General features: G+C 46.4%; 2 protein-coding genes across 2 annotated transcripts; both read left to right on the forward strand.

Annotated features, from left to right (window-relative positions):
• The first annotated feature begins 19068 nt into the window (after nucleotides 1–19068).
• LOC142583324 (antimicrobial peptide microplusin-like) lies at nucleotides 19069–33802 on the forward strand. Its single transcript, XM_075693748.1, has 5 exons — nucleotides 19069–19222; nucleotides 20261–20322; nucleotides 22477–22566; nucleotides 31231–31257; nucleotides 33564–33802. Exons 1-5 carry the CDS (start codon nucleotides 19144–19146, stop codon nucleotides 33705–33707), a joined length of 402 nt encoding a protein of 133 aa, XP_075549863.1. The 5' UTR covers nucleotides 19069–19143; the 3' UTR covers nucleotides 33708–33802.
• An 18735-nt stretch (nucleotides 33803–52537) lies between these two features.
• LOC142583706 (uncharacterized) lies at nucleotides 52538–53347 on the forward strand. The gene has a single exon (XM_075694192.1). The coding sequence runs from the start codon at nucleotides 52538–52540 to the stop codon at nucleotides 53345–53347; it is 810 nt and encodes a 269-aa protein (XP_075550307.1).
• The last annotated feature ends 18742 nt before the right edge of the window (nucleotides 53348–72089 follow it).

Raw genomic sequence — 72089 nt, forward strand, 5'->3', positions numbered from 1 at the left:
CTTTCGTTCGTGTTGAGGCACGGTTTCCTAAATATCAAGGACCTGGAAAGCTTCTTCCGCCCATCCACGCTTCGGAAAAGAAGCTCAGCAGGACGAAGTACATGTACAATATAAAATAAAGTCTCAAGTGTTATTTCGGCGTGCTGCAAGTCGCAAGCACAGAGAGCATCACGTTTGTCTATAGGCATATCAGCATAAAAATCTGGGCATTTCAAAATGGTTCATATTGAATATGTCCTGAGCACAAGACTTAAGTATCTCCTATATTTTTATGTATTTTATCGTAATGTTTTATCTCACAATTATTTACAGAGAGTAAATCCTTTCATAGCCTTTTCGAGGGCAGCAAACAGAAAACGTTTTCCAAGGCAGCAAACAGCATGCGATCATAACGAATCTAAGAGAGAGAGAGAGAGAGGAAAGGGGAAAGGCAGGGAGGTTAACCAGAGAAAAAGATCAGGTTGGCTACCCTACACTGGGGAGAGAGGGGAGGGGGAGGTAAAGTGGTAACAAAGTAGAGATAAGGAAAGGACGGAGCCTAGACACACAGTCACCATCGGTCACTGGCACCGAATACTGTCATCGCACAGCACAGTGACACTTGCCACACTATCAACATTTGTTCAGGCTACAGCCGCCTGTCCAATCCTGTCGCCCTCAAAAACCGCAACAGTGCCCTCGTCGCCCTCTGCTGAGATGGCTTGTGATGGCGGTATTGTAAAATAAGTTCCTCTGTGAGAGGTCTTTGGTCAAAGCGCGCTATCGTGGTTGCGAGTGATTGTCTCTGTAAATTATATCGAGGACAGTCACAAAGAAGGTGTTGAAAAGTCTCCTCGTTACCACAGTCCTCACACGTGGCGTCGTCGGCCCATCCAATTCGGTAAGCGAAAGACTTGGTGGAAGCCACCCCTAGCCATAGTCGACAAAGCAGGGTAGCTTCGCGACGGCAGAGTCCAGCTGGAATACAAAGGCGTAGAGAGTAGTCAAGATTGTGGAGTCGGTAATCGTGAAAACTTCCAGCGTTCCACAAGGAGAACGTGATGTCACGGCTGATCATTCGAAGTTTTCGAGCGGCATCTGTCCTTGATAACGGTATCGGCTCCTCTTCGTCCCCTTGAAGAGCCGACCGAGCAGCGTTGTCAGCGTGTTCATTCCCTATGACTCCGCAGTGACTTGGAAGCCACTGAAATGTCACGTGGTGTCCTTTCTCAGTTAAGGTATGAATTAGTTCTCTAATCTCAAATACCAGTTGTTCGTGTGGTCCGCGCCGCAGGGCCGATAGCAAAGATTGCAGTGCAGCCTTCGAGTCACTGAATATTGACCACCTTCGAGGTTGCTCTTGGCTGACGAGACGAAGTGCAGCGCGAAGGGCTGCAAGTTCCGCGGCCATCGGTGTCGTTGGGTGACATGTCTTGAAACTGATGGTGGTGGCTTTCGCTGGGAAGACCACGGCTCCAGAGGAACACTGGAGAGTTGTCGATCCATCAGTATAAATATGTACGTGTTCTGCGTACTTCTCGTGCAAAAGGAGCAGAGTTAGTTGTTTAAGAGCAGGTGATGACAGCTCAGATTTTTTCCTGATTCCTGGTACGGTGAGGTGCACTGCGGGTCGAGCCAAACACCATGCAGGAATCGATGGCTTAGTTGCGGGGGTGAAGCCTGACGGGAGGCAGGTGGAATACTCCGAAATCGTAGTACAAAATGCTGCCTGCGGCCTTTCTGACGGTAGTGTTGCCAGGTGGTGGGAACAGGCACGGGCAACGTGCCTAATGTGCACTCTCAACACTTCTACCGCAATGTGTGTTTGTATAGGTTGGTCCCGAGCAATCGCAATAGTCGCTGCTGTCGAGCAATGCAATAGTCGCTGCTACCAAGACAAACCCTGAGAGCCCGAGCTTGAATAGCCTGTAGAGCACGGAGATTTGTCTGGCAGGTGTTGGTCAGTACGGGCAAACTGTATCTCAAGAAGCCCAGAAAAAGAGCCCTGTACAATTCCAACATTGCATGCACTGACATTCCCAAAGTCTTTCCTCCCAGAAACTTGAAAAGTTGGGAGATTGCTGTCAGACGCTTCTTCAAGTAGGTCACGTGGGGGCTCCATGAGAGATCTCTATCAATGATTATGCCAAGAAATTTGTGAGTCTTCTCATAAGAAATTAACTGGCTATTTATTGATATGGCGTAGGGTGTCATTGGTTTGCGAGTGAACGCCATCAGCGCACATTTGTCTGACGAGATTTCAAGACCTTGGTTGCGGAGGTATATAGCTATTAGAGTAGCAGCTTTTTGAAGTCTTGCACGTATCTGAGGACGTGTCACACCTGAGGTCCATATACATATGTCGTCGGCGTACATTGATATCTTGATCGCTGCTGGCAGATGATCAACGAGACCAATGAGTGTGAGGTTGAATAGGGTAGGGCTTAGTACACCGCCTTGAGGAACACCTCGGTACGTGTAGTGTAGTGCGGTTTTACCATCACCGGTACAGACAAAGAAAGATCTCATAAAAAGGTAATGAGAGATCCATTGGAAAACTCGACCACCTAGACCAACCATCTCAAGAGCATCGAGGATAACCTCGTGAGATACGTTATCATATGCCCCCTTGACATCCAAGAACAAAGCTGCACATAATCTTTTGCATAACGAATGTAAGCTTCCTACAGTGCCTACGCGCTGCATCTTTATTTCTCGCAGGAGCTACAGCATCGCTCAGTACCTTCATTTGAACTTTTCGCAGATGCTTCGAACAACAAGCGCGCACAAATAAATGTAAATAAGCGCGACATTTTTTTTTCCTTTTCACACGTGCGTTACTTCGCAATTACTCATCCAGTGCTCCTACAGCAACTTTATTGCTCACATTTGAAAAACGCAGTCGAGCAGGCTCAGCACATCGTGAAGCGTGCTTGTTGTATCGGCGCAGGACATACAATATACCTACCTAATGTAGAAATGAGCTGGCGATACAACGATGCTCTAGAACAGGATTTTGAATTCATAAGCGAACCAAATAGTTTGGTTAAGCTGACCTGCCAAATCTCTCCGTTTCACTTGTTGAGTCGAGTGGATGTGGACGTCTGTAAAAAGGTGGAGATATAGATGAAACATAAGCAGGATGGTTCACAACGTTGTTTTTTCTGTTACCAATGAATTGGCGGCTGCAGATTCTTGAGTTTTCGCTTGGTTAACATGGTCCTCCGTCAGGGCTACTCAACACAATTACAGCAGAACAAAATTGTCGCACTTTCTCATATGAGCCGCTGTGTTGTGGGGAATACAAGTAATCCGATTACCCAACAGGTTGAACAGCCCGCATCCAGCGCTCTCTCCTTTCCGCTTCATACGATCGCGATGGAAATCGGTAAAACTGAACGTTGTAATTCCGTCCTTCACGTTCATGGCAATTTACAACACAACAGTAGCGTCGATTGCGGCGTTTCTTCGTAGCGCGACGAGCGCTCTGTCTGGGTGTTAAATGCGCAAAACACTCGCAATATGTATCAAAATCTAGTTAAATCGTTGTTTCGCAGTCGCTAGCTGCATAGGCAACTTAGCAAGGGAGTCGGGCTTCGCAGTACTGAGTTACTGCCTCTTCATACCGGCAGTTGGCGCTACGCGTCTTGCAAAACTACAGAGTCTGACGTCCACTGACGTTTTTGAGCGCCTACTTCAACAAAAAAAAAACGCTGCGCTCCTCGATTCGTAGCGCCATCTGGGTGATTGTGTACAAAGTAGAGTTTCTTTTCTGCGCAGTTCACATTTTAACCACGTGGCGGGGATTGTTAAAGGGCGCTCGAGCTCGAAGGTCGAGGTTGGTCGAGGTGCACTTGATCGGCGTGAAGGCGTCGACAGCCGGAACCACGCGCGCTCGAAAGAAGCAGTTTCGCATGATCCCGACGATCTTAGAAGTGATCTTTTTGACTTTTTGACTTTTGGCGATCGATGTCCCGTCGTCGGAGTTTAGTTCGGCATATCAGCCGGGAACATCAGCAGTTACCCGCCGCCAAGTTTCGTTTTCACCTCCCGTTTTGTTTACTGATATCTTCAGCCGGTTCAGTTGCCCTTTTGGCGTCCAAACTGTTATTTTCTTTGTTTACGGTGCGTCCGCTTCATATGGACAAGACGTGCTACCACCAGGCTTCGACCCCAGAGAGATCCGGGCATTGACCACGCGACGACGCTCCGTAGAGGTCCGAAGCGGCTGGCGAGAGCTCTCGATTTTTTTAGACTGTCCTGTAGGGCGGAAGTCGTTCATGCCATATGTATAAACACCAACAAATATGCACGGACGCATATCCTTGACAAACCATCGTAGATCATTTTTTCCCTGAACATATAAGTCAATCATTAGAAAAGTTTGGCATGAATTTCATTAATTGTTTCAGTTTTGTCATTTTGTTACGTATTTTGTAACAACTGCTTATTTTCCTAAACCCGCCTAATAATTCATTTTATTCTTTTATTGTTGCAGAGACATAAACAAAAAGAAAGGACTGGGCAAGGACGTATCCCTTGGCCCTATTACTGGGACATCCACAAATTCCTCAATGCCCTGCCAATGAATGACCAGCGAGAAATGCTGGAAAGCCATTGCAACACTGTGAAGGAGGTAAGATGTGCACATCTTGGGTGCATATTGCCGCCGATATTTCGTGCTTCTGAACTGCCTGACGAACTTTGCTGGTCACTGACCATGGTCAAAAAGAAGTCACGTCTCGGCAGCGCTATGACTCCCTTGTCCAGAAATCTGCCTGTTGTGTAGTTATATGTGTTAACAGCGGCAATTTAACATGTACGGTGCTGCAAAATTTGCTTACGATGCTCGGAAAACGATAGTCAGACTTCACGGAATAAGCGATACCGAATATTGTCACTAACAAACGTACCACTTAGCACGGTTGAGCCTTTACTCAGACAAGACTTGTATAACATCAGCGCACAGCAGAGAGAAAGACTACGTGAGGCGATGAGCCAAGTCGTACAACTCGGCCACATGGTGACTCTGGCAGAATTATGTTGCATGCACCACCGCACACGTAAGACTAACGCTCGAGCGCCTACCTTCCACCAACATTATTGCCGCTGAGTCCGAGATCATATTAGGGTGGCAGCAAGGCACCCGCTTTCGCCAGCCTTCGCAAGTGCACCGTATAGCGTGGCCTTGGGCCCAGCAGTCAGCACTCAGCGGCTCTAATGTCAGTGCAAGCCACGTGCTCGAGCGTTTGTGTTAAGTATGCGGCTGGCTGTGCATGCAATAGCCATTTCTTAGTGTGGTAATTTGGCTTTGTGATAACCCGTGCATTCAGATCGAGTTTGTTTGCGCTGAGAGTACTTCAAAATGGTTTTGACATTATTAATTGCTCGTCAATTTTCATTTCAGATCATCCCCCAAATGGAGAAGGACCACAACAGCCAAGACGACGGCGACGTGCCCGCCAACATGGATGAGGATATGGCATATCCTACGCAGGATGACGCATATGAAACATCATCATAAACTTCGTCTCGTGCACTTTCATCTCCTGTACCTTCATCTCCTGTCGAAGAAGCTGGGCCTGTTTCACAAACTGGGACTCCTCAGCAAAATGCTTGACGCCAGAGCTTACAGGAGCCCCGTGAAAGGAGAATGAGGCAGCCATCAAATTCAAATCTGCTTGCGCAGCTCGTTGAGGAGCAGCGGCAGTTGCGTCTATGTCTAGAAAAAGGCATGGAGAAAGAAGAAAAATTCCTAGAGAAGCATATTCAGCTGCAGGAAGAAAGTGCCCAGCGTGACAATGTATTTTTGTCGAGTTTGCGGGATTTAGGCAGAAAGTAAATGTTCAATGCTTGCAAGTCTGTGAAGGAGCATGATTGTTTTCATATTCACACACCTTCGAAGTACACACACAGACACACACACACACTGCTTCTCTGCTATGGTGCAATGCTGCTGGTCATGTAGCCTGTTGAGCACGTCTCCAGAAGTATTGCGCAAGTGCAGCTCGAACATTGTGTCCTGTTCCACTTGACTGAGTCGTGGAGCGCGTTGACTGGAAACAGTGCATCAAACGCAGGCATATCTTGCTCCCACTGAGGATCCACAGGGTCTCTGAATGTCTCACAGATATTGTGAAGAACACATGAGGCCCTGATGGCTTGTTTAGCATTGGGCAACTTGCATTCTAGCCTCTTCATCACAAAACCAAAATGAGCTTTCAGGCGTCCAAATGCGTTTTCAACTATGCGTCTTGTTTTGGAAAGGTTATAATTGTAAGCAGCTTCGGGGGTGCCATGTGATGCACTGGGGAAGGGCTTAAGCAGTGTTGCTGTCAGCGGAAATGCCTGGTCACACAGAATGACCGGTGTTATAGCAGCACCTTCGATCATAACCACAGGCGATTCGAGGTGTCCACTTTCAATAAGTGTGCGCAGCTTCGATCTCCCGTACACGTGGGCATCATGGCATCGGCTGGGAGCTCCAAACATTGAAATACCGGAACCGGCACTGATGATAAACCATGACCAGCAGTATTAAACTGTACCTGTACAAAAGAAACAAGCGCCAAATGTTGTATTGCTCATGCGTAACAGTGGGCAGTCCTCTTTGCAGTATTTTAATCTGTCATAAACAGCCATGTTGAGAAAACCACTTCTCAATCAACTGTACGAGTTACGTAACAGGCGCAGGCCACACCATGACAGCTGCGGCGTGCAGGCTTGCCTATAATTTTTTTATTGCCAAGAAGGAGAACTTCGTGCACACAGAAAATTTCTAGCCATGGCTCTTGCCCGACAAATATTGATGCATTTACATTATTTGTACAGTAAAGGCATCTTACGCAAAATTAGCACATACATGCAGCACGTTTTAGCAAATGGCTGGAAGTTGTTTATAAGGAATGCACTCATTTAGCGAAATATTGCGACTCATTTCGCCTATGTATACATTTTTATGCATAGACAACGCACAAACAGTTGACAGTAGCAGTTATGAAATTCTAGTACTGAATATTGCATAAATGCACCATGCTGCACACACCGCAGGAAGAAAAAAGGAAATAAAGGCAACCTGAACTTTGGTGATGTTTATTTGCAGAAACTTCTGTATTTGACAGCTATTACCGCTAAAGCTTATTCAGTAACGATCGAAAGCGATCGATTATATTTCACACTATATCACGCAATGAAAAGTGAATTCATTTTTTTAACTTTCGGGGCAGCGTAGAGAAGTCTCGAAGGTACCTGCCAGCCTTTGTAGTTATGGTAATCAATTGCGTTGTCCTTCGGCGGGGATATCGGAAAGTGACAACAATCGAGAGCGCCGTTTCCTTGCGGGTAGCCAGTGAAGTAAAATAACACGCCCTCACTAAAATTAGCAAATTTATGCGCTGCATAATGTAGTAACATTAGGAGGCAACCAAGTTACAGTAACACCGCACCGCACCATGAACACCATCCACAGGGTCATCCCATACGATGAGTTGATGGAACTAACCCAAGAGGAGCTTTTGAAAGGCTGGAAAGAACAAAACGTAATTGGTGTACTACATATCAAGATGATGCGCGATGGGAAAAAGAGGCAGACAAAACACGAAATTCATACTTTCGGCTCAATAGTGCTTCCCGAGACCATTCAGTTGCATTAATATCTCAGATAGGCCATGTGTGCCAAACTTTCTCGACTGTTTCAAGTCCCTAATATTGAGGCACATTTCGCAGAACTAGCCAGGTCAGTTTACTTGCGCTAAGTGTAATGCACACGAATCGTCCAAATGTAGAATACTGAAACTTCTCATGTGGGCATTTTACCTACGGGCTCCGCGCAGGGCACCTCAAGCTAACGGCACCCACTGAGGCAGGTTATATTTGCACGCCGTGCTATTTTTGTGACTGTTCGTGTTTCTCCCCAGTGACCTTCATAGTATACGAAGACAACTGACTGGTGTACTACATATCAAGATGATGCGCGATGGGAAAAAGAGGCAGACAAAACACGAAATTCATACTTTCGGCTCAAGTGACGCGTGGAAAACACGTGTCCCTCACGTGTTTTTCCAGTTCGTGACACCGGACCATTCTAAGCCACTCTGCTTCCAGTTGTTCGTGACAACCTGATAAAACTCCCGGAATACGACGTTCACCGTTGACCGGTCGATGCCGAACAGATGGGCGATCGTTCGGTCTTCAGCGCTTGAGCACAGTCGCTACATCCCGACGGCCACTCTTTTTTCCACGGACAACGGCTTTCTCGTGTTTGTCGTTTGGCGCTCCAAGGCGATCCTGCTCGACTGCACAAGGCACCGGAATGTCGTCGGCGAGACACGGAAATCTTGTGTGAATTGATTCTCCCCGAGATGTGGAAGCGTCTCTTCGAACCAACGTTCGTTTCGTTCGAATGTCCACCGCTCACGGTGAACTGTGGCGTCGGTAGCCATCACAGCAGCAATAGCGAATGAATTGGCTACTAATCTCACTTTCAGGCTTGCGTTGATCTTTGATTGCGCTTCTTTTGCCAGTTCCCGTGCCCTCTCCTTGTTTCTTCGTTGCGCTCGGTAACAAATGCAAGAGGCAAGTAGGGCTTTCACTTTTTCAATATCAGCTGCGCTAGCTGCGCTTCCTCTGCGGAGCGCCATGTCGGCCAGATTGCTTGTTTACACTTACCGGATTTGGGCTTGGCTTTAGTTGCCGCTTGGCTTGTGATGATCGAAGTGCTTTTAGTTGTGAATAATTGGCGTCAAAATGTTTTCGTCCGTTTTAAAAGTACTCTCAAAGGTTTTTAAACGCGTTTAATAGGCACAAAATTTCTTTGACTTTCACAATATTTCTTCCAGAGCGTCAGTGCTATCATTTGCGAGTGCCATGTTATTTTACTGTGTAGCACCGCAAGAGACCGAATGGCATTCGATGCATCGAATGCCATTCGATTCGAATGACATTAAATCTTCCCGTGTGACAGGGGTATAACTTTCTGCGGTAAGTGATCAACAGACATGGCTAGGCAGAGCGAAGATATTTTAGTTTCTTGTATTGAAACACCTTCATTAGTCAAAGGAGCGCAGTTCACTCGATCCTAACCGTAATGTGGCTGTTGATGTTCACATGTAGAAACACGTACTCAGGGTTCCTTAGCACAGGGGCCACTTTTTCAACCAAGAGAGATTCCATTCATTTATTCTTCATTCTGGGCCAAACTCGCAGGATCGCAGTAGCTCCAAAACGAAACATATACATGAACACCATTGCAGTAAGCAAAACATGACCAGAAACTTAGCATGATGCTATATGTATCAAATATACGAATACTCTACAAGCATAGATAACCGTGCAAGTAATGAGCAAGTAAAATTTAGAACAAAATCTTTAACAGGATGTCTCACCGCTGCATACTTGACACCATATAATTTCTAGTCAGGTAAGTAAACAACTAACATTAAATTGGTTTCTACTCTGTAGCGTACACAATGTATCTCTCTGTCTGTTATTGTGGCAACCTCCAGAATAAGACGTGGTTTTTTCTATTAAAGACCAGCAGGTCGGCCCATATGGGTGGTTTCGACCAACCGCTTTTGTTTGAAACAATGGGTGATGTATATGTATAAGACAGTCAGTTGTCTTCGTATACCATGAAGGTCACTTGGGAGAAACACGAACAGTCACAAAAATAGCACGGTGTGCAAATATAACCTGCCTCAGTGGGTGCCGTTAGCTTGAGGTGCCCTGCGCGGAGCCCGTAGGTAAAATGCCCACATGAGAAGTTTCAGTATTCTACATTTGGACGATTTTTTTAATGGAATGAAGTACCATAACGACAATAGGGTGTTTATAAAATACGCACAAACTTTTCATTGTCGCCGCAAGCATAGCTAAGAATCCTGTATTGCGATGACGAATTCTCACGGTGCCCGTAATTCTTTCTTGTGCGTCTTCATGCGCTGACATGATGAAAGGTAGTGAAAAAAAAGATAAACAAAAGGAAGCAACGTCGCAGATATATTCACTTTGAACTAATATTTTCATTGGGCAGTCGACTTTGAATAATCCATTTGAAACGGTAACGTGGTGTCATATCGCTTTAAGATACGTTCTTGCACTGCGCTAAATGGTTTTAACGCGTCACGCATAGTATGAGTATCAGCATGTACAAGCACAATCAGCAACTGTGTAAATGCTTACAGAGGCAACTCTTAGCGCTATTGGGTGGCACTTTGTTACTAAGGGACTTTACCCTGCTTTAGAATTGGAACAGGAGCTTCTCTTCATGTAGCTGGAATGTATCCGGCAGGCGAAATTTTAACAAATATTGATACCAGTGTGCTTCGTGTGTCCATGTAGAGGTTTTTGATCATGTCATACATCATTTTGTCGCCTCTGGGTGAACAGCTCTTGCATCTTTTCAAAGAAGCTCGTAGCTCGGTTACACTGAAAGGAAGGTTGTAAGGATCATTCTGTTTGCATTTTCTGTCGAGTGCCTTGAGTTCGGCAATTTGTGTTCAAGAAATCATTCAGTGTACTCAAACGAAAGAAACATACCGTAGAAGTGTTCACAAATAACGCTAGCGTGTCTTCGAAGCTGTTTCCTTGTTCATTTACAGGGGAAACGGGTGGATTTCCTATCTGCTAAGCCGTGTAGGTCAATCCGTAATTTGGCCTCAATTGCGTAAGATATAACGCTAGAAAGAAAGCCTTCCCAGGTTGCCGTCCCCTGCCGTCTCACCCACCTTTCCTTTGATTAGACAAGTTTAGGTTCACCAGGATTTTCTGCAGTCGGGGAGAAACGCAGTGTGTCCCCGCTTTGTTGTCTTTCTTTCGCGCCAGTCTACGGTCATCATTGGATCTGGAGACCTACAACTTACATGAAAGACCATTTCTTCTTGGAATAACTCGTATGATGGTGTCATAAATAGAAGCAGTAACATATGCTACTGTTTCATTGTTACTAAAATTGACGATAAATATTTTGGGTTCAGTAGTTTCAGTGAATCCAGTCAGTCGATGGTATTCTCCATCCGGTGCTCGTTTGGTGAACTCTTCATGTTGGGGTACAGGTTTCAACGTTACAGCTAAGCAGTTACACCTAAACGGTTGCTATGTAAATAGGAGGGCCGCAATGCCTATCAATAAATCGATGGAAAAATACGAATAGTGTTTGATAGTATAATATGTGGCCTCTTTTACTGTTAAAGACGTACGCACCAGAGGTTACTAAAAGATCTCTATAAGTAACCTCGTTGCGGGCATAGGGAACCTCCCAACAAGTGGCTGTAAGCGTTAAAATCACCGCCGATAATGTATGCTTTCGGGAGTTCATCAATGAGAGTGTGGAATTATGTTTTATTTAGTTGATATTTAGGCGATATGTAAATGCCACCGGCAGTTTACAACTTCTTGGGGAGAATCGCTCCCTGACATCGCCTCAAGCGACGCCTGCAGTGCAAAATCATGGCAAGTAACCGAATTTACACTTGACGGTCTTATCATGTCATGGTCTTTTCCGAAGATGGTGTACTGCGGGAGTAAATTTCCTTAGGTTTGACATTTGTTTACTGAGCACACAGCAACATTAGAATAAATTTATATACTCTGATATAGTCGAGGTTGCGGTGACATCCTTTGACTTTCTAATGTGAAATTTACGTCTCTATGTTATTTAATGGCGGTTGTTCTGCATTTCTAAAAGCAGAGATTAGTTCACGGAGGCCTTTCCGGCTTCCATGATTCGAGGTATTTCTTTTTACGAGCGTTCGAAGGAACGGTGCCATTCCTTGTGCTTTGGACGAGTGATCCTGCGAGTGGTCTGTTTATCACGATGGCCTTACCTCGAAAGATGACTCTTGAGGCCACCAGCCCACATGTGGCTGGACCCTTGTTGAATGGCAGAGAAGCGCTGGCTGCAGCCGCCGAGGGAGCACACGGTGTTACAGCCGGCTCACTGCGTGTGGGAAAGGCAGCCGCCGGAAGCCGTTGTGGCGCTTCCCTACGACACTTTACTTCGGCAAAGCTTTACAGTGGCGGGGATCATACCCGTCTTCGTACGTCCATAAACAATACAATATATTTGCCTTCAAGGGCCACGATTTCTTTTCTCCTTCGATGATGGGCAAGACAGCGAGTATGCGCCATGCTTCCCACCACAGCTCACACAGTGTGGAGTGTTCTCGTACTTCTCACAGGGATATTCGTGTGTATTACAGTTAGCGCAAGTAAACTGACCTGGCTAGTTCTGCGAAATCTGGCTCAATATTAGGGACTTGAAACAGTCGAGAAAGTTTAGCACACATGGCCTATCTGAGATATTAATGCAACTGAATGGTCTCAGGAACCACTATTGAGCCGAAAGTATGGATTTCGTGTTTTGTCTGCCTCTCTTTCCCATCGCGCATCATCTTGACATGTAGTACACCAATTACGTTTTGTTCTTTCCATCCTTTCAAAAGCTCATCTTGGGTTAGTTCCACCAATTCGTCGTATGGGATGACCCTGGGGATGGTGTTCGCGGTGCGGTGCGGTGTTACTGTAACTGGGTTGCCTCCGAATGTTACTACATCATGCAGCGCACAAATTTGCTAATTTTGTGAATTTCCAAGAACGAGGGACTATAGCTTCTGTCAAACATTTCGCAACGAGAAATGATGAGATGACTCTCACTGTGTTTTCTGGTTATTTACTGTGGATTACATGATACCTCGGAAAATTCTATCTCGGCTGACCGAAAACTTTGAGCATTTTATTGACACTCCCCCTTTTTCTGGGGCCAATAAGGAAGCACGGGGAAAGAAATAGCCATGGTTATGCACTATAATTCGCCGCAGCACCCGCCACCCACCATGGAGGCCTACGAGGGAACGCTGCAGCCCTTGTAAAGTGCAGGTTCTGCTAACGGTAACTGTTCCTCAATACTATCACTAAGTATGAACAACTAGGATGGCAATTCCACACAAGGTTCAACTTTGATGTCTGGGAAATTGGAAGTAAAAAGAGAAGGGCGGTTATATTGACAAGGAGACAGAAAGATGAATATTCAAGAGGAGGGTAGGAAACGACAGATTTCCCCCGGGCGGGTCAGACCAGGGATGTCGTGTACGTAGAAAGAAGGTAAAGGGGTGTGTTGCCTTGACAGGAAGGGCCTTAAAGTGTCAGATACTGAGCATCGGCTCCACCGCTTGGATCGCACTTTCCTGGACTGGGCTAAGCAACAGACAGCTAAGTTCCGGAGGATCCAGCACGCATGGCATCATGTCCGTGGTGTTGGATCACACCCAGCGGCTGCTAACGCAAACACCTCGGCAGGTAATGACGACATGAAGATTAATGTGCGTGAAAGTTTATTAATACGCCTTTATATATGTATTGAATACTCCAGGCAGTGACTGCCCAAGAGGGAGAGCCATGAAACATGGAACGTCACAAATTGGACAGTGTGAATTAACGGTTCAACACTTTAACAATAATATCACAGTTGAAAAACAGTTCTGTAATGAAGATGATGCTTGTTGCGTGGTTTAAAATAATTTTTGCCATATCATTTTATTGCTGGAGCAGAAAAAATCCAAACAACGCTGTATAACGATTCTAATGTATTTAGATAGTGATAACTACCATTCGGATGCTTGTTCCACTCAAACATTCTTCAGAAAAGGAAGGAAAACTTAATTAGTGTGCTTTGTTTGTACTGTTTAGTTAATGACAAGCGCTGAGTATGACGGCTTTATTACGTTGACAATAAGGTTATAAAGGAGGCAGTTTCCAGGAGGAGTTTGCCGAATTAGCACTAAAAATAAAAGGTTCAGTCGTAAAGATTTCCTTCTGTACAGTATGGTATGGGTACCGTTACGTTTGAATAATTCTGAGGCAGCATCATCATGACAATCATAGAAAAAAACGACACGAACAAAAAAGTTCTCTGGACTATTTCTAAAGTATCGATCTTAGTTTAATGTGCGGGTCTCATACGACACTTCCATACTCCATTTCTGGTCTTAGCAATTTCTGGAAGTTTTTCTTGAATAAACGAGATACATACTGTACGTAGAAAAGCAGAAGCAGTCTGCACGTTTTACCTGGCCCCTAATTGAAAAAGTGTCATGCAAAACAAAAAAAAACATTTTAATTTTATTCACGGTACTAAGGAATGCAACCATATGCTAGCACTGTTACCGCTTCAGTTCTTGCTGTTCTCAAACCCTAAAGCCTCTTTTCCAGCATTACATAGTGGGCGTACATTAAAGGAAGAAATATGCTGAAGTTGCTACCAGCAACAGTAATAATGAAAACACGTGGTTGTTTGAGAAGGGGAATGAGACTCTATTACTGTTTCTAGTGCAAGTACAAAGAAAGACATGAGAACTCTAGCCCATGCAAAGTAGGCACTTATGAAATGCAATGAAGGTTTGAAAATGATTGTGAATTTATTGTAAAAGGGCTGTGCAACTTTTGAACAATTCTGCCGTGGTTTATGTGGAGGTGGCTTGACTGTACCAGATGATTCTAATGATGAACAAAAAGAAATAGGGGTGAGGTGTTTCAGACGGTAGTGCGCGTGAACTGAGCTTGAACTTCAACGGGTTATTGGTGATCTCGCCGCGGAAAAAAACACGCTGTGCGGGTTTTACACAAGACGTGAATGAGAGTGACTGCGATAAAGCTTGTGAAATTGCGACGACAGTGCTTACAGATATAGTGATCCAGGCACACATCTAGCTAAAACCGAATAGCTAGAAAGATGAAGAGAAGTTAATCGATTATCTATAAGAGAGGACGACGAGAAAATGAATGAGAACTGGTGACTGTGTAGCTCTAATAAAGTATCGAAGTCGCAGTGCATCGTAAATATATAAAGCAATTTTCGTTTATGAAGGGGCAGAAATCTAAGAGATACTTTGCAATCAGCGAAGCTGGAATGTTGCGAGTGACAGATTATACTGACACGTGTACTTATTTATTGTTTTCTCGGGGACTGCATTTCACCAACTAACAACTTATTTATCACTCAGCGCAAGACACGCCTGCATGATTCGAACTTATTGGAATATTATTGATGGTTCTAGGCGTTGTCTGCTGCCAACGAAACTTGCGCAGTCTAATTATACGCGCGACGCGAATTGTGTAATACTTTCTTGAAGACACGCAAGCACGAAGCGACTACTCTGGAGTCTTCAATGACTCATTTATAAAAGCCGATGCGCTTGACCGGCAGATCAGATTTTTTACGATTGCTGACTGTGTTCGCCGCTATTGTTGTGCCTTGAGTGCAACTTTCTTTTGTGGGCACAGGTTCACGCAATAAAAAGTTGGCCTAGCTATTGACAGTTTTGCTGGTGTGTTTCTTGACCTTCACTATAGCGTGACAATATCTCTAAGTTACATCTAAGCTTTACCGGTTACTGTGCCTATAGCCTGATAACCCACGAGATCTGTCGTCCGTATATGAGTACGACAAAATATCCCCAACGAAAGAAACATCATTCTCCCTGCGACCGATATTTACATGCCAATAAGTTCAGCCAAGATATTCACTGCCACGTGACAGCGGAATTACGTATAGCTTCCCCCTCTTCCTCTTACCCCACCTCTCATCGCTACCACTTACACAAGTGACCAACTTAAGCACGTATATGAGGGAGCATTTTCCATTGTTTTACGAGCGTCCGTCTTCCAACCTTCCGTAACTTTGCGTGAAAAAAAAGGTATATATATATTTCAAGTGGTGCATTTCTTAGTAATCGCAGTTCTTTTGAGCTGTCCTTTTTCTATCCGCTAGTCACGTGGGTCCGCGTGCCTCAATGACGGATTTACCAATGTGCTCGACACGAAGCTCTTCTTGACTCTACCGAGCAGAGTGCAGTGCCACCCCCTAGACTGAAGAAAATCTTTGTCGTCATGCATACCAAGCGCTGAAGCTTTCTATAGTTTACAGATCGCCAGAACATACAGAATAGACAGCGGAGCGAGAAAGAAAATTGGAAAGAACTCCTGCACAATCACTGTGACGCCTCCGATTGCTTATCACGAGCCAAGAGTGTTCGAAACATGAAAATTTGTCTAGACTTCGTCCTTCTTGCAGCAAGTGGCTGTAACTTTGGGAACCAATCATTAAAAAAGATATTCTTCGGTAAAATCAAATATTCGCAGTTATTTTTACCTCGGTGTAAGTCTAGAAATGTAGGATTTCCTGAAAGTTCGGACTACTATAGGCAAATACGGCGTAGTAAATAAGGTCGCAAAAACATCTGGTGCACACGTACCGAAATAAGACGACTCCATGTGCTGCCCATCATGTTCATCCTTGTACCTACAGGTTCGCAGTGCTATAATTAGCTATGTAACTTTAGTAAACTCTATCTCTGTAGGACTTCGCTGAGTAGCACACCTGAACTTTAGCTCCTTTGGTTAGATGACTAGAAGAGCCATGGAATCATCCCGTGCTGTCACTCAAATGCGCTGGCCACTTTAGTCGATGTACTATGCTGTCAGGAACATTCACATTTTGGGCAAGCCAACAAGGAGATGAGCAAGAGATGTTTAGAGTACTGGCTGGAAAAAAGACACGGAAGAAATGGCTCTGGAGGCCGAGAGAAAGAGAGATGAAGGGGAAAGGCAAGGGGGTTAACCAGATGTTAGTCTCCGGTTGGCTACGCTACACTGGGGTTGTGAGAAAGGGGTTAGAAATAGGAAAGAGATACAGCGAATATTTAATGCGCCAAACTAGAGAAACACAGAATGCTATACCACAATAGATGCAAAATGTTCATGGCACACGCATATTTCGCATTTTTTCGTTTCTGCTCCTATAGGTACATTGCAGCCTATTGCCCTAAAAAATGAAAAAATAAACCAACTGCAACTTTGGACTTTTTGATTTTCTTAGGTCAAACATTCTAACTGTTGGGCTGTTTCTGCTTTAGAAACGTTGGCTCAAGCGTCATCCCTCTTTCAACCGCGGTTCAAATCTTTATTTCTTCGAATTGCTGTGAGTGTACTATGGGGACGTATTCTCGGATGATCGCTTTCGGTGATATCACTTTCAGTGCTCGTTTGTCGGCTGGTTGAGTACGACGTCAGGCGAAGGCGATAGTATCACCGGAAGTGATCGTCCGAGAATACGTCCCACAGTTACCGAAAGGCACTTGTGCTGCATGATCATTCTGCATGGCCTGGTCAAACAATATATATATATATATATATATATATATATATATATATATATATATATATATATATATATATATATATATATATATATATATGGCAAACAAGACATGCGTAACGTGCCTACACATCTTCCCACCGATGACGCTTCTTAAGGAGTCGCTACGCGCATTAGCGGTGTGGTTTTTCTTTGCTTTATGTCTAAAGTTATATTTTATTTTCATTGATAGAAGTGTTACTACGCGCGACGACAGGTAATCCGGATGTACTCATGGCTTTCGCAGGTAAGGAACAGCTGCCTCTGCAAATAAAAAAAAATTCAAGCGAGTGATTTTGTGTTCGCACAACACTTCTTTGAAATACATCGGTTTCATGCAGGCATATTATTATTTTTTGAGTTACACATTCTTCCCACACCGGATCGCAGCAGCGCAAAAAAGTCCACTTGACATTTTCATAGCGTGGCGTGTGTTCTCTAGCAGCATAAGCAGACCCCTATCAGGTCTTGAGGACAGTAGTACTTCGTGAAATGTTTGAATAAAAGTACTACTTGACAATGTTTGCCTCCTTGGCCTAATAACGAATGCATTCTTATGGGGGCCACAAAAAGCATATGCCGACCAAGGAGTAAGATACCTTAACACCTTTGAGGTACGGCTTCCAGAAGGCAGCCTTGTGAACTAGGCTGCCCGATGGGGGACGAAAATTGAAGTTGTGTCCTTTTTTTATTCGGTTCCACCCTGGCGAGAGTTTTCTTTTTTCATGATCCTTCACGAGCAGGCGAGATTTTGTCAGACTCTTTATTTTGTTTTCAAATGGTCAACAAGTAGTCGGAATAATTATTGCAACCGCTACTGTCTATTAAAGCCGGTTGGACTTTGTTGCTGAGCACAGCGCCAAGTCATGTCCGCTGTTGTTGCATTCAGATATGGAAGAAATGTGAAAGCTGCGGTCTCTTACACTCGCTTTAGCATGAAAAGGGAACTACAAAGGGATGTTGCACTGGGTTGATTATTTGCCGTTGCAGCATACCACGAACATGTGTATAACTGTGAGAATTGTTTTGGTAAGCAATAAAAGGCGCAATAAAATAAACAATAAAGGCCTAGGAGATTCCGTCGTAAATTCTCCGAACATCATAAACTTTGGAAAGCGTCTGTTGCTTACTATTCATTATTTGAGTGATGAATAGGGTTTATATCGAGTTTATATGAACGATAGAAATACATTCACTCAGTTTTGAGAGCTACCGTAAGGAAGGAAGGAAGGAAAAAGTGGAGAAAGAAGGCAGGGAGGTTAACCAGTTTAGCTTAACCGGTTTGCTACCCTACACATGGGAGCGGGATGGGGAGGGGATGAAAGATGGGGAGAAGAGATGGAGAGCACATAACACGGCACACACATCGTTGGTTAGAGTCTGTCACTCTTGCGCGGCACGTGACATCATTGTCACAGCCGCTTGTCCAAGCCCGTCTCCGCCACCGTAAGCATGGTAACAAAGCAAATATACGTTGTGCTCCGTGACCTATACCACCACTGTTCGTGTACCTGGCAGGAACTTCACAAGGAACAACGCTCCTTCCTGTGCCGCCTTATAACGAGAGCTATAACGGCCATCTTGTTTGAAAAGCATACTTCACCAGACTAAACTATATTGGTATTGTTTGCCTTTCGGCAACCTCTAAAATTAATCGGTAGACCGACACTGTTTGGGGAGTGAAGTTCTGCATTCTATGGGCGGAAATCAAGAACAATTAAGTGATTTGCAGCACTTTACCCAGGTAGACTGATTCGCGGTCCGGTACAGCGAAGTCTTCTTCCTATGCAAGCTGTGTTTTAGTCACCGCAGCATCGCTGTCTTTTGTTATTCCTCCACTTTCCATGTATTTTTCTTGTCGTGGTGACAGCATCGTGGGCAATGGGTATATAAGACATTGGCGAGCCGTGCCTCGTCAGTGTCTCCGCTATCCGTCTTGCACGAGCTGTAAGAGTTCTCTCGGGTGATCACTCAACATGAAGGCTGTATTCACCATCTCCTTGTTGCTGGTCACCTTCGTGGCTGCAGCTTCGGCCCATCACATGGAGCTCTGTGGTATGTTTTTCAGCGAGGCGTATCATTTGCGCAGCTGTTCAGAAAGCTCTTGTCTCTAATCGACCCTGTGCTATTGAGCTATTCAAAAATTACTGCCATCCTTATCGCTTCTGCGAGCTACGGGACGTCATTTAAACAGTTACCTACATCAGTCTGGACACAAAACTACAGGGCAACTGCGGAACACTAACAGAGCACAACAGATGAAAACTTCATTCTGTGCCTTTGTTTTGTTACAGATAAGTGGCTCGCATTGAATTAAATACAAGTGGCTCGCATTGGAAACCGTGTGCCAGTAAACGTCTTCGGATTGCGATGCACTCTGATAGGGGCTGCATCATAACCAGATAGGTGCCGAAAACGAAAGTTGCACAAGTTTATTGGTAGCGACTATTCAGCACTACTTAGCAACCAAGAGTCTTCGGTGTTTGAAATTAGTGAACGATTAAATAAATAAATTATTAGTAACACATGATTTTTTGTCGCAGTCAGCCGGGGAACGGTACTTCTTAGGGACGTCTGAAATGTTTAAAGAAGAATAAGAGCAGCTCTATCGCCTTCAGTACTTTGCCAGACAAGCTTCAGCTTTTCAGAGACCCTGTTTGTTTTTTATTTGATTCTACATCAGGATAGTATTACTAGTGGTAGAACTACAGACGTATTTCTTAGTTAATTGAGGGCAATCATCAGAGACGATATTCTTTTTTAGGCTAGTTCATGCAGAACACAGATTATTGTTCCCAAAACTCAGTACCTTTACGCACTGCTGTGGCAATTTAGGAAAGACTGCCTCGCATGCTCTCACCATTCACTCAGTTATGGTCGACGCATGTCGCAAATATTGCTTTACCGTTTGCGCGAAAATGGAGCATAATGCTTACAGCTCATATACCGGCACCTAAATACAAATAGCTTTTAAGTACAAAGTGGGATTTACATTAGGCAAGCTGAGGAACATAGCGCTCTCTATTGGGCGTGATGTCAACAATTTCAGTCATTTGATTTGTAATTCATTACCTTTGTTCCTGTGTGTTCCAGGTAAGAGCTATCCCGAGCTGGCCATCGAGCTGGAATGTATTACACGACGCATATCTAGACGAGTGAGTGCCCCTTTGTGAACTAGCTTGGCGGCTCCCAGGGATGAAAAAGTCATGTCTTTTAAAATCTATATCCCCTTGCACTCAGACATTCATCCTCTCAGCGTCCCACCTCGTCTGAAGAAAGTACATGGCAGGGTCACGACCCCATTGTAGTGGTCACTCTGTTTCAGTGACGATCCACGGCAATTTCTGAGCGAGAATTAGAATACACGTAAACAGCTATTCTCGGTATGCGCATGAATGCACTGGAGCGAAGGTGTACTTCTCAAGCATTGCCTTGCAATGGGAATCAGAGAGCACCATTCTAGCCAAGCAACACCTTTTTAACTTGACAAAGAGCTGTGCTACAGAGGGCGAACTGGATGAAGAGCTTGCGTTTAAAATCCCGTAAATAAAATTTGTATAACATCAACGAATGTAATGTGCGCAAGGCAGTTTTGTAGTGATAGCTCAACGCGAATTTTAAGAAAAGAAATAAAGAACCACGACAGTCATACGTACCTCCCATGTAAGCGAAAGCATATTCTGCTCCCTCATGAAAAAATCGGCGATATGAGCCAAATATTACGAGCAATTTCAGAATAGACACCAACTGTGGATCTGATAATTACTTATAACATCAGTCGAGCTACCCTTGCAGTTCCCAACTGAGTTGAACTTCTTAATATACTATTCTAGGGTGTCAAATATTTGTTTCTTGTCGCTTACTATACCAAATACCATCAGCCATAGCAATCTACAAGGCCAAAGATTAATGCTTCTGGAGACTCTTCTAAATTATTCTCCAGAGGGAAGCCGCATTTTGGCGCAGACGTACCAATCTATGAGCAAACGCATTTTGATCTTTCCTAAACAATGGTTTCTGCTCAATTAGTAAGTATGGCTTGTATGAGATAGCTTATGAAATAATTTTTTGTCTCAACTTGCGTAAAGCAGTTTATTATTTCGCTGAACTTAAACGTTCTTTCATGGCTTTAGGATGACGTAAAGGTATTATAGTATTACATTTAGCAGCCTCTTAGCTTATTCGAATTTTGACAGAAACGAAAGCTGCTGAAACTTACGAGTTCGCTACCACGGCATGTTTATTTTAGTCACTGATCACTAGGCGCTGGCGTTCTTAAATTGGATCAGTTTGTCACGAGCGAATATATATCATAATTAGACTTAAATGTTAGTTTGAAGATTTACATTTACAGAAACCTAAACATGCAATCAAGTGATTGGCAAGGAAACAAATTCTTAAATGGCAGATATAGGTTCATTATAGAGATAATATGTACTTTCACCGAAAGCAACTATTTAGAAGGTACGGTATGCTCATTGGAGTATGTCCACGTCAGCAATGATTGCTTGAAGGTCATATGGCCGGCATTACTAAAATTTACAGAAGCTTATGGGTGTCTTCGCAAAGAACAGTTGGCATTGGGGTATTCCCCAGTGCAAACTTAGCTAGCCAAACTTTCAGCAACAAAACTGATGTGTGCTCACGAAGGGGTGAACAAAATTATAGGTGTGACTTTACGACGTAGCTACAAAGTCAGTGTGGATTACAAATAAAGTGTGAGTATATGACGTTAACTTTAAAGGTGTCATTAGAAGGCAAAATTGTAGCTGTGCAGGTGGCTGAATGTACAGCGCCGATAATCGGTTGTTTGTAGGAATAATAATATGAATGTCAAAAGAATGAACCCTGCACTTTTTGACGGCAGAAAATTAGGTGAAAAAAAGAGATATAGAATGAAAATTGATGGCAAACGCTCGGTGTATTTCAAGCAGAGAGTCTGACTTCGAGACGCACTTATAGTGCACTAGTGCACTGCATGAGAATAGCATGTAGTAAAGAATCAGGGAAAAAAACCTATATACACTACGGGTTAAACCTGTGATTCTTTCTTGCGTGTGACCCTCAGTAAGAGCCGCGGCTATTACAATTTGCGGAGATTTTGCGCCGACCATGCTTCTATTCTGTAAGTTCAATTTTCTGCTGGAAACATTTACACTAAACAGCTTCTTCATGAATTCAATTCATTCGTTTCTCTTTTTAATTTGAAGCGACCTTGAGAGAATAGATTTTCTAGTGCATGGAATCGCTGTGCTGACTACGTTAGAATAAATTTGTATGTTTTTGCATGTATACATTTTGTTTTACAGACTAACCAAGCTTTTGCCCATGCCGTGTGGACGTTGCGATGCCCTACCTATGCTTGTGCGATAAGAAAGATGTGCTCGTATAATGACCTGGTACGTGTCCCAGTTTGCATTCATTCGACACTAGTCCTATGAATGACATTCGCGCTAGTTGTGACAGCTTGTCAGATCGCTACTACGCTTTCAAATTCACTGACATATGATATAGTGTAAAAACAACGCTAGTTGAACTAATATAATTCCGGATCTAGTTTGCCTTCATTGATCAAATACACACAATTGCGTGCCATTTATTAATACAAGCTAATAAATAAAATAGCTTGCATGCTGTAATTTGTCTTGGGTTGGCAAGCTTCCATGTATTTCCGTGGTCTCCCATTATGTCAGTAAGCTTAAAACAAAAGTTCCCAGAAAAAGTCATCCCCAATCTGAAGAAATCAGACGTATTGCACGACGAATAACTCGTTGGCTTAACAACGCTTTTATCAAGAAAAGTCGAGACGGCTGTGGTAAAAGCACTTTGCACGACGTTGCTGTGTCCAACAGTGCCTGAAATATCAGTATCGTGCGGATCCTTTTTTTTCTGTCATCAAAAGTGGATGTTTTATCGGGTCATATTTTACCTGACGCATTCTCGGTCGTATTGCTTACCTATTGGATGATGTTTAGTGCTTACTTCTACCATCGTGCCTCTAGGGACATTATATTTTTTCGTGTGTGTGTCCAGATAAGACTCATTCCCACTTTTGCTCCCGTAGAGTATTTCGCAGAGTTCCCCTGTGGCATGTGTTGTGCCATAGCGTAGTACTCGTGGGTTGTTCTGTATGTAATGATCAAAATTGATCTGGCTGTTTTCTTGTCATCTCTTATACGATTCTTGGCCCGCGCATGCATGATACGAGTATATCTTGGTAGTCCTAAAGTAGCTTCATTTTTTCCAATTCGTAAACCTTGTTATTGGTCACATGGAGCCCCTACGATGCAAACCTGCAACTGATGAAATAAAAAGTTATGTTCTTTCGTTCTAGCAGAAATTGCTCGGACTGTTTTCGCCCTAAATATAGTATTGCAGTAGGATCGTTCTTTATTAGCAGGAATTCTTGGTGTTCAATTACGGCTAATGTAGCCTGTAGACCTCACATGGACACGTGAGGGCGAGTGCATCACAACGATTAGGTTATCTATGTCACCGAACACCGCTGAACTCATAGTGAACAACGTCAATTATTCTTAGTATCCCAGCCTTGCCCAAATCATCTATGTGGTACACATCTCAAGATCATTTGATCAATGGGCAAACGTATGCTTTGAATGACGTAGGTAATTTATTGTACCATCACACTACCTTTTAACCAAGAACTCGCAATCAATAACCAGGGCACGGGCTGCCCCTCAGTGTTGTTTTGTGCATATCGAAGCGCCTAGATGATATATCTGGCTTCACTGGAGTTTCTGCTCTTGTGTCGGCACTCCACTGATATGCCCACCCTATTACTATCTAATCAGCGAGTATATTAACAATCTTATTATATTCTCCAAAATTATATTTCTAATCTGCTAGCAATATTGTACACTGTAGAAAGTGCCATAACAGTGCACACATAGTGCTACCTATTCTAACATAATAGGTAGTACTATATGTACAACTCTTACTCTCGTACGTGTTTACTATATTTATCAACTTAAGTACATTTGTACATGTTGCTTTCATCGTGATCACCCATAATTTATTGTTCCTAATGATTTGTTTATTTTTTCTTCACTGGTATTTCTCGCTAACTGGGCTTTGTTTACTAGTTCTTGCTGGTGGTGCTCTAAGGTACATTATAATTGGTATAACTCCAGGAAATCTCAAATAAGCCCTTAAACTTCTATCGGTTACAGCAATGTACCGCATCGCGTATATCTTATTCTAAAAATGAAAATATCCAAAAAGCGTATACAAGCGGGAACGCAGATGTGACGTGTGAAAAAGAAAAGCCCCAGACACCACCACGTAAAAGATACAGTGCCTGTTGTATAACCGCATCAAACTACCGATACAGCTAGTAAGGTATACGCCTCGTGCACCGCCTATAGAGGCGCCACTGAAAGCCACCTACCAGACGCTTCCAACAGTACACGCGGGAGCAGTAGCAGACGACAACCCTTTGCAGCAAAGGTTGCTGAAATTCGCGGCTGCGATTTCTCCTTTGTTCGGGTGCCAGGCTGCGTCTTCTGCGGTGACAGCTGTAGGGAAGAAGCTGACCTCTGTGCGAGCGGGTATGAACACAATGTTACCGGTGTTTGGGACAACATGGTCCACATACGTGCAAGATGTGTCCCGCAGACAAACGCCATGAACCCCGTTTACATGACGTGGAGCTCATGCTCACTAGCCGATAAATTTTGTTGAGTGATGCGATCTCTCGATGTTTTTTTTTATTCTACCCTTGCCGCAATGCTGCTTCTTTACCTGCTTAATAAGCACCCGTAGTTAGTGCAGACTTATATCAAACAAATCCGCACGGTGCAATCTCTGCATATGCCGTGGGGATTTTTCTGCCGATGAATACATGTGACATCGCCGAATAAGTGCAGTCGAAGTCACCTCAAGAAGAGTAATTGCCAATTTATTGATGGAAACGCGTACACTAGCCAACGAAGTCACCAAACACACGGGTTAATAAAAGCGCGTGTTAGTGCTGTACCGCCGATGCAATCCTGCTGCATACGCCGATGAACTACCGTTCCCGCTGCAGTTTGTGCAATATTAAGTTCCCCAAGGGAGCTGCTTGGAAACGTACAAAGCTGAAGACTGACCAACATTTCAGTACTTTTTTATATTACTAGAGAGAGGTGCCACATGATATATTTAAAGGCAGAGCAGCGCCAGTCAAAGTAGTTGAGCGCTGACGGCAAGGCCCGGTTTATTCGTCTGCAGCGTAAGTAGACCCGCCGTGGTTGCTCAGTGGCTGCGGGATCGAATCCCGGCCACGGCGGCCGCATTTCGATGGGGGCGAAGTGCGAAAACACCCGTGTGCTTAGATATAGGTGCACGTTAAAGAACCCCAGGTGGTCAAAATTTCCGGAGTCCTCCACTACGGCGTGCCTCATAATCAGAAAGTGGTTTTGGCACGTAAAACCCCAAATATTATTATGCAGCGTAAGTATAAGAAAGAATTCAGTTGAGTACAAAACTCACATGCAAGAAAGGACTACGTTGTGAAACAAACAAAGCACTCGGCGTGTTAAGTTTGCTCAGGCAGCATCGAGGTGTGATGACTTCCCAAACGGGACGCGAACTTTTCAGCGAGAAATGGAACAAAAATACCATATGCAGCAGCTATTAGAAATTCTCGCCCTGAACTACCTACTTTTTAAACACATTTCAAAAACGCAAACAATATCTATGATGCCCTCGGGCGAAAAGAATAAAGCTGTTAAAGAAGCACTTCCTTGGTATCATTCCGATAAGACACAGCGTGATTTATGCCCTTTACAAACAAGGCAGGGTGAAAACTTCGCAGCTCAAAAGAATCAACAAGAGTTATGCATGGAGCAACTAACAACACTCAAACATGTGCGAAGCCATGCATAAAACAGATGTAAAAACATGAAGTGCGCGACACCTGGTGCGAGGATTTACCGCGCCACAGGAAACCAACAATTTCAGTTCTTAGAAACTTCAGTAGCTTTAACATGCAACACAATGCGCTCGTGTAGTCGTGCTGCCTAGCTAGCGCAGCGCGGTAAAGAAGCGGAAAACAATATAAGCGGCAAACAGCATTCGAACTTTAGCGAAATGCCTTTAAACCTCATGCTGCACTGCAGACGAACTTCGTTGCTCACGCGTCTATGATCGAGAGGAAAAAAACACCGACGAAACAAAGGAAAGGATGAGAACAAGAAACTTCCCTTCGAAGCGACGATCCATTTTTGCTAGCGTTGCTCTCGCTGATGAGGCTTTGCCAGGAAGGATTAGAACCGCATCGCCGGCACGTTTTTACCTGTATTTGAGCCTCCCACCCTGCAACAATTCTTCTTCGACATTCCCTGAAGCTTTGGCCACCCCACATGTGCGAATGGTGTTGCCTATCTTGCTCTGAAAACGTGAATAAGACAGAGAAGCACGATCAACGACACAACAAACTGCGGCGCGCGCCAGGCTCCTCTCCCGCGTGTTCTGCGCAAGGCCGCCACCAGTGGCGCGTCCGTCGGCGTGCACGACGCGTATAGACCAAAGCTGCAACTAAAGCTTGACATTATATCTTACTGTCTTCCACTTTGATTGCATTATTGCAGCATTTATAGAATACGTAACAAGCGAAGAGCCTCAAAAGACATTAGCACGACTTCCATCATGGAGATATACAGTCTTACACCGGGTAGTAACGTTCACAACTGAGATCAATTCATCAATTCCGCCCTCTGCGCTGTAAATAATGAAACTAGAGCAAGTTATTAAGCGTTCTTTACACACGGAATAGTGGTGTGGTTCATCTGAACCACAGACAACGTCCTTAGAGGGACGTGTAATAAATTTCTGCACGATGATATATCTTTTATTTTGCAACAAGGTGCAAACGAACTTACTTAACTTTATTGTGTGCTCTATTTCTTCAGTACTTGATTTGAGGGGATGAATTGTCTGAATACATATATATATATATATATATATATATATATATATATATATATATATATATATATATATATATATATATATATATATATATATATATATATATATATATATATATATATAGGGAGAAACCTACTAGCACGAACGACGGCGAGCCCTGTAAGCCATTTGGAAATATGCATGCTGTGTCTTTGAAGGCGTCATTTGTTGCAATGAGGATACTCTTATATTTAGATAAGCCGATTCGACATCTCTTCAGCGGAACGTGACTACGACCCTCCACTTCCACCGACGACTCCCTCTCCCGCATCCATCACGCGGTGAGATTGCGGCTGGAGAAGTGGAAGACTTCCGTTTCTAAACGCTCCACCCCAGCACGTAAACCTTAAGGCGCCTCAAGACAAGCTTGCGCCAGCGCGTGTATTTCGAGCTAGCGCGTGTAATAGTTCGAGGTAGGCGACAAACGCGCTCATAACATGGCTGCACGAAAGTACGTGAATTTTACAAAGGCCCTCTTGTAAAGGCGGTGGAAGTCCGACCACCAGGAAAATTGGCGTGGAACCCCCAAAAGCAAAAATTTTTTACTATTGTGGTTTTCTAGAAGTATATATATATATATATATATATATATATATATATATATATATATATATATATATATAGTAGGCAAAGAGGGATTCTTCAGGCTACCTTTCAAACGTAAAGAACTTGAGTGGTGCTACAAGGTAAACAGAACAAGTATTTAATTTCGACAGTTTCGATCGGTGGACCGATCTTCATCAGGGTTTACAAAAAAATGGCAGTTCAGCCCTGGTAGTGAAGACACCAGACCGGGTGCCCGGTCGTTCTTACATACATCAAACCGAGAGGAACAGTTGTGACAGTGATTGATTTTCAGCGCCTTGGCAGATTTACAGCGGCCTTTGGCAGCTATGCAGGGCAAGAGGAAGGCGGAGGCCTTCCTCTTGCCCTGCATAGCTGCCAAAGGCCGCTCGTATTGGCGTTCATTCGTGGAGCCCCGCGGGGGGCGTCCACGGAGTGTGGGGCGGTATAGGAGAAGCTCCGACTTATCAGGGGAACAGCGGAGTCCCGTGCCTTCAAGATAATTTTCTACGACGTCAATGGCGTCTTGTAGGGTAGTTTCGATTTGGCCATCACTGCCCTTCGCAGCCCAGATTGTAATGTCGTCGGCGTATATGGTATGTTCAAAGCCGTTGAGTTTTTGTAGTTCTTGTGCTAATCCGAGCATAACTAGATTAAACAGTATTAGGGAAATGACAGAGCCTTGCGGTGTGCGCGTGCTGCCGATGGAGAGTTCCTCCGATCGAATGTCTCCGACCGACAGGAAGGCCTACCGATTGGATAGAAAGTCTCTCCCGTAGTTGTGCGTTCTCTAAGGTTGAGCAAGGAGATGCGTTCGAGGATGGTGGAGTGCCTTATGTTATCGAAGGCGCCCTCGAGGTCGAGGCCCAAGATCGCCTTCGTGTGACGGGATTTGCCATCTAGGATTCGATGCTGAAGTTGGAGCATAGCGTCTTGGGTGGAAAGATGCTGTCTAAAGCCAATTATCGAGAGGGGGTAAGCACATATGTCTTCGAGGTGAGTGTTTACACGGGTTAGGAGTGCGTGCTCCATGAAGTTGGCGATATGGGCCGGAGATTGGCGAGGCTAGATGGCTTACCGGGTTTGGGAATGAGGATTACTTTGGCTGTTTTCCATGTCAGGGGAATGGATCCCTGGCGCCAGCAGTCGTTGATGTATTCGGTGAGTTGTTGCACCGAGGGGTCATCTAGATTTCTTAGTGTTTTGTTCCTTAACACCGTCTGGGCCTGGCGCCGAACGGCTGTTCAGCTTATGCAGGGCAGCATGAATTTCTGCCACGCTGAAATGTTCATCAAGGGCAGGGTTGGAGGTCCCTGTGTATGGCCCGAGAGTTTGAGTGGGCCCAGATGGGATGTACTTTTGACATAAGCTATTCTTAACGTGGTCCTGGCCATGCGTCTTGCTTTCTGTGAATAAAAGCTTGGTGAGGCGATCTTGTTTATATGAGCGGGTGGTGGTGCTATCAATCAAATGTTTCAGGATTTTCCACGAGCGGGGGTGGTGGAGTTGCCCGTCTAGAGAGTGACAGAGTTCTGTCCATTGCTGTTGGCTTAGAACGCGGCAGTGTGCTACAGTTTCCTTGTTGAGAAGTACGACCTTTCGTCTGAGTCTTCTATTGAGCCGTTGTCCCTTCCATCTAGAGAGGATGGATGATTTGGCCTCGATAAGGTGGGCGAATCTACTGTCCATGCGCTCAGTCGGGGCATCTCTTGTGATAATGCGGGTGGCCGATTTAGTATCAGACAGTAGATCGCATGACCATGATTCTGTGGCGGTAATGGGAGTGTCCGTCGTTGCTGTTACACGGCGTTTACGGAACGCATCCCAGTCCGTCCAAGTAAAATCCTTTGTTCTTCTCATAGCGGCTGTTAGGTGTGGGAGAGTAATTTCGATGATAGAATGATCACTCCCGTGGTCGTGTTGGGTGTTGCGCCAATGGGCGTTGTCTGCGTTTTGGTGAAAGTGAGGTCTGGTGTCGTGTCTCATTCAGTAGAAGTGCCGAGGCGAGTGAGGAAGGCTGGGTCAGTAATGAGTGTAAGCCCGAGATCATGGGAGTCTTGCTATAAGTTACGACCTGCAGCAGAGCTGTGTCTGTAACCCCATCCTGTGTGCGGGAGATTGAAGTCACCTCCGATGATAAGGGGGCTGCTGCCTGTGATTTTAAGGGCCTTTTTGAAGAGGGTTAGAAATCGGCTATGGCGTTGAGATGGAGTATAGTAGATATTGAGGATAAATATTCCTTTCTTTCGTTTTCTGTGCGGGATGAGCTCAATTAAGAGGTGTTCGATGCGCCGATCGTTGAGATCGTGTTCGATTGCGGTAGTTCTTTTTCGAGCGAGTGTGGAGACTCTGTGTGGAGCGTTGTTCGCAGTGAAAGGTTGATATCCTGGAAGGCTGACCGGAGTATCGTGCGTTTCCTGGAGTAAGATTACGTCGGGTTGACATGAAGTAGTACGGAGGTGTTGACGGAGAACAGGTTGTTTATGGAGGTAGCCTCGGCAGTTCCACTGCCACAATGTTGTGTCAGTGTTAGTGTGGGCCATGATGAAGGATATGGGATGCCACAGGTGGCAGGGTGGCGGCGACAGTTCCTGTGGTGTCCATGGCTACGGCTTGAGCGGTGGAAGTGGTTTGTGTGAAAAGGGTTTGAATATTAGCTTCCATGGTGGTGACTCTGTGCATAAGGGCGATTAGAGAATTCTGTAAAGTTTCCACCGTGCTTTGGAGTGTTACGAGCATATCTTTGACTTCGGAGCGTACTTGGCCCTGAGCTCCTTCTTGGAGGGCTCGCTTTTTTGGGGCTGGTCTTGAGAGCTCTTAAGGTTGGCTGTTGGTAGCGGGTTCTGTGGTGTTAGGTGTGGGTTGGGTTTTGGGTTGTTTGAGGCTGTGAACCTCCTTGGTAAGCTTTCGGATTAAATCACGCATAACTGCGTTTTCTTTCTTAAGGTGTTCGATGTCTGTGTTGTCTGTGTTGGGTTTAGGGAGTGGGGGGGATTTTACGTCACCCTCTTGAGAGACGCCCGTAAGGGCCTCTGCGAAGCTCACCTAATAATAATAATAATAATAATAATAATAATAATAATAATAATAATAATAATAATAATAATAATAATAATAATAATAATAATAATTTTTCCTAGCTTGTCATTGCTCAAACTAAGCCGTAACAGTATTTACATAACCCAGATAAATATATTGAGTATAACTAAAGCATATCGCGGCAAGAAACGCCGACTGACTATTCTTACTCTTTGTAAAACAAAATATAATAGCGACGACGTTTCAATATTCAACAATCTCTACCTATTGCATCTGTTACAGTTATTACAGAAAATAAGCGCTAAAGGCAATACGGGATGAAACAGCTTTTCTTATATCATCCCGAATATTTCTTTCTTCTTTGTCATGTACAAAGTTCTTTTTCCTTATTTCTGTTCGACAAGTCTTCAACGGTTCATACATGCACTTTTTGGTGCGTATGCAACATATTCGGCACTAACGACAGGCCATGCTTCTTTCTTTTAATTCAGGAGGGAGCCATGGCCTATTTCTTTACTGTAAGTATATTTCTCTTTTTTTATTATTTCTTGCATCGAGTCGTTGGCTCACACAGTGGTGAGACAGGTCGCTGAAATAGTTCTTGAAATTTAGCTTACCATAGATAGTGCTATCAATGGTGCTTGATTATGCACGCTGAAGAGATTTCCGAGAGGAATTCAATCAAGAATTGTCCATAAATAAGGAAGGACAAATACATCGAGGCAAGTGTAGCACCTGGCTCCAGACAAGCCCAGTCTTTACGTGAAAGCATACGCAGTCGAACCTGTTAGAAACCGCCAACGCTGTGGTTCAAAGATGGCCTCAAAGATGTGCTACTGTTTTAGGATGCCATATGCCGCGTGATGCAAGCGATGAGAGCACGAAGTCACGGACTGTTAAAAATAACTGTAGCTCTAGCGCACGGCATTGTGGCTTCTCGTATGCAGTATTCAGGACGATTCAATGTCGTTAACCGCAGTTAGAAGCATGATGAGCGTATTCTAACATCTTCTATTATTGCATCTGCATACAGAATATTAATGCATCTTTAACATGCGAAGAGGGCGCAGCTCGAAAACTTTTTACCAATAGCAGAGGGATAATGGCAAAAAGCGTCGAATCAGAAATAATTATTTTTCTTTTGTTTGGTCTGATCATGCATAATCAGTGTGTAGACGTGATATAAGATTGGAACATATTGCGGTTTTCACGACGCCGCGTACAATACATACTGGTGAAGTCGAGATGGCCCGAAAATTCTTTGATCAATCTCTGAGGGCCGATTGCAGAATTGAAATAGACAAGTTTGGAATAGCCATACGTTATAGCGCTCCAGGTCAGTGTTATGGCTGCACTCATTGAATAATATATGTCACCCAAGTAGATGACATACTGTATGAAGTCATCACCTGTGTCAGAAAGCCACAAAAGAAGAGGAATAAGTGAAATAAACTGTGCTTCGTTTATAGATTAAACGATGAAAGAAACCACGCCGATCGAAACATATTTTGCTGGTGAGCTCAGGCACCAATGTAAGATTCGAAGTATCGAATTTAAACAAAGGCCTTGTGTTTACATATGCGTATAGGCTGCTCTGACCAATACAAAGAGAGTTGTTGGATTTAGAAAGTGGTTTGTACCAAGGCATTACAAGTTCCTTCAGTAAGAGGACTCGTAAGAAATATCTTTATTACCTAACTTATCACTCCTTAGGAGCCTGAAGCTCTTCAAAATTCACCAAGGACACATTGTCCACGATCCGATGTCAGTGTTAGTTATGTTTTATGTGATTGCGCACTGTAAAATAGCGCCCACCATAGAATTGTGTTTTCTTAATAACAACTGGTAGGGACGCTTTAACAAATTTGGTGGGTCCCAAGAATGTGTACTTTGGGATTGTATAACCCACCACTGCTAAATAAACTATCGAACATTAAAAAATGCTTGCATTAGCGCACACTATGAAAAGACGCACTTAAAGACTTACCACAATCACTTTTCTGTTGACGTCAGGTGGATATCGGTAAAAGGACGAGGTGTCTCCACTCTATATCATTGTCGCAATATCTTCTACGTCTTTTCGAACTGCTGGACTTTGATCATGATCTCAATTCATCCCATGATCTGAAAATCGCAGCGAATGTCCAATTCTGAAAAAGTTGTCCCAGCAGTATATATATATATATATATATATATATATATATATATATATATATATATATATATATATATGTATATATATATATATATATATATATATACTGCTGGGAGATTATACAGTGAGATATACAGTGCAATACAGTGAGATTATAATCTCACTGTATTTCAAACAATGTTGCTAGTAGCGCCTGTGACGTGTCCTGTGTCTCTTCTTTGTAATTGCGCCTTTGTTCTGCAGTATGTCGGTACGCAAACACCAACTATCCTAACAACAAGTCCTTCTACAGAACAAAATCGGAATAGCACAATTTTCACTGCAGTGGTTACGTGTGGCCTGCAGAGCCTTGTATTTTCGTTAATTCTTTGAAGAGTTGTAACAAATTTGAACGCATCCGTCTAAAAAGATACCACTGAAACAGATCACCAACTGCAATTTTCTAACGGGCACGCAGTGAGGAAGGAGTGAGCAATCATTTTCACCCGTGAAGGTAGCTACGGTCGAATTTAAATTGGATTTTGTTATGTCAGAACTACACTTTGAGTTTCCGCGACACCACAGTATAAGCCAAAACAACACTCGATAATAACTCAAAGTTTGCTGTAATAGTGTTCGTTCTTCAAACTTATTTCAGAATTAATTTGCCAAGGGGTTCTTTTTTTACAGCGCCGCCAGATCAAGCGAATTCACAATGCGGCAACGGCATGTGATCGCAATGCCCATGGAGGTAGCGGCTGGCAGCCAAGGTGGTGGCAGACCCTATTGCCTGGATATGGCCCTTGGTTTAACCCTTCCCAAAACTGGTTTTGAATAAACACAGTTACCTATGGAGAACTCTGGCCGTCAGTGTGAAAACAAAATAGCAAAATAAACATTGTGTGGCCTCTGCTACCAACTTCACTTTAGCTGCCTGCTTCAGCATGGGGCCTCATTCCTTGTGTGGAGCGAAACGTTTCTTCTATGTCTTGACTTCAATATGTCCCAATATAGGCAAGTTTCAACGCAAAGAAACATTGTTGTGCAGGCAGGCGCGCTTAGAAAGCCGTAGCATCGAAATACCATCCCCTTTTCCGCAATTCAGGGTAGGATAGGATAAACAAACTTTGTTGAAAAATAATCAGAATAACTGATAATGGTCGGCGCCCCTGGTCCAGGGCTCCAGTGACTCTTGCCATATTCTCAGCTCCCTGGAACAGGTTGAGCTTGTCATCAAGGGCCAAGCTGCACAGCAGCGTCTCCCATTGCTCCATCATGGTGTTTGTGTAGTGATGTTCTATGTTGTCTAGGCTGAACTCCCCCGTAATGTGGCATAGTGTTGGTGTGACCCTGTACCAAGGGCATTCGTCCCCGTAGGCTGTGGCGTGTATGCGGTGTAATATATGTAGGTTCGTGTAAGTGCCTGCCTGGAGCCTACGCCAGGCAGCCGCATCCTTCGTCTTTAGTTTTTGTTGGGGTGGTGGATATCGCAAGCGACTCCATCTGTGGTTGTTCACGATGGCCGAATATTTGAGGTCGACAGAGCCCGGCTCTTTTGAGCCGGCGTGATTAGTGCGCGATTATGTACAAATTCTCTAGCTGCTCTGTCGGCGTGCAGGTTATCTGTGATGCTGGTGTGGACCGGTATGTAGATGATGGTTTGCTTGGTGATGTCCTGTGTCTTCCTTGAGTATATGGACTAGGACTCCTGCAGCAGGTCTTTCGATTCTTCCCTGTAGGAAGCTGCGGTAGACCTGCTGGGAATCGGTGAGGATCGTCAGTGGTTTATTTGCGTGTTGGTCTTCGCGGATGGCTAACGCGATGGCCAGCTCTTCTCTTCGGCTTCCATGATCGTAGTACAGGCGTGGTTCGATGCACAGGAGGTAACATGGCGTCGGTGATCACAACTAAGTCCATTGCGCCCTTGTTCTTCGTCCCATAGACGGCGGCGTCCATGAAACGGGCGGTGGTAAGAAACCTGAATGTTTTGTCCATGTATTCGGCCCTCGCTCGCCTCCTGACGGAGTGTATGTTAGGGTCCATGTTGCGTGGCATAGGGGCAACGTGATACCTGTCCTGGACGTGACGAGGTATCAAAGTAGGTTTCTTCGGTTCATCTTGCTGTAACTTGGAAGCCCAAGTTCTGTAGGACCTGCCGGTCCGTGCGGGCCTCAGCGCCAATAATTTCTCAGTCTATGTACTCATCGGCAGGCGGAGAGCGGTCTCGAAAGTAATCCTCAAGAGCATCATCCAAGAATACGTCAGCCAACAGGGGCTGCAATGGTCCCCGCGAAATCTGAACTCCTTCGAGTCTGGCGAGGCTCGGACAACCACAGGGTCTCCACATACCCAACACGGAAACTCGAGGTACACCTCCACGGGGGCCTCATACCAGATACTCCATTGCTCAGGCTGCTGAACATGTGGCTGCAGTCTAACTAGCAGGCCACCCACACACTTGCGCTCCTCCAAACCAGCGCCAAGGCGATATCACCCATGATATTCCGGGTAACATCTTAGAACAGAAGAATGAAGGAAGGGAACGCCCTCCGACTGGTCAGAAGCTTGGTGCTTAACAGAATCACATACAGCCTTTCCTACTACCATTTCCTACAATCCACCCTAAAAGTTCTTTCCCGCATACAACGGTACCGTGACTGATATCTGTCTTCTAGCACCGTCTGCTAGAACCAGAAGAAATGAGCAGCAGCCTCGTGACCATGTATCCAAAAAATATTGTGCTTAGAAATCATCATAGACGATTGCAAAATTGAGGGATAGCCTTTTTATGTGAGCTGCTGCTCGTCTCCATATCATCCGGGTATGACTAAAGCTTAGGGGCATATCAGCAGACACTCGGAATTGCGATCTCACTGCCAACCGCAGTGCCTAGTCATACCACGACATAGTTTATGTCATTGTGACCCCAGTATCTTGGCTAAAATTTTGTAGCAAGACCCCCTATGCCTAGTATTCTGTCTGCAAGATCGTCGCAATGGCTGTTTATTAAGCCGCCGCATTCGAGGTAGAGGCCTCTGTTGTGGATGGGGCAATATGTATTATTTGGCCTAAATATCCCATGTGTTACTTCGGCACAGAGAATACGGTGGATTGGCTGAAAATCGTCACATAATATTATGACACACGCAGTGTCGAAGTTATCTGTTCGGATGTACACGTAGCGCGACATGCGCAGTGATCCGAGCAGTTTATTAGGCCAGACGGCAACCAGCCACAAGTTGCCTATTCTGGCACATACTCAGTGGCCCAAGTTCTTTGAAAGAGGAGACTGAGGGATATATAGCCACAGGATATACAGGATATATATAGCCACAGCTCGTGCAGTGCGTGGCTATATGACCGGGCATTAGCAGTATACGCATATGCCCGTTTACCTAATATTCTTTTTCCGTGGAAGATGCACTATACTATCAGTTTCAACAAGGAACACAAAAACTCCAACAAAAAAATTATTTTATATTCGAAAACCTAGTTTTTCGGAGCGCGACCGGCATCTTAAGCCATCTTGCCCCTAAAGGTTGAGCCGGGCGGGCTCCGAAACGGCGGATTTTCCAAATCAAGATAAAATTTAGTTGGAATAACCTTGTTGTTTACTTAAGTTTATCCCAACTAAACAGATATCTGTCGACTGTTTACCTTTGATTTTAGACTACTTCCTTGCACGACACAATCTGTTCGCGGATATTTTTATAACGAAAATGTCGCTTCCTTGCAATAGTGTTTAAATTCTCCCACAGCCTAGAAAGTTTAAAAAGTGAGCGGAGATAGTGACATCAATGCGAGCGTGTTTTCTGATTTCCCTCAAATTATGGCTAGGTTGATGCAGGTATTGCACAACCACTTTTTTGCCTTCGCTCGTTGGTTCAGCAGAATTTCGACAATCCTTATCTCGTTTTAAAGCATGCTGCCGGCCACAGCCGTCAACAGCTGGAAGGGACAGTCAGTTGCCTTAAAGGGCAACTCCGGCATTTTTTTAACCATGTTAGGGTATTATCATTTTCCAATGGTTTTGGCGGTCCTTTCACCTGTTGGTGGTTCAATTTGCTTAGAACTTCATTATTAATTTTAAATAACCAATAAATAAGATACCGAAACCGAAACGGGTAGCTGTTTGTGTGACGTCACGATGAGTTAATGACGTCAGGCCCTACAGTACCTTAATGTGAACACGCAGAACGCGGGCTAAACACGCAGTACGCGAGGCGTAAACACCAAAGAATCCCAGCTGATGATGTTTCCTGACGACACAGGGAGCTTTTACAGAGTTTGCGACCTAGACAGCGCCGATTTAAGCCTCGATTTCAGCGACAGTGGGGTGTAAGCTATGACGTCGCAAACATAGGGTGACCAGGAGAAAGTTATGAGTCCGCAGCGCAACCAATTTCTTAAATTCATTTCCAGGAAAACTAAATGGCTTGGAGCCATATAGTCCGGCACAAATAATCAGAATGCAAAAGCGAACATTATTCAAAATTTTAATAACATCAGTGGACATCGAGGAATCGCCAGAGTTTCCCTTTAAGGCGGAAAACTTGATTTTCATAGCTTCTGTGCATTAGGTGAAGACAGTATTTAAGAAGAGCGCAACCTAAGTGTTGTGAATGACCGCTCGCTTATATAGTTTAGAATGGCTCAATGGCAATGGTTGCATGAACTTCTTTTCTCTGCATTCGCAGACCAGCACATATAACTGATGAATAAGTGAAGCGCGAAATCACAAAACTTAATGAATCCAGTAACAGAATCGTCATTCGACAAGAGGTTGGAGACATGCACAAAAAGAAATGAACAGCTGATGTGGCAGAAACCAACGGTTCATCCTAACATTGTATATATCAACATATCATCTCACAATACTTACTTCCGCCACCCCTAATCCTTCCAGGCAGGCTTACAGAATCCTTTCACACTAAACAAGAAAGAAATTGCTTAAAGAAAACGCATAACAAATGCAATGCAGAAATCGAAATGAAACGAATATTGTTTGCGTAAGCTAGGTAGCATTTCTGGATGACAGGAGCGCAGCCTCGTTGTCTGTAGCTCTTAGTTTTCTAGGTTGCGAGGACGTAGGGGGCACATGATCTCTGTCGACAGAAAAATATTCATGCGAAAAATATGTACATATATCTAATTGCATTCAAGGCTTCACCCGTTTGTTAAAGTGGCAAATTCATTCTTGGGGATCGGCCAAGAATGTTCGCATACCTAGCGGCGCGTATCCAATTGCATATAGCTAGCGCCGAACTTGTTCCGACATTCATCCAGCGACCCCAGCTCTATTCTCGGACAGACAGCAGGCAGCTGCCAGCTGTCTATTCGGACACGCACCGAGTGTCCGGAGTTAGGCCAGACAGCTTCAGCAGCGGGGCAGTGGAAGGAGGAGACAAAGAAACCCTCAGAAAGTGCGAAGCAGGAACCAATACGTACGCCTCTTCTCTGCAAGAACACTGTCACCTGATGTGACGAAGGCCGGAGCCAAGTAAAACTTTAAAACTTCTGAAACCGCTTAGCAGTTGCGCAAACTTCTTTCTGGAAGCTCACTATGCAGTGACTGCCAATGGCGCCTTCCACACAATAAACTAGATCTTTTGATACAGTTGGTAGTAAATGTATTGATCCCGTGCAATAAATTAAATTGTTAGTAGTGCTGTGTCTTCGCCTCCTCTGTCATCCTGAGTGGCGGTGTGCAATGTATCTGAAGCCGTGTTACTGCTTACGTAAGTCAGCAGCCAGCGCATACCTAGAGGCCCACGTTCACTGTTGTCTCATAAATGGCCAGACACGTACAAGTCGGAAACTGCAGCCATAAGCAAACGAAAGTTGTCGGATCAGTAGCGCAAGATAAAACATATATGAAAACATGTACATGTCCTTTCCTACTGCTAAAAGTAAAATTTTTCAAGCTCTTCACGGCAGTCTGAAGAAGGCTACACCGGCATGTCACACTTGGAAAAGTACAAGATTGGTTTAGTTGTCTGAAGGTGCATAGTAACGTCAGTGCGTGCGTCGCCAGCTGTGAGATCGTCAGCAATACAATCGATTATCGGGACATTACCAGGCACCCCATCTGCGAGGATTAATAGCGCCGATGCCTATCAAAGGGGCTATGCCTAATAGAACATCTGTAAATAGCTAGATTGTAGCGTAGGTTAGTATTGTAGTGGTCACTGATTACTTGTTGAAGTGTGTTGGAGCTACTACCTACCATCGGGCTCCCCACAGGACACAATTGCTTTCATGAAAAATGTGTGGATTTGAAATATAGCCTTCCCACGAATGATACAATATCGTGTGACTGTATTATTAAACAAAAAGGCTACCTGCTTCAAATCAGTGAGCACTATTAGTATTTGTCAGCATTCCACCCTTAGACATATCGCCTCATGGCGAGTCCCGGACTGCACATTTAACCTTATACATCACGCCTGGGTAAGCTGTGTGGGACCAGCGTTTTCAAACTGCCGTTTTTGCCTGAGCTTTCCGAATATGTAGTAAAACTATGGCGCACGAGGACGCATATGGATAGTTCACACTGCTAAAATCTGTTCACAGTCTCAACAGCACTATTACAGAGCAGATAGACAACCTATGCGCCGGACGATCGGAAAGGATGCCCACCTGAGAACCTTACTTGTTCAACAAGAACATAAGCACCATTACGGCTCCCGTCACCGACTGGCCCCGAGTTACAAGATCGGTGAAGAAATGCGAGTGCAGAGTGCAACTACTTCATTGAAAGAAAACTTTCTCGCTAAATTTGAGGTACCGTGCCAATGACGTAGCCTTTTGGGAAGGACATCTGGCACGTGCCAGTTTCAACAACAGGCTTGCATAGACCTGAGCAATGTGAGGATCCAACGAAAATTTTGGAATTTTATGTCAATCGAAACTTTTCTGAAGCAGTTACTGAAATGCTATAAATCGCTTCCTTTGATTCCTGTGACATGGACGTCAAGGAAAGTTGCCCGCACAGATCCGTGCTACGTATTTTCACAACTGTTTTGCGTTACATTTCATCGGATCTTCCCATTTATTCCAAGTGTGCGGCCCCCTTTACGGTAAGATTATAAATACACATAAGGCCCTATTATGACACATACTTCCATTGCGGGCACGTCTCATAAGATAGAACCCAACATCATAACAGCACGCGCACATGCTCTCAAAGAGGCAGTTCGCGTTGTTACGATGCGAGCATACCTCCGATTGCGGTCTGATTGCTAGAGCATTGGACTGCTGTGCTCTGACACAGAGGCTCGATGCGGCCATCGGGTAGGTGATTCAATTCTTTGCGCAAGGAGTATTAACGCGATAGCGTTAAGGAGCTCGTGTCGCAGAAAAGCCGGTGTCGTCGGCGTCGGTGTCGGCGTCGGCGTCCGCGGCGTTGGCCGTGAGCGATAAATAACGGCAGGCACTTCATAAATAAAAAGCAACTTCCAAGATGGGCTGGGCGGGAATCGAACCAGGGTCTCCGGAGTGTGAGACGGAGACGTTACCACTGAGCCACGAGTTTTTTTTTCTTTATTGCCTCGGTTTTCACAGAGTTTACGAGATCAGAAGAACAGATTAACAAGATAATAGTACCGAGAACCGTCAGCTGTTTGCTGACTACAAGCCATCAGTATTTCGGCATCTGCAACAACATTTCTAATCTTGGAACCCACTCTGGTACATACGACTGCACCTTCTGCACTTCGACAAAATGGGACACCGATTCGCAAAAATATTCGCGAACCGGTCTAGCGTCAATATCCGCATTGTGTACAGCAGTCCGAGTTCGCCATATACTGTGCAGGCCCAGGAGCATAACCAGATCGAAAGGCACACCATCGTCGTTTTCGACCGTGAGATAACGGATTCCGTGCGGACTTAATGGCAACTCTTTTTTCAAGGTTCTCTGTAAGATGTCCCAGAAGAACACTCCACCCCAGCAATCTAAAAACACATACTCAATTGTCTCTGGTTTTTTGCATAACAAACAATGAGTACCCCACGGAACAAATAAACCCTTTTCTTCTAACCATGTTTTAACAGGTAAGGTTCCTGTGTGCAGCTTAAAAAAAAAGGTTTTAACCCCTGGCGCAACTAGCATTTTTTTAACGCGTTTCAAAACATCTTTTCCTTTGCCTGCACAGTATAATTCACGGTACAATGGCACAGAAAATAACACATCCACAAGGTCCTTGTACAGTTTTTTACGTGACACATCTGTCAAATATTGCAAAGAAAAACGCACCGATAAGAAGCGGAAAGATGACACCACTTCTTTTAGATATCCTCGTACTGGTCCTTGCTGACACACCGAAGACACAACAAACTCTGGTAGCACTTTACCCAGCCTCAGTTGAATCATAGTTCTGAGAAAGATATGATCTACATCTCTGAGAAAAACAAATCGACTGACGAGTTGTCTCACATACAGATGCACTAGACCAAGCCCACCAACACTCCCTCTTTTAAACAGATTTGTTCGGCTCGTTTTTTCCCATAGAGAGCTCGAGATAAAGACCGCGAACACTCTGTGCATTTTTTGTACATTTAACCTGCTGCAATGCAAAACTTGCATTACATACCATAGCTTGCTTACAAGAAATAGGTTGCACGTCGTGGCCCGTGCGAAAATCGACTTATCCCATCCTTTCCACTTTTGTGCATTTTCACGTAACACCTCTGTTTGTTTTTTCCAATAAGGCTCATTATCAGAGTAGTACTGTAGGGGTACTCCTAAGTATTTTGTCGGTGTTTCTTGCCATTTAATGTTCAAAAACATCCTTGGTGCGACGTCCCATTCCCCATGCCAGAACCCAACGCACTTGTCCCAGTTTACTGCACTACCACTTGCTTGACAGAAACTTTTAACAGCATTGACGGTATGCATTATACTTTCATGATCAGCACAGAAAACTGCAATGTCATCAGCGTAAGAAAGAAGGCTTACCTCGGCTTGATGTAACTGAAATCCACGTATCGCGTTGTTCCTATTTACGCTTAGACAAAAGGGCTCAATATATATGCAAAAAAGAAGCGGTGATAATGGGCACCCTTGTCTGACCGAGCGCTGTACTGGTATGTATTCACCTACTGATTTGTTTATTATCAATCTCGTCGTACATCCGGCGTAAGCCATCCGCACACCTTCGCTGACCACATTGCCTACATTCACATATTCAAGCATACATAGAAGCAGATCGTGCGGCACGCGGTCGAATGCCTTCTCAAGGTCAACCTGCAGCATAGCGACACTTAGTTGCATTGCGTCACAGCGTTCAAGGATTGATCGTGCTATGTGTATATTTGTCATAATTGTCCTTCCTTTTATTCCGCACGTTTGATGTGGACCGACTAAATCTTTCATTACGGTCTGCAACCTGTTAGCCAATACTTTCATTAATATTTTATAGTCTATATTTGTCAGGCTAATCGGCCTATACGATGTGATGTTACGTAATTTGATTGGGTCTTCAGTTTTTGGTATTAGGACCGTGTGTGCTGACAAAAAGGACGGCGGTAGATGTTTGTTCGCGTAAGCCTCGTTGTATACTTCAGTCAAAACGGGTGCGATAACACCCTTAAACGCCTTGTACAATGCAGCGCTTAAGCCATCCGGTCCCGGTGATTTGCCATTATTTAAATGGTCAATCGCATTCTTAACTTCCTCTACTGTTATGGGCACTTCTAATACTTCCTTAGTTTCATCATCTAATGTTGGCATCAATGACATGAAGTCTTTTTTAAATCTATCAGTGTCAACTTGGCTACGAGAAAACAATACTTTGTAATATTCCAAAAAAACAACTTGCTATTGTTTCTTTGTTGGTAGACAGTAACCCATTATGTTCTATTTCTGTTATTGCATTTTGGGAAGCATATTTCTTTTCGACTCCCAAGGCACGTTTTGTCGGCATTTCTCCTGTGCTCCATTTTTCAGCTCTGGCTCGAATCAATGCTCCATTGTATCGCTCTTGGTCTATCAGCTCAAGTTTTTGCTTTATGCTTTTTATGTCTTCTAAGAAATAACCGGGTTGTATACTTTCAGCTTCCAATAATTGCTTCAGATTCAATCTAAGACGGGACTCGAGTTCTTTTTTCGCGTGACTTAAGACACTGGCCCTTTCAAGTGCTTTCAATTTAATTGTTTGCTTACAAACTTCCCATTTATGTCCCCAACTATCGAAGTTTTGAGTTTTTGTTTTATCTATAGCCTTGAGAAACTGCTCACAAAACTCGTCGTCTTTCAGCAAGTTGGCATTAAATTTCCAAAGATCCCAGGAAATTTCTTTGCTATTTGTTTTTTCCTTTCGAACACGGAAAGAAACCAAACAATGATCACTAAATGCAACAGGTGTGACTCGATAATCTCGACACGACTGAATTAGTTCAGCCGACACGTACACTCTGTCAAGTCTAGCATGGCTCGCACCCTGAAAGTGGGTAAAGGTGACCGCTTTTCCACCGCAAAGACATTCACCTACGTCTTCTAGATTAAATTCTGCAATCAAGTCTTTCAAAACAGCAGTACTTGCATCATTGTGTTTCCCACTGGTTTTGTCACGTTCCGTACAGACACAATCGAAATCTCCCGCCAGGATTAGTCTACGCTCGCATTTCACGTACGTCTCCATTTCTTCAAAAAAAAAAAAAGCTTTCGCTCTTGAGCCTGAGTTGGTGCATAAAGACAAATTACTCGCCAATTTTCTGTTGACAGGGAAAAGTCAGATACTGAGCCACGAGTTCGATGCTTCAAAGCGGTACAAAAGCGCCTCTAGTGAACGCGGTGTTGCCTTAGAAACTAGCTGTTTCTAAGGCTCAGGCGTGCGTCGCTTGCTCAGGCGCACATTTCGTTGTCGCGCCGAACGCTGCGTTGCTCGACGCTCACCGTGTCCGATGCGGGGCGCGTAGTCGCTGCGCCGTAGCCCATTGTCTTACACCCCTTGGCGGGTCGACGGGAACGCTGTCGCGTTCCACTCTTGAAGGCGAAGCTTAAGCGTCCTCCAATTTTTTTTGGCAAGGCAGCAGCAGCAGCACCCACCCAGCCAGCAGTCAAGTTCAAGAAAGTCCGGAAGGGTTAGGAAATGATAATGATGATGATGATGATGATGATGATGATGATGATGACGACTCCGACGACGACGATGATGATGATGTATTTGTGGTGGAAGGCGCAAGTATGGCCCCAGAGCGCCAAGCTAGTGTTATTCAGTTGCCAATGCCGCGATGATTTACGAGGTGCAGACGGGACGCGGCTGCATAGGGGACCTAAATACAGTCGCTTTAAACTACGTGAAACCTATGTACAGTAAGATTATCGCAATGACTAATGGAAGTGTACCAGACATACAAGTGGATGGTATGACATACTAAAATATCTAGGTGGTGAAAATGTCGGAGAGTCATTACAGCCTTAAAAAACCCTTGAAATTCAAAGCCTAGTGGCACGTGCATTACAAAATTAGTACTCTCCTAGCAACATTCTCTGGCCAATGCATGTGCTACAAAATTTTTAGGCTAACAACATGTAACACAACATCTTTTATTCAATCTAGAACAGCTGTGGTATTTAGCGGTTCTGCACCAAGAAGCGTTCTGTATGGACAAGGATGTGATGACGGTAAGCTAGAGGAAAATTTCTTCCTCCCTGCTTCTGTTACCGAATACTCCAGGAAGACGTCGTGAAAGGTCAGCCTGTCACTACATCTACCACACTTTCAAGGTCCACTACCTGGTCAGCAGAAGATCATGAGTGTTATATATGTGTCCTATCCTGAGTAGACACAACATATATCAGTTCGTCCTGTTTTCATTGCGGAGGGCTAGAAATGAAAGTGTGACTTAATCAGGAGAAGCTTATTATTTGTTTCAGCGTACCACAAGCGTTGACAGTGTCTTCGCAGTTTCTTTCGTAATAAAGGCTTATAATATGTGGCAAGAACAGCAGGAGTAGGATTAGTAGGATTAGGAGTAGCTTGCGGTACAATTTATGTGGCTATTTGATCTGCTGGCGTGCTACCCTCGATGCCTTTATGGCCGGGTACCCAGCATATAATGATTTACTTGTTAGATAGATACGCTGCGCACAGCAGAATAGAATACAGCTCGCTAAGTACAGGATTTTTTTTTATTTACGCAGTGACCTTAAGGGTATTACGACGCTTAGGGAGTCCGTAGATACTATTGTATTTTGAAATTTTGATTTTCTTCGGTTTCACAGCCGACAGTAGTGCATTGACCTCAGCCGCAAAGGTGCTTGTCTGTGGATGCAGGATATATGGTTCCGAGAAGGATGGAACCACTGCTACTCAAGACACGCTCGCATGTGACTTAGAAGTGTCAATTTCAAGCTCAGTGCACGAGTACTTCGACTGAAGGTCTAGGAAATGCATTGTAATATCTGCCTCTGAGCGTGTTTTGCCATCTCTACAAACGATGTATCACATTCCATGAGCTTCCACTGCCGAGGAGGCAATGGGTTTGCTGGGACCATGAGGCTATGTTCAAGGAGCGCGACATCCTTACCCCTCTGTCTTCTTACGGGCAGTAAGAGGGCTTCTCTGGTTGCCGGGAAATTAATAAACAGTGTGGAACTGGTGAAATCCTTTAGGGTTAAGTAAGGCGGATGTTGTAAGCTTCCCTTCACTTTCGAAAAACACGTGAGTTCAAGAATGAACATTGCAGATGAAGCGACCGTTCCTTAACTTCTATGTAGAGGCTCTCTACAGGATCCGTCATGAAGACGCCGATTGCCAGGCGGATACTTAGGTTGCGAACAGTGTCCAGCATCTTCAAGGCGCTTGGAGTAGCAGACATACACTATGGCCCCATACTGATACGTGTACCGTATCATGGTTTTGTAGAAATCCATGATGCATTTCCCATTATTACCACATATTGTGTGTATGACAAAATATTTATAATCTTCATTCTTTTCGGAAGTCTGTTTTAAGATTTTTGATACTAGACACAAACGTAAGCTTTGTGTCTACTATGATCCCCAAACCTTTGTGTTCTGTGTTCACAGGCGTGTCTTGTCCATGAAGTTATGAGGATTTAAGAGCAGGCGTCTCTCTCGTGTGAAAAGACTATAGGCGCTTTTGCGGGCATGGAGCCAGTTCAATCGGCCCATTCAAACACCTTCAAACCGGGCTGAAAATGTCGCTGACAAATTGCGAGGTTACGGGTTTTTAAAATGCAATGTGTACGTCATCAGCTTATACCGAATAAAATGTACTAGTTGTATTGATGAAAGCAAGGAAATTATTTTTTTGTTAAAAAGTGTGCATCTAAGCACGCCACCTTGCGGTACCCCAGTTTCGTGCATACACGTTCTCGATAAAGCATTCCTCATTCTGACACGGAATGTGTGGTTTGATCAATAACTTTCAATTATATTGTTTATGTTATAGCGCAGCTCTTAGGCGCCCGTTCCTGTGGCGAGACTCGGCCTCGGCGTCCTACCTCGTACCTCGTAACCGAGCGAACGAGCACAGCGAAAGATGAGAGCGAACGCGGAGCGCAGCGGCAAATTAAAGACGGGACCAACGAAGAGACCACGAGGAGGAAAGTAAAGAAGGATGGTGTAGCGGAACAATGAGGCGGAAAGCGGAGGAAGACTACACGGCGAAAGCGTGAGAAGAAAAGCTTAGGTCCACGTGCGACGTGCTTTGCAAAGAGAATGGCTACGACATGACGCCAGAATAGCGCGCGTCGTCTGCGTGGGAACAAGGCGCTGCTTAAGCAGAAGTTTGCCTGTGGCAGCTGCTGTGAATCACGGCCACGTGTCACTTCTTGCGAAGCTGTGGCGCCGTACTTTGCTCCGTTTGTGACGTGCTGCGTGAGACGAATTGTCCACACCAGCCATTATATTGCGAAATGAAAACACGCATGTAGCAGCGCTACAATTTCGCAATAGGGAGTATTGTAATCGTCGGTGAATGTTCTCCTCGGATCCGTAATGCCGATAGGTCGCGGGAAATTTCATACCACCACTTGGTATCGTAAGCCTTTTCCATGTCTAAGAACACGAAAAGAAAGAAGTGTTGGTGTATGAAAACATCTCGAATGTAAGTTTCAATACGAACGAGGTGGTCTATCATCGATCGGTCTTGCCTAAAACTGCACTTGTATGGGTAGAGGAGGGTGTTTGTTGCAAGAAAATGTAAAAGCCATCATTTATCTTTTCTTTTCAAGAGTTTGCATGCGCAACTTGTGAGTGCTGTGGGTCCGTAGCTTGCTGCAAAGGACGGATGTTTGCCATGTTATAAGATATCGACTACATTCGCCTCTTTCCTTTTCAATTGGATTATTCCTGTTTCCCCAATAATGTTGAAATGAGACAGCATTGCCCTCTGCGTGTCAGGGTGAAGGAGCTTTATCATTATGCACAGGACTCTGAGCTCCTGGTGTATATCCATAAGAGCCGCTGAAAGAAGCTCTGAACTCGGCGACGATAAAAGAATGATTGTAGGGTTCACACCCCCCACATTTACGGCTCAGTGCTTTCCTCCTATCTGTTTACGATTCTGGAATCACTGTGCATTGTTTGAGAGCTAGACACACGCTCGACATGTTATCCAGGAGTGTTGGCCTGTTTTTGAACGATGTTCCTCTGGTGATCAATCAAAAGCGGAAAAGTTTTGCGAGTGAATATTCTTGTAGCACGTTCAATACTTTCGCTTGTTGCGTACAGAAATTGCGGCTTGTGAGATTATTTTTCTAGCTTTCACTTTTAACCATACCTAATCACTCGTCTGCATTGAGCTATCATGTACTTGAAGCTTGAGAAGTTTTCTGCGTTGTGTATTGGCGTAGCAAGCAACAGGCCTTGTTTTGATTCATACGCGCATTGTTACATTGTTCATTCCATCACGGCATGCGCCTTTGTTTTAAAGCCCCGTACGTTTGAGGAATACACTCTAATGCCACATCTATTATAAAAGCAATATCACATTTTATATTCCAACCCTTAAGAGCATTTCGAGGCACCTGGGAGATTTCCTGAATGTTCTAAACTTTCTATTAGGAAGTGTGTGAGATGAATTCAAGTTGATCCAATGTTTCGATGCAGATTACGTAGTGATCACTCTCATACGGGCTTTGAACTACCTCCTCTTCGCACGACAGAAGTGTGGCAGAGCTCCCTATATCACAGAGTAATATATCACAATATATCACAGAGTAAGCGTTGTATCCTGTACTAAGGAATGTCTGCTCCTTTCTACTTAATAGGCATGTGCCTGAAGAAAAACGGAATTGTTCTATTAACTTACCTTTTGTACAGCATCGAGAGTCTCCCCAGAAAATATGGTGTGCGTTGAAAGCACCGACGAGTACCTAAGGCTCAGGAAGTTTATCAATCACACTCAGAAATATTTTTTGAAGTCGATAGTTGGGCCGTATGTACACATAAGTGATTGTAACGAGTCTTCCAAACCGTAGGACTCGAACCGCAAATGCCTCAAGAGGTGTTCGAAGTTGTAAAGCCCGAAATGCTGCACGCTTATCAACTACCATTCTCGCACCGCTCGGCCCGGGGCGAGCATCGTTAGGGTACTTGAGGAAAATTGCGAATTAGAGTGGAAGGCCTGTCCGCGCAAACGTTACTTGGGTGTCTTGAACACGCGAAAATTTTGGATTTTATTTACGTAGGAGTTGCTGTGCACCATCTAGGCGATATAGAAGTACGTCCCCTGATATTCCAGTGTAACGTTTGTCTCTTCGTATTGCCATCGGCCATACCATGCTGAATACGCCGGTTCTCGTCTTTTCGTATTAAGAAAGGTGTGTATGCTATGTGTTTGGAGAGAAAATTTGATTTAGCTTATATTGCTCCTTGCGGGCCCCGTAAAAGGGGGTTTGTCTTTCATGCCACAGTCCTGAGACTCGCAGTGGTTCTTCGGCTCTGGCTACACCCTTTGGCTAGGAGTAGTGTCCACTGCGTCTTTAGCGACGCCGGACGTCCGCTCTGTAAGCGGTGTGATCATTGTCAAGGCCTCGCCTCAAGAGGCGAAGCCTTGAAGCTTACCCAACCGGAGGCTTACGGGCCTTGCTTCAAGAACGGTGAAGCAGCACTGGTTGCTCTCACCAAGGGGTCTCGGTAGCACGGCCTCCGCCACAGTCTTTGTCGGTCGGGCAGATGCCGGTGATTGCAGCGGCGCTGCCCCCTTATGTCACGCATGAGCATACCCTGCCCTATATAAAAAACATCCGCGGACAACTAAACACTTATAAGTTGTGAATGCCAAGAAAATTAATGCCCCATTAATTGCCCCCCACCATTAATGCCCCCCACCGAGGCTTGCACTGCGAGTAATGTTTTCTAGTTTTGCTGCGAGGCATGCTATCGAGTTTTTCGAGTATGTTGGCGCGGGTTACTTCTTTTTTAGAGTTTCTACGTTAGCATCTTGCCTGACGAGCGATATCATTTGAGCAATATTGCTAAGAAATCAAGGATGCCACACGGCCCCGACATCATGCGCAACGAGACTGGGGAAGAAGCAGCGCCCATCAAGGCCGGCAGGTGCGCGCAGCAGCTAAGCCCAGCGGAGGCGAGAGAGAGATGTGTCTCTTCCCATGGCGTCGCCTGGCCATGTCTAATCCGCCGTGGTGCGCTGGTGACGTGGCGCCGCGGCGATGCCTTCTCCCCTCACGCAGCACCTGACGCGCTAGCGGGGAAGCAGTTGCTCCGGCTCACCCGCTCTGCTCCGTCAAAGCGCGCTCATGACGTAGCATCGCAGCCAATTGGAATTTAGGTTGCGCTTCGCTGCTACAGACGCAAGCTTTATTGCTGAATGGCCTAGTTTATGATTTAGCATCAAAAATAGTACGCGCTATTGCGCTTCCTGGAAACAAATGTGTTTCTTTACTTTGAGGGTGATTATATATCTTTTTTCCTCCCACACGAACGGCAAGCTCCGGACCAAACCACGTGTCCACCATCACAGTTTCGGCAGTGGAGTACGCCGTTACGTCATATGAGGAGCTATCATGATCACCGCACTGCACATGGGATTGACGGTCTCTGCTTCTCTGTGAACCGTGGCCTCGGGCACTCGAAACACCTACGAGGGTTTGGGATGTGTTGCCGCACTTATAATTTCGTGTATCCTACTTCTAAGGTTCCTGGTATCCCTCGGAACGGCAAGGTGAGGATGAAATGTTTGGTTGAAATTTCTTTGTGTTCCCGTTTGCTTATAATTATTTGTATTATGATAACGTTCTCATCCTTGCAGTCCTTAGAAGGGCTCTTCCTCGCGCTGATTTAACAGATCAGCGTTAGAAATCACTCCTCTGCTTACATTCGCGGATCGATGTCGGTCACTGTGATATGCACATCACCGAATAAGACAGTACCTGAGAGCTTTTCATGTTTGTTGTTGAGGATCATATTGTTAACATCAGGCAGGAAGTCGCTGCTAGCCTTCTTTGTAATTTAGTAGCGTGAACCTAGCGTTTCGGTCAGACGTTTCGCAACAGTGAAAGCTGAGACGGTGCTGACAGTTTCTCAATGGTTTTGGCTATGTATGACAAGGCATTGCGGTAATCTTTCTTTGCGTTAAAAGAAAAATTGAACGGTTTCTTCGTTGATTCCATTTTTTGAGAGAGGACGATCAGGCAGTTTCGGGAACGATGTTGATGCCATAGACCTTTATTGATTTCGGCAGCGATCGTAGGCACCCACCACGGAGCCCGAGAAAGAGACGCTACAAGGTGTGGATTATCTGCAGACGCGAGCTATGCAGCACCACTATAACCCAATATGTATACTCAAGGCTGGATATTGACACGTGTAATTGTTTAACTTTCTCGGTTGACCGCGTTTTACCATCTAATAAATAATAGGGACACGACGCATCTGCATGTAACGGAAGCTTCTCTAACGTTACCGGTGGTTCTACCCACGGCCTGTTGTCACCGACCCTGGTGTAATCTCACTCCACGTATGCGCGACGCGCATTGTGTAGTACTTTCAGGAAGACACGCGGACACCAGTGATTACTCTGGAACCTTCGACGACTGTATAAAAGTCGACGCGCTGGACCTGCTGATCATCTTTGACAATCGCCGGCTCCGTTCACTACTGTAGTTGCAGCCTGTTCTTGAGAGAAAAGGTTCGCCAAATAAAATGGGCTACACTCCCAGAACAACCATGGCGGCGAGCGCAGTGGCTGAACAAGACCCCCACCGACATGCTTTCAAAGTACGTCGACGTTGAACACAAGGCGTGCAGGGCCGTCCTGCGGTACATAACCTTCACTTAAAGCAGGGCAGTGCAAGAAACAACGCAGATCATGCCGTTCAAGCTGGTTTACGGCAGAAATCCTACGACGACTCTCCAGGGCATGCTGCTGCACATCCCCGACGAGTAGAATCTCCACGTCGCTGCCTATCTCCAGCCCGCAGAAGAAGCCCAATAGATCGCCCGCCTGCGCATCGAGAAACAGCAGAGGGCCGACAGCCGACATTACAATACTAGGCGATGCTACGTCGAGTACCAGGCCGGCGACCGTTGGGGTTTGGACTCCGAAATGAGAAACTGCTATAACTTGTCGGGCCCTTAGGCCCTCTCTGTAGCGCGCACGGGGGAAGCCTTTGAAACGCGCGCCACAACGGCACTCGTCGCATGGAGCATGCGCACCGATCGCGTTATCGTAAGAACTCGCGCAGGGACTGCCGGGAAGGGAGCTGCCCGATAAGAAGGCAGCGAAGACGGCACTCGGGGCTTTTTGCGGGGCGCGGGCCTGGGGAGGCGCTGGTGGGGCGTGGCCCGTCTAGGCTTCTTTCCGAGCGTGCTGCGGGGCAGGGGAAAAGCGTCATTGTATTGTGTCTGCATGAAAAAGTGCTCTTGTTGTTCGCTTTTGGGACTATCTGCGCGCCTGGTTCAGTGCTTGCTTGCTTTCTGCGCTTTATGCATTCTGTTATCGCCCGAAAGATTGTGTTGGTTGATGGTTTGTAGCGGCCGTTCTTTCGTCGCTCCCTTTGGCCTGTATATTTCGTTGCCCCGCTGTTTTGCTGCTTGCTTCTTTGCTTTTGCTGCTTTTTGCTGCTTTGCTTCTTTGCTACTTGCTTCTTTGCCTTGTTCTTTTCTGCTATTGGCCGCGAGGCTGCGGTAATTTTGAGCGTTACAGTCTATCGTAAATTAAAGCGGTTTTTGTTCCTTGCGCCTTTGGTCCTTTGTCGTGCTGGTCGCGGCTCGCGGACCCCCTGAGCGAAGGCGAGGGGCCTTGCTCTGGCGCCCAACGTGGTTTTCTTCTTTCTCGTTGTTTTTCTGTTTGTTCTGGAGTACGCTTCAGCACCGCAGGGACCACGAGCACGGGAACAAGGGAACCGCCCCCATCTCGAGGCAGCTGGCAATCCCCCCTAGGCCTACTTGTTTCGCTCCGACATCGGGTCCCACAGCTCACGCATCTGTACCCAACCCCTCTGGCCCGCGTAAGCTCACTGAACGTTTTATACTACCTCTCGCTCTCCTGGCGCCCCGCTATTCGGCGCCATCCTGCCTCCGCAGAACCGCTTGACCATTCCGTCGGACCGCTTTGCCCGTCCAATTTCAACACGACAGATGCACCGCCGGCATTTTAATGCACCTACGTTCGGGTAAAGTAAAGCAGGGTGAGGTTGAAAGTCATACTCGCGATACCACTAGTACGATGCCTGATAAAAAGGACCAGGGCGCGCCAGCCCAAGACATGTCCAGCATTATTGCCCGGCTGACCGCGCTGCTCGAGCATCAGACAAACATAGCTCCAGCAGCCAGTTTCCGTTTGCAGCTCTCTGTGCCTACATATGAAGGCCACGCAGATAAGAAATCGGTGGCAGGCTTCCTTCAGGAAATGCAAGATTACCGCGATGCGGAAGCCATTACGGATGACGTTCTTCTTCAGCGCGTCTTGCCCGTCGCCCTGACTGGGTCCGCCGCCCGCTGGCGTCGTCGCCAGTCATTCCAAAGTTGGGCGCACTTTGAGCAGCTACTGCGAGCAGAATTCCTCCCCCCCGACTACGCTGTCCGCATGAAAGACGAGCTTCGCGCCCGTAGTCAGGCGGAGGAGGAAAGCCTCCAAGAATACATACGGTCCTTTCAGGAGCTTTACGAGCGCGCAGACCCTTCAGCACCCGAAACAGAAAGAGTCACCCGGGCGATCCGGCAATCTCACCCACGCTTCCAGGCTTATCTAAGGGGCAGCACCTTCTCTTCGCTTGACGATCTCGCTAAAGCGGCGTCGGATATTCAGGCGGCGATGTTGGCAGAGCTCACTTACCAGCCTCCACCCCCGCCTCAAGCCTCCCTCGAGCTGTCTTGCGCGTGGCACTTTTCTCAAACTGCAAGCCCGAGGAATATGGTACCGCCTCCAAGGGCGCTTGACCCATTCACTCACCGCACCTTTGCCACCCAGGCACCTTGCCGGTCCCGGAACCTGCCACAACGTTGCGAGACACTCGGGGCCGCAGCAGGCCTGTAGTGGCTGCCGCCCAATCAGGCGCAGCAGATACACGCAGGAGCATTCCAGTCTGCTTCCAGTGTGGAGGACGAGGCCTCTACAAGAGCCAGTGCCCAAGCCCCCCTGGCTCCCGCCAGCAGGGAAACGACGTGGGCCGGCGGTGGTGAGCAGCTCCCAGTCGCCGGCCAACGACCTACCACGCCCCGACGTCCCCTCGGAACATGCAGACTACAAGCACCGAGCTGGGGCAGGCATTTCCAAGACTACGAAAAGCCGGGTGTTTTGGTCGTCTCACCATCCTGCTGCCACGGCGCTGAGCCACGGACAACCTCGGCACCGTAGAGGGGAAAGAAACGGCTCCCCGCACTCGAATCACCACCGGCATCAGCGGTAGTAGCTGTACCGGAAAGGTGTCACCCCCCCAGATCGAGAGCCCAGGATCTCGGACAAATGGTGAGGGCTTTGCCGTCCACGCTCAGTCTTCTTGACGCCCACCTTGAGAAAGCACCATCGGTGGTGGTCAGAATGGCCGGAATAGAAGTACCTGCTATTTTAGACACCGGCTCTGCTGTTTCCGTTTTCGGCGATTGTGTCAAAAGCGCCTGCGAGACGAAACGTCTACAGTTACGAAGTGTAAACACGACCCTTCGCATGGCATCCGCTCACGTTGCGTCCGCTACGTCAGCAGCCCGGTTAACGGTTACCATTAATGATAAAAAATTCCGGCAACGCTTCCTACACCTTCCAGGACTTTCTTGTCCTGTGATTTTGGGCCGTAACTTCATAGCCAAAGCAGGAATCGTTCTCGATCTCTCTAAAGGCACCTACCAGTACGGCATGCATGCATGCCCACTCAAGTTCATGACTAAGCCAAGAGAACCACAGTCAAATCTGTTTACCGCCAATATCTCTGCGGTCTCCGAGACGGGTAGTGGTATTCGCACTGTTCTGAAGTCTTTCACAGTATCTCCGGCGGAGAAGACCAAAATAGAGACAGCGCTTAAACCATTTACCGAAATGTTCACGGAAGCTCCTGGCAGCGTTAATGTGCTGACTCATAGGATAGACACCGGATGCGCCCGCCCAATTCGTTTCAACCCGCGGCCCCTGAGCATTTACAAGCGAGCACTTCTTGATAGTGCGCTAGACGAAATGATCGCTACCGGTGCAGTAAGACCATCTAAGCGCCCTTGGGCGTTCCCAGTTGTACTAGCACCTAAGAAAGATGGCACGGCGTGGTTGTGTGTCGACTACCGTCGGTTGAACGCGGTCACAGTTCGAGACTCGTACCCCTTCCCATCAATCGATTCAGTGATGTATTCACTCGGGTCCGCAAAGTTCTTTACTACTTTAGACTGCAGCAGGGGCTTCCTGCAAATTCCGATCGCCCCCTGCGATATTGCAAAGACTGCATTCACTTGCCATCGGGGACTGTTCGAATTTGTCCGATTGCCTTTCGGTTTATGCAATTCACCTGCAACCTTTCAGCGTGTAATAGATATTGTGCTTCAAGACGCCAAATTCAATTATGCGATGGCTTACATGGATGACGTGGTAGTTTTCTCGAATACCCTGGAGGAGCATCTCCTTCACCTAACTACCGTTTTACAACGAATGCAGGCCGCAGGCATCACCATTAACCCCCGGAAGGTTCAACTGGTTTCGCCCAGAATCAACCTCCTAGGTTTCATTGTCGAGCAAGGCACATTCCGGCCTGACGAGGAGAAACTCCGGGCCATACTGCAGCTTCCACCACCAACAGACGTCAAGAGCCTCCAGCGGTATTTGGGCATGGTGGGCTTCTACCGCCACTTTATCCCCAACTGCGCTGACCTGGCAAGACCTCTCCACCAGCTCTTACGGAAAGGTGCCAGTTGGTACTGGACTGACGTAGAGCAGGGATCATTTCGAGCTCTGTCATCGGCTATCGCCGATACCGCACGTCTGTTGCTTCCCGACCTCAACCTGCCATTCACCGTGCAGACCGATGCAAGTGAGTATGGCATCGGCGCAGTCTTGCTTCAGAAGCACCAAGGGAAGCTTCACCCTCTGGCTTTTGCAAGTCGCACTCTCGCAGGAGCAGAGCAGAACTATACCGTAACAGAGAAAGAGTGCTTAGCAATTGTATTTGCACTAAAGAAGTTTGACATGTATCTGGATGGGGCTGACTTTACTATTCAGACTGACCACCAGGCGCTGACGTGGCTGTCAAAGCTACAAAACCCAGCCGGCCGTTTAGCCCGTTGGGCCCTCTCTCTCCAGAAGTACAATTACAGAGTAGAATACAGGAAAGGCACCTTCAACAAGGTAGCTGACGCCTTGTCCCGAGCACCACTCTGCGGGGATGGCGAGCCGGCAACCGAAGTCCTGGCTGTGGCAGTGCCTGTGGATGCCTGGGGAACACTGATTTCCCGCCAGCAGCTACTCGACGCCCAGCTAAGCGACGACCAGTGCAACTTGATACGCAAGGCACTGGACAACGCCAACCCTGCCGGTAGCGCAAACTACGACTGCTACATGCAAGCAGAAGATGGCCTGCTCTTGCGGTACATACCTGCTGCCGATACGGATTGCGGTGAGTCCCCATTCCGTGTCGTTGTGCCTAAGGAGCTGCGCAAGCCTTTTCTAGAGTACTTGCACGACACCCGGCTCGCCGGTCATAGCGACGGCAAGAAAACATTTGAGAAGTTGTGTCGCGTCGCGACATGGCCGCACATGAGAAAGCATGTCTTCAGATACGTTCGCACATGTCCTACCTGCCAGACCGTGAAACCGAGGGGAGGGAAGCCACCAGGCCTCATGCAACCAGTTGAGAGCCGATACCCATGGGAAATTGTGGCATGTGATGTTATGGGCCCATACCCCAGGTCAGCTAAAGGGAATCGATACTTGTTAGTAGTCACTGACCATTTCTCCAAATGGGTAGAGCTGTACCCGATACGCAAGCTGGATTCTAAGATAATCTGGGATAGGCTGTTGGAAGCATTTACCCGTTTCGGTTTCCCAGCGCAGCTTATCACAGACAATGCCACATATTTCACCGGCAGGATATTCGTTGACAATTGCAAAGCTCTTGGCGTGCAGCACAAAAGGACGACACCCTACCACCCTCAAGCCAACATCACGGAGCGTGTCAACAGAAACCTTAAGATAATGCTGGTGGCTTTCACCGAGCGGCACAAGGACTGGGACGTTCGTATCCAGGAGATGGCTTTCGCCACAACAACCACAGTAAACCGTTCGACAGGGTTTACGCCAGCGGCTATTCTTCTCGGTCGCGAGCTCCGTTTTCCTATTGAGCATGCATTCACCAACGGTTCTGAATTACCAACTCGTAATTACTCCACGTTCACACAGAATCTTTCCAGCCGCCTGGCCCACACTCTGAAAGAGGTCAGGGAAAACTTGGACCTTGCCCGCCTGGAACATGGGAACCAATACAACAAAGGCAGGCGGCCCCTGGAGTTCGCGGTTGGCGACGAAGTGCTCCGCCGCACGCACCCACTCAGCGTTGCTGCAAAAGGGTTTGCTGCTTCCCTCGCGCCTAGATGGGATGGCCCTTACGTGATCACGAAACGTATTTCTAGCTTGGTGTACCTACTACGGGAAAAACATGGCAGCAGAGTAATAGGGCCCGTAAGCTTGCACGACCTCAAAGCGTACTACGAGCGCCCATCAGACAGCTAACCATGCTTCAGTCATTATACGAGTTCAGCAGTTAACGTGGATGTGCCCTACATCCGTTATCTGTTAATCGCGACGTTTTTACATATGCTGTCTTTGGATATGCTCGCCTTACGCAGAATGCCACGCTACCACTCAAACGGGCGTGACCAGCCTGGCTGCCACGGCGGCCCATCGAAACATCACCTACGTCGTCGGCCTCTCACCCAGGCGACCGATGTGCGCTAGCGTCGGTTGGGCGAAAAGTGCATTGTCTCTGAAAGAGCGCACGCCTTGAGCGCATGCCAATTGGAGCCGTCACGTGCAGCTCCGAACGACGCCAGACAGCATTCCAGCCCATCGCGTGCCAACAGCCCCGAACATTTCGCAACAGCCGTGATATAACTCGACTAGGACGATGCATGGTGCTGTTGGACATATTGTTGCATAGTGTTGTTGCATAGTGTTGTTGCATAGTGTTGTTGCACAGTGTTGTTGCACAGTGTTGTTGCACAGTGTTGTTGCACAGTGTTGTCGCACAGTGTTGTCGCACAGTGTTGTCGCACAGTGTTGTCGCACAGTGTTGTCGCACAGTGTTGTCGCACAGTGTTGTCGCACAGTGTTGTCGCACAGTGTTGTCGCACAGTGTTGTCGCATAGTGTTGTCGCATAGTGTTGTCGCATAGTGTTGCTGCATAGTGTTGCTGCATAGTGTTGCTGCATAGTGTTGCTGCATAGTGTTGTTGCATAGTGTTGTTGGACACCCAGGCGGGTGTCCGGTCTTGTACGGGGGGGGGGGGGGGGTGTCGGGCCCTTAGGCCCTCTCTGTAGCGCGCACGGGGGAAGCCTTTGAAACGCGCGCCACAACGGCACTCGTCGCATGGAGCATGCGCACCGATCGCGTTATCGTAAGAACTCGCGCGGGGACTGCCGGGAAGGGAGCTGCCCGATAAGAAGGCAGCGAAGACGGCACTCGGGGCTTTTTGCGGGGCGCGGGCCTGGGGAGGCGCTGGTGGGGCGTGGCCCGTCTAGGCTTCTTTCCGAGCGTGCTGCAGGGCAGGGGAAAAGCGTCTTTGTATTGTCTGCATGAAAAAGTGCTCTTGTTGTTCGCTTTTGGGACTATCTGCGAGCCTGGTTCAGTGCTTGCTTGCTTTCTGCGCTTTATGCATTCTGTTATCGCCCGAAAGATTGTGTTGGTTGATGGTTTGTAGCGGCCGTTCTTTCGTCGCTCCCTTTGGCCTGTATATTTCGTTGCCCCGCTGTTTTGCTGCTTGCTTCTTTGCTTTTGCTGCTTTTTGCTGCTTTGCTTCTTTGCTACTTGCTTCTTTGCCTTGTTCATTTCTGCAATTGGCCGCGAGGCTGCGGTAATTTTGAGCGTTACATTCTATCGTAAATTAAAGCGGTTTTTGTTCCTTGCGCCTTTGGTCCTTTGTCGTGCTGGTCGCGGCTCGCGGACCCCCTGAGCGAAGGCGAGGGGCCTTCAAACTGTTAGTGAGGAACTGTTACGCCGCTATTTCGGATCCTAAAAGATAATCCGACGCATTGGAGCACTGGGCTATGAGGTCGTGCAGACGACATTTGGCAATCACAGCGGTCATCCACGTGGTGAGGCTTAAGCATTTCTACGCCCGGTGACGAAATCATGGACTTAGTTTGTTATTTTCTTGCCATTAGGTATTGGGGTGAAATCATGGCAGAGTCGCGTTGACCTGTGGCTGGTTCGTCATGTCGTCAGGTCGTCTTTTGTCGGCGTATTTTTGACTTCCAGGCTTTGTCAGGATGGCGCCGTGTCATTGCGCCGTCGTCGAAATAGATCTGTAAGTGTCATCGTCGGTGGCGGAGGTTCTGAATGATTTCGACGTACAGCAACCCCACCTTCATCGATAGTGTGTGTGTGACAACTTTATTGAATATCCTGCAGATTCATGGCCTTGGTATAGGCCACGCCGGGGCCAGCAGCGAGACCCTGTCCCTCGGTAACTAACTACCACGGCTTGGTGCTTTTAGTTTTCCGGATAGGGGTTCACGGCTTGGCCCCGGGCTAGGCCAGTGCATGGTCTGCGTTGCGGCGACAGGTGGCGTCCTGGCAACGGCCAGGGCGCGAGGCGTACTTTGACTACACGCGACGGTGACGTATGCCATCACTTCAGGCTGTGGCTGTGGCAATTCCTGCTGTACTTCGGGAGCTCCCGATGATCGCTGTATTTCATCGAAGCCTACGTCAGTAAGCAAATTAATTGGGGATTGTGATGCTAGGAACATCTTCCAGATCTATTCACGCACAACTTGGCTGATCGTCTCTCGCCAGTCAATGGAGCAGAGAGCTTGAACTTTGTCGAGTCTGAGCGGCGATTGAATTGCCTGGTGCACAATTGTAGCATCTTCTTAATCGTCGTTGCTTCTGACAGAAATTCTGCTACTGTTAATGAGTTAATGAGTGAAACAGCTTTATTGGCCTGCGCCTAGGCCGTGCTAGGGGCGGTAGAGACAACCTGTTTCCCAGCCACCTCTCGAGCTCGCTGGATGGCCCATAGTTGGTCTTGCAGGTCTGAGCTAATCAGCGTCGCTTTCCACCGCGTCCCAAGGTGTTTTGTGGAGATTGCATTTTTCCGGTACATTGCACATTTCCATAGAATCTGTTCTAGGGTGGCGTGTTCTGTCATACATAGTTTAGACAAATCATCTGGGTACAGTTCTAAGTAGATGATATGTTGGTGCACCTGGTTGGTGAAGGTTCTGGTTTGAAGTCGCCTCCAGTCAACCGCCTGAGATCTGTCTAACTTGAAGCTAGGAGGTGAGAATCTGCACCTCCATTTATGGCAGAAGCAACTCACGTCAGAGAATTTGAACATTCTGTCCCTCTCCTTCCAGCCCTCCCCTCCCGTTCTTTCGGCGGAAGCTTCGCGAGCGTGGTAAGTGACACCTTGTGTGACGCAGGGGCCTTCTTCATTGAGGTTGGCAGCGCTGGACCCACAGGAGGTGTGAGCTGGAAACGAAATGATGTATCTCTGTGCGAATTCCTCTGACAATATGAGCTGGGCTTTCCCGTACAGTGTGTCAGCGGCCTCGAGCAATATTCTTCCTCGCGCGTAGTTTCTGATGGCCCACTGCGATTCGCTGACGACGTTTCTACATTTGGCTGAAATTATCACCTGCGCTATAGATACTTCTGTGATTTCAGTATTATGAGAACGTATCGAGCACGCGCTTATGCACGCGTGGTCGGTGTTTATTACTACCACGACGTAGGATTTGTTACTCGTATACTCCACTGCATCCACGCAAGACGCAAACGATTTTCTACCGTATGCCTTGAGTAGAGCGTTATCTCTGCTGTCTCCTCTGCGCAGATTAGGTTCGGTCTGCGTCTTTCCGGGCCGATTTGGGATCTGGATATTTTCCCTGATTACCTTAGGAACAGACGCTTTAAATCCTTGCTGATTGTAGTAGTTTATCCCTAATTTGCCGAGGATACTCCTCCCCGAGCGCGAAATGGCTAGTCTATCCAACTGAGCAATCTGTTGAGCCACTATCGGCTCCTCAAACGTGTTGTGTATGCCCAGTTGAAGTAGTCGCTAGGTGATGGTGCTGTATGGAAGGCATAGAGCTTGTTTGTACGCCTTTCGTATGAGTGCGTTGATCTTGGCTTTTTCAGTTGAATACCATTTGAGGTATGCCGCCACATATCAATGTGACTTATGGCGAAGAAATAGATAAGTCTGACGTCGTTAGCCTCCTTCATTCCCTGGTGTTTGTAACTCTCCTGATAAGCCTTACTACACTTGTGATTTTGGTTACTAGCCTACTGACTGGTCATCCGTTAATGCACTTGGATTCGATGATGAAACTAAGGACTCTGATCTGTTCTCCCATGGGGATAGTCCTGCCGTTTTTGGTGCGAATTTGCCTTTCTTCGTAGGCTTGGTCCCGATTGTAACCCTTGGGTGGTCTGCCTCTCGAAGTGGGGCGATAAAGGAGGAATTCAGATTTATCCGGCGAGCACTCGAGGCCAGTTACTTCGAGATACTCCTCGATCGTGTCGATCGTCTCTGCTCTATCTCTCCGTCGCTACCTTCATACACCTAGGTGGTGATATCATCTGCAGATAAGGAGCAATGTATGCCGAGTATAGAGTCGAGCCGTTCCGGGCGTCCTATCATTATTAGACTGAATAGCATGGGCGATGTGACTGAATCCTATGGTGTTCCAGCACTGCCCATGCATCTCTCCTCAGATCTGAGTACTCCCACTACGAAGGATGCCTTTCTGTCCATTACGAAGTCCTTGCCGTAAGCACATTCTCTCGATTCTAAGCTTAATTGGCTTATCTGATTTAATATAGTTACATGCGCTGCTTTATCAAATGCTTTCTTAGGTCTAATCCTAGTACCGCCCGAGCCGATCTTGTTTTATTGTCTAGGATCTGTTGTTGGATTTGTAGCGCAGCGTCCTTTATGGATAGCTGGGTACGGAACCCCAGAATGAAGTCTGGGCCAATTGCCTTCTCTTCAAGGTAGTTATTGATTTTATTGAAAAAGGCGTTTTCTATCAGCTTTCCAGCATAGGACGTGAGTGAAAGGGGGCGTAAGTTCGATAGATCGGGGTTTTGCAGGTTTTGGTATAGGGATGACTTTAAATTCTATCCATTGTTTTGAGATGGCGTCTTCGGCCGAACGCTCGTTTATATAATGCTTGATGTTCTCTAATGCTTGATCGTCTATGTTCCGGAGGCTTGTGTTTGTGAGCACATCCGGAACCGGTGCAGGTTTAGGGTTGAGATTCTGCAGCGCCGCCCTAATTTCAGCACGGTGAACTCCTCGTGTAGGAGTTCGTTAGGGCCTCCAGCATATTGCCCGTGCTCTATGACGGGTTTAATGGGCCTAAATATGCTGCTAGTCTCGGCCATAAGGCCGTCCTAGCGGCCTTTATGCTCGTGCAGCAGCTTACAGAAGGTTTGCCTGTGTACCGACTTGGTGTTATTTGGTTCGAGTAAGTGTTGTGGTATGCGCCATGTCTGAACAGCGCGCATTTCGCCGTCCAGAGAATTGCAAACTTTGTTGCATTGTTTTTTGCTTAGCTGCGGACAATGTTCTTCAATCTGCGTGTTGAGCTGGGCTATACGCTTGCGTGAGCTCCTATTGTTCTTCTGCCCCTGCCATCTGTTTTGCAGTTTTGTTTGCTCTCCCACACAAGCACAAGACGGCTATCAATCTTCTCTGTGGGGGGCTCTGACGCAATGGCTTGCGTAGACTCACGGTCTATTTTAGAATGTCTTCGACCCATTCTTCCATATCACTGATGGCTGCTTGTTTTTCGGCATCTCTGATTTTGCAAAACTTATCCCAATCCGTCCATATAACCTGTGTAATTTAACCTGCATGTCAGCTCGGTGAAGGGTTCTTCATTCTTCGGTCATCAGTCCGGCGAAGTCTTCAGTGTTAGCGGTACTGAAGTGGTACACCTGTCTTCTTCACTTGGATGACGTCGTCCTCTTCGCCTGAGATTTGGACGATTACCGAGTACTAGACGCCATCAACTCATCAGGCCTCACTCTGACGCTGAAAAAGTGCCGCTTCGCTTACGATGAGCTTCTGTTCCTAGGCCACGTCATCAGCAGATCTGGAGTCCGCCCAGACCCGCAGAAGACAGCTGCCATCGCAAAGTTCCCGCAGCCCATCGACAAGAAGGCAGTGCATAGATTCCTTGGCATGTGTGCCTGCTGCAGACGCTTCGTCATAGACTTATCACTCATCACTGAGCCTCTGACACATCTAACTAAATGCGATGTAGAGTTCCAATGGGAAACACCGCAGGCCCTAATTTCAAAAACTCAAACAGCGCATGCAGTCGCCGAGGATACCGATACAGGATACCGATACAGGATACCGATACAGAAAGCCATAGTGAGGGCAATAACATTGGCCTTGGGGCCGTCCTAGCCCAAAGGAAAGACGGACCTGAACGGGTGATAGCTTGCGCTAGCCGGTCGCTGTAAAAGGCGGAAGACAATTATTCTATGACCGAAAAGGTGTGCATCGCCATAATTTGGGCTGCAGATACATTTCTCACACACCTATATGGCAAACCGTCCAAAGTCGTCAGCGACCATCACGCGTTGTGTGGGCTAACGAATTCAAAGTACCCTTAAGGACGCCTGGCGGGCCCCTGGCGCGGTGGAGCCTCAGACTTCAAATTATATGTCAACACTAATCTGCAAGTCCGCACAAAAAACTCTGATGTTGACTGCCTGTCTCGCACTCCCGTGGACCCGCCGCCCCAAGATAGCCAAGACGAAGACGCCTTTTTAGATACAATTCGTGCAGACAACTTTGCCGAGCAGGAGCGAGCGAACCAGGAGCTCGGAAGCCTTGCGGAATACTTTCAAGGCAAGACCGGCTTTGTTCCGAGAGTATTTAGGCACTGATTGTCTTCGTTTTTCTTACGAAATGACGTCCTGGTGCAGATTTTTTTTTTTTTTTGCCAGGCCGCTCAAACTCCAATCTTGTTATGCTCGCAGCACTCCGGTCAGAAATCGTGCATGCCCTGCAAGATGATACGACAGCCGGGCATCTCGGGTTTTGCCGTACGCTCGCAAGAATGCAGGAGAAGTATTACAGGCAAAGCAGCACCATTAAAGGGGTGGAGACATCAAAATTTTCGTTCATGCGTTTGTTAATTCAAACGTTGCGTCATGCTTCAGGGAGCACGATACACACAGCGGGATTCATATATATCCGATAAATAATTTAATAATAGCATTATTATACCGAGCGATTTCGGTTTCGGTTTCTGTGCTCCAGGGGATGCTATGACGTCACAGAGGATGAAATGCAACATGGCTTGGTCACGTGGGCTACAAAAAATAGTGACGTAAAACTATGCTGCGTCGTCTGCTCGCGCATATGCGTGCTCTGCCAGCAGAGGTCAACAACTGGCGATTCGAAGTGCATGTCGCGATTATTATAATTATTGCGAAGAGCGACAACAACGGTAAGAAAATATTGCGGCTTGTGAGAGTCGCTGATTCATTCCAAAGCGCCGTAAGCTTTAGCGTTGAAGTGAACCGGAAAAGGCCTAGCGACGATATCGGCGGCGCCGAACGATCAGAGGCGGTGAAGCTGCCGTCGGTGCCAGAGTGACCACTCCTCGGTCGCTGATTGGCCGCTTCGCCGTACGGCTGCCGCACAAATGGGTCCTGGGCCCGTCCTCTCTACGGCAAGAAAATCTCGCCGTTCGCGAGCGAAACCGCCGTCGCACGGAGGCCCGCGAACGGCAAACGGCGTGCGGCGAGTTTCCGTGCCGGTAACTTGGGCGGGCCCTCACATGAGAAAGGCCAAGCGAACGAGAGACCGCTCCGAGCTGCCGAACTATGCGACTACGCGAGGAGAGAAGCAGACAACACGAACGCCGCACATCTTGGTCCCTTTCAGAGTCGGCCGGCTAGTGTTACACTCAAACGCGTCCGCACGGCAACTCGCCGCTCGCAGTTTGTCGGTCGCGGGCCGCCGTGCGGCGTTCGTGTTGTCCACTTCCCTCCTCTTGTGTCCGTGTCTGCACGCCTTACCCCTTCTTTGCATTAAGAAAGGATTTCTATATGCCTGTAGCTCGGTCATAGTGGAGGCTATGCTCGGTCGCTCGGCTCAGCAGGCTCCGTAATCAGCATTTCATCGCTACTCATCATACGTCACGTTTTTGTGCTAGTGTGCTATGACGACAATATTTTCGTTCTTCCTCTGTGACGTAGTAACTACCGCGCTAGCGATGGGTCTCGACTACGAGGAGGAGTTCTTAATGACTTTTTGGAGCTGAATTAAAATTATTTTGAAATGTTTGCAGCGTCCAATACCTCGTTCTGGGTGTCCTTGCATACGGAAGCAGCCTACAACATGCTTTTTATAGCCTCAAAATTTGGTGTCCCAACCCCTTTAACATTGCCCATTACGTCAAGACATGTCCACACTTCTACCGACGCAAGACACCACCGACCAGGCTTGCGGCATTACTGCAGCCAATGGACCCTCCTTGCGACCGTTTCAGCAGGCCGGGATGGATTTGCTGGAGCCCTTTCCGAAGTCAACATCTGGAAACAAGTGGATTGTCGTGGCTGCCGAACGGCTTACCCACTACGCTGTAACGAAAGCTCTGCCTAAAGGTAGTGCGGCTGAAGCCGCTAAATTCATCGTCGAGGACATCGTGCTGCGACATGCTGTCCTAGAAGTCCTCATCACTGACAGAGGAACTGGCCTTTACTACAGGGCTCACCCAAACCATTTTGCAATACAGCCAGACAAGTCACAGGAGGACAGCTGTCTACCACCTGCAGACGAATGGTCTGGCAGACCATTCGTGCTCTCAGTGTACATCGACGTCGAACAGAAGACGTGGATTGCGGTCCTCTCGTACGTAACCGTCACTTACAGCACTACACTGCAAGAAACAACGCAGATAACGCCGTTCAAGCTTGTTTACAGAAGGCACCCGACGACGACTCTCGACGTGTTACTGGCGCACGTTACCGATGAAGAAAATGTCGACGTCACCACCTATCTCCATCGTGCCGAAAAAGTCCGACACCTCGTCCGCCTGCGCACCAAGAACCAGCAGAGGATCGCTAGTGGACACTACGATCTTCAACGACGCTACGTCCTGTACCAGCCTGGCCACGGTGTTTGGGCTTGGACTCCTATAAGCCGACGAGGACTTCGCGAGAATCTGTTACGATGCTATTTCGTACCCTACACGATCATCTGACACATTGGCGCACTGGACTATGGGGTCGGGCCAGACGCCATTTCGCAATCACAGCAGCGCCGCGCACAACCTGAAATCAGTCACATGGCTTGTCTCCAGCCTTTCTACGGCCGCTAACGATATGAGAGTCTTAGTTTCTTTGTTATTGTGTTGTTGTTTTTTATTATGCATGGTTTTCTTGTCCCTTTTGTGTTTGTGGCATCGGGGTGATGTCTTTTCAAGAGGGGGTGGGGTATTTACACGTGTACTCGTTTACCGGGTGACCACGTTTCACCTTCTACCAAATGTTATCGCTCTGCGCATGGCGCCTCTGCATGTATCGGAAGTTTCTCGAATGTTGTCAACCCGCCGTGGTTGCTCAGTGGCTATGGTGTTGGGCTGCTGAGCACGAGGTCGCGGGATCGAATCCCGGCCACGGCGGCCGCATTTCGATGGGGGCGAAATGCGAAAACACCCGTGTGCTTAGATTTAGGTGCACGTTAAAGAACCCCAGGTGGTCGAAATTTCCGGAGTCCTCCACTACGGCGTGCCTCATAATCAGAAAGTGGTTTTGGCACGTAAAACCCCAAATATTAATTATTAAAATTCGAATGTTGTCGATGGTTCTACCCGCTGTCAGTTGTCACCGCCCTGGTGTAATCTGATTGCATGCACGCGCGTTGCGAATTGTGCAGTGTGAAATTGTGTGGAAGACATGCGGGCACGAGCGATTACTTTGGAACCTTGGTTGACTAATGCATCAAAGCCGACGCACTTGACCCGCTGATCAGACTTTCGACGATCACCGATTGCGTTCGCTGCTATCATTGTTCTATTTCTGTAGCCTGTATTTGAGAACAAAGGCTCGCTCAATAAAGCGCTAGTTTCGTCATTCACAGCTTGGCTGCTTTCCTCACCGTCTCTACTACGGGACAACTCGCGACTCCTGAAGCAAAAACAGATATGAAGATGTAAAAGTGCGGGAGAAAAAGAAAAAATTTCAGGCCGAAGCACTGATATGTTGGCGGATGAGCCAGCGAAGCCGCAGATCGCAGACCGTGCAACTATGGCCAAACTGCGCATCCAGAAACATTCTCTGGAACTTAGAATTTGGCTCGGCGAAACTCGGAGGCGGCAACTCCGGCTTCTGCCGCTGGGACACGGACTCGAACGACCTAGCTTGATGCTTACAAGCGGCCTCCGATGCGCGATCTTCATTGTTAGCTTGCGCTCGTCGCCTACTACTGAACACTCGCATCAGCTCTCGCTGAGGTTCTTCAAAGGCAAAGTCACTGGCCGCATTCTCCGCTCTCTCGTGGGCACCATTGTGGCTGGTTATAGTCTCGTTTCTGCTGTCGACGGACCTCCTCGTACACGGCTTGTTCCTCGGCCGTTCCCCGCCGGCAGCAACGGCAGTCAGCGCGGGTGCCCGTAGGTGAGTTCGGGTAAGACACAGCTGTTATACACTTTTCTATTGAGGGATAATGGCAATAGCTGTTCATGATCTGAGGTTGCCTGCCAAACGCACCCCCAGCCCATTCTTATTCTCCTGATATTCCAGTCTCATGATCCGGATCCGCGGTCACTACGTGCCCTAAGTAGATGTATTCCCGTACCACTTCCAGTGCCTCGCTACATATCGTAAACTGCTGTTCTCTTTCGAGACTGTTAAACGTTACTTAGTTTCCTGCAGATTAATTCTTAGACTCGCCCTTCTGCTTTGTCTGTCCAGGTCAGTGAGCATGCATTTCAATTGGTCCCCTGAGTTACAAGCAAGCCATTATCGTCAGCGAATCGCAAGTTACTTAGGTATTCTTCATTAAATCTTATCCCCAATTTTTACCAATCCAGGTCTCTGAATACCTCTTGTAAACACTCTGTGAATAGCATTGGAGAGATCGCATCTCCCTGCCTGATACCCTTCTTTATTGGGATTTTGTTGCTTTCTTTATGGAGGACTACGGTGGCTGCGGAGCCGCTATAGATATCTTTAAGTATTTTTACATACGGCTCGTCTACACCCTGATTTCGTAATGCCTGCATGACTGTTGAAGTTTCGACTGGAACAAACGCTTTCTCGTAACAAAAAAAAAAAGCTATATATACGGTTTGGTTATATTCCGCACATTTCTCTATCGCCTGATTGATAGTGTGAATATGGTCTATTGTTGAGTAGCCTTTACGAAATCCTGCCTGGTCCTTTGGTTCACCGAAATTTAAGGTGTTTCTGATTCTACTTGCGATTACCTTAGTAACTACTTTGTAGGCAAGGGACAAAGTTGATCGGTCTATAATTTTTCAAGTCTTTGGCATCCCCATTCTGCGTACCAGAATCTTGGAAGAACGCCAACATAATATTAATCCATTATCTAAGGTATACGAAAACAAACATGGTTTTTTTTGCTAGATGACATAGAACTCGCTTAGCTGGATTCAGTCTCATGTTGCACTTACAACACCACTGAGCAATATGGCTGAGATCACACTGTAAAATGCGGTAATCGTCTTCAGAACTAACAGGCTTGCGGAAAATGCAATCATCAGCGTACAATCTCAAATGTGACAGGACTCCTTCAATGATAATATCATTGATAAATAAAAGAAACAAAGGTGGACCCAGAACTGAAGCCTGAGAAACACCAGATGTGACGTGACTTCTTGCTGACTCAGTAACATTCAAAACTACGTACTGTTTGCCCAATTTTAAGGATTCGGGAATCGATGCAATAACTTGTGTAATAATGTTGTACGTAGGAATTTTCTCAAATAACAAAGAATGGAATACAATGTCGAATGCCGTCCTGAAATCTAAAGATGTGCAATCTATAGGAAATCGTTCGTCCACAGTACTGGCAATATTATGTCTGAATTCAATTGTGCTACGCAAGACAAATTCCTTCTGAAGCCACGCTGAGAGGGACTAATAGGGTATACCAATCGATATGTGCTGCAAATACTTCAGTATAAAACGTGCTCTAAAGCTCTGCATGCAACACACGTTAAAGAAATGTGTCCTTTCTTTCTTCTCCGCCGTATCATCGTCCGTTATCTTTTTAGTTCTCTTTGCAGACGTTAGCCAGCCCAGATACTTCCTACGAGACCACGCAGCGCCGAAATCTTTTCGTTTACATTACAAACGTTAGCCCAGACCGGCGAGACCACGCATGGGGCTCATTCATTCAGTTCCGCCAGGCAAATAGCTTCGCTGTAGAACATAGGGGAGGGGTCAGGAAAAAGAGGGCGACAAGCTTCCTTCGGATAGGTCAGTCCGGCGGTACCGTTTACGCGAGGCAAAGTTCAAACAGTTGCGTTGCCTCAGTCGAGGCACCCTAAATTTATGCACAGTGTGTCCGAAGTACCTTGCACCAAGATTTAAACATATGCGAATGCCATGTAGCTGGACAGAACCAAGATAACAGCGCCACTTGTAAATACTCAAATTATTAACGCGACAGCATCAAGAGCCCCGTGTCGCAAAAAGTACCAATGTAGGCGTCAGATGTACTTGGCAAGAAAAAATCATTTCGAACCACAACCACGCAGGCCATTCGAGTGGGGCAGAGTCGTTACTGAACTAATTTAATGTCTCAAAGTAACCTGCGTCAGAAAAATTGTAAAGTACAATCTAAACACAACCTACAGACACGATAGCGTCGCATTGCAACTTAAGTATAGGCAAAATAATTCTGTTACGCGGAAACTCGAGCAAAAACCCATCTTCCAGAATTCCTACCGCTCCTATGGCGGCCATGGCCTCCAAGATTTGCGCGCGCCAGCCGGCACGTCCCCACGTGCTTATCTCGGATGCCATGCAGCGGCGCTCCCGTCTCCTTACATCTACAGATGGCACTCGCCTACGCCGCATAGCGTGCCGTTTTACCACAAACTCGCCTTCCTGCATAGCGTTCGGCGCCAGCGTTTCGCGGTAAACTTTACATAAGCCGAAGTTGCCGGGAAGCGTCAGAAGCAGTCAGGGATCTTTGATGCTATCGCGTTCAACTCTTAAAGACGAAGCTTAAGTGTTATTCCAATTTTTTATGCCTCCCGCCTAGTTGCACATTTAGTCTTAATTAAAAACCTTCTCAAATATTGTAGTTAGACTGAAGGTGTCAATTAGAAAATTGTAGAGACATGAAAACCTCCCTATACAGCTTTCTCTTGCTGAATGCGGAATACATAAAAGTGTTTTGCCAAACGTGAAAGAAGCCCACGAAAACACAGAAAGTATTATTATAAAAACACGTAAAGTGCCTCGAGCGACCTGTCGCGCGGACATTTTGAACTTGAAGAACTGAATGGTCAATGCTGTCAGATGCTTTTGAAAAGTCAACCAAAATTGATCGCGCAATGTCACCATTACAAATTATTGATCTAATTTTGTCAGTGAAATATACAATCGGTGTATCAGTTGAGAGACCAGCCCTAAAGCCAAGCTGACATGAAGAGAGTATGTTAAGTTTACAAAAATATTTGTATAAGTGAATCACTTTTCTTAAAAACGGGCACTACTTTTGCCAGCTCAATTTTTTTCGGGAAGACAGTAGTTTTTAAAGAACTGTTAAAATATCGCTTAGAACAGGGGCAACAACATATCTTACAGGTGTAATATGTTTCGAGTGAACGTTGTCTAACCCAGGTCCGGTGGCCCCTAATCCTGAAATAATGGAACATGCCTCGGAGGCATAAGAAGTAAAAAGGAAAAGCGATTCGGAAGTACGACAAAATGGAGGCGCCTAGCAGGAGGCGAGCGCGACGGTCAAACTAAAAGAGAACGTTAAAAGCATTGGCTACGTCACTGGCCGTGGTGAGGATAGTGTTGTGAACACGAACAGACGTAAGTTTGCTGCGTTACTTGCTAGAATTTGAAAGTTCGTTTAGCAGCTGGAACTTTCTGTTTGGGTCAATTTCACAGAGTTGAAATTCATGTTCGTAATAATTTTGCTTAGCATTATTTAAAAGTAAGACTAAGGCGCTGGAGTATTTCTTATAACGCAATTTTTAATTTTCATTCAACGCTTAACGTTTTATATAAATTATTTTTTCTTGCGAACGGATCATAAGAGAAAATTGGACGACCAAGGGCAGCGTAGGGCAAAGTAGTGCCACTGTGATTATTGTAATGCAGTTGAACGCTTAACTGCCGAATAAGTTACGTCGTAGAACCTAATCAACACCTACTCTGGATCTTCAGCAGCATATGTACTTGACCAATCTGCATTTTCAATGAGCGGAAAGTATTTATTGGAATTATAGAAAGCGCCTCTGACGTGATACATTGAAATAGTACGTCAGAAGTTCCGAGAAAGTGAAGTAACGTTTCGGAAAAGTGACATTTTTATCTTAGAGTATGTTAGTGCACCTTTGGTGCCATAGTGGAGAGGAACGCGTTAATCTGACTCTGCCTGCAGCGCTGAATTGCATTGAAACGCCTCTGCTAGTGCATATCGTCATTCTAGGTCACCGGTCAAGAAACGCTGTACACGCTTACTCTGCAACTGATATCCCTCCTGGCACTACAACGACCACTACGTGGGCCATATGAGTCTCTGCCTAATTCGCAGCGGCTGCCTACAACCTATTCGGTGGAGGCTGCCATGGTTGACTTAACCACCTAAAAGTGCTCGCTCACCGCGGGAAGGCTTTGACCGGCCGTGTAAACGTTGGGCAAGTCTGCAGGACGCGCCAACTTCTAGGGGCCAGGAATTATCTGCAGCATTTACAACGGTCTCAGCAAAACTCCCGCTGCTTCCTACAACTGTGACGAGCACTCTTCTGCGGATGAAAGCACCATCTGGCCACTAAAACTGGGTCCAGCAGAGCCTTAGCAGAAGAGGTCGCGGACAGCCTGGGTTACAGCCGTCTTGTAGGCGTCCTGTGCCGCTGAGGGTTTCGCACTCTGCGTCGGCGTCCGATTCTACGGCTTCTTTATTGCCCCAGCCTGAGATCAGTTCCCAGCAGTTGGTGGCGCGGCGCCCGCGTTCGCAAGTGCTCGAGCACGTGGTGGTGCCGAGTCAGCAGGTGATGCCGTCGGCTCTACCCTAGCCAGTGGTAAGTCTGCAGCAGAAACTCAGTTGCACAACGATCTTGTCCACTGCCCCACTGCAGCTTCTTCGAAGATAACCCAGCGGTTTCTCATACTCCGGCTACCTGAGATCGGTGGTGGGTCACGGAGTTGGCCACATTTCGCAAGGAACATAGCGGGTGCGTCATGTCTGCCCATTGACATGGCTGTGCGGTAGGCATCGCCCTTTGTTGCGCCTTCTCCTATAGATGTCTCGACTGCACGCGGCATGTTGTCGAGCTTCGACTATGGGAACTCATCAGACTCCTTTGGTTTGTCAACAGGAACGCTATAAATGTGCGAGTTGCGT

The sequence above is a fragment of the Dermacentor variabilis genome, chromosome 5 (genome assembly GCF_050947875.1).
Source record: "Dermacentor variabilis isolate Ectoservices chromosome 5, ASM5094787v1, whole genome shotgun sequence".
Lineage (NCBI taxonomy): Eukaryota > Metazoa > Arthropoda > Arachnida > Ixodida > Ixodidae > Dermacentor > Dermacentor variabilis.

Excerpts from the sequence above, each read along its gene's own strand:
- LOC142583324 (XM_075693748.1), top strand. The coding sequence starts at position 19,144 with ATGAAGGCTGTATTCACCATCTCCTTGTTGCTGGTCACCTTCGTGGCT. Across the intron at positions 19,223-20,260 it reads CCATCACATGGAGCTCTGTG|GTAAGAGCTATCCCGAGCTG; the intron begins GTATGTTTTTCA and ends TGTGTGTTCCAG. Across the intron at positions 31,258-33,563 it reads CCATGGCCTATTTCTTTACT|CGCCGCCAGATCAAGCGAAT; the intron begins GTAAGTATATTT and ends CTTTTTTTACAG.
- LOC142583706 (XM_075694192.1), top strand. The coding sequence starts at position 52,538 with ATGCCTGATAAAAAGGACCAGGGCGCGCCAGCCCAAGACATGTCCAGC.